Source organism: Calliphora vicina, chromosome 5 (assembly GCF_958450345.1).
Source record: "Calliphora vicina chromosome 5, idCalVici1.1, whole genome shotgun sequence".
Taxonomy (NCBI): domain Eukaryota; kingdom Metazoa; phylum Arthropoda; class Insecta; order Diptera; family Calliphoridae; genus Calliphora; species Calliphora vicina.
Genome location: NC_088784.1, coordinates 16,859,080 through 16,930,889, shown reverse-complemented (window position 1 = coordinate 16,930,889; position 71,810 = coordinate 16,859,080). Strand labels below are relative to the sequence as shown.

The window sequence follows — 71,810 nt, the reverse complement described above, 5'->3', positions numbered from 1 at the left end:
TCTAGTTCTGTTCTAGTTCTGTTCTAGTTCTGTTCTAGTTCTGTTCTAGTTCTGTTCTAGTTCTGTTCTAGTTCTGTTCTAGTTCTGTTCTAGTTCTGTTCTAGTTCTGTTCTAGTTCTGTTCTAGTTCTGTTCTAGTTCTGTTCTAGTTCTGTTCTAGTTCTGTTCTAGTTCTGTTCTAGTTCTGTTCTAGTTCTGTTCTAGTTCTGTTCTAGTTCTGTTCTAGTTCTGTTCTAGTTCTGTTCTAGTTCTGTTCTAGTTCTGTTCTAGTTCTGTTCTAGTTCTGTTCTAGTTCTGTTCTAGTTCTGTTCTAGTTCTGTTCTAGTTCTGTTCTAGTTCTGTTCTAGTTCTGTTCTAGTTCTGTTCTAGTTCTGTTCTAGTTCTGTTCTAGTTCTGTTCTAGTTCTGTTCTAGTTCTGTTCTAGTTCTGTTCTAGTTCTGTTCTAGTTCTGTTCTAGTTCTGTTCTAGTTCTGTTCTAGTTCTGTTCTAGTTCTGTTCTAGTTCTGTTCTAGTTCTGTTCTAGTTCTGTTCTAGTTCTGTTCTAGTTCTGTTCTAGTTCTGTTCTAGTTATGTTCTAGTTCTAGTTCTGTTCTAGTTCTGTTCTAGTTCTGTTCTAGTTCTGTTCTAGTTCTGTTCTAGTTCTGTTCTAGTTCTGTTCTAGTTCTGTTCTAGTTCTGTTCTAGTTCTGTTCTAGTTCTGTTCTAGTTCTGTTCTAGTTCTGTTCTAGTTCTGTTCTAGTTCTGTTCTAGTTCTGTTCTAGTTCTGTTCTAGTTCTGTTCTAGTTCTGTTCTAGTTCTGTTCTAGTTCTGTTCTAGTTCTGTTCTAGTTCTGTTCTAGTTCTGTTCTAGTTCTGTTCTAGTTCTGTTCTAGTTCTGTTCTAGTTCTGTTCTAGTTCTGTTCTAGTTCTGTTCTAGTTCTGTTCTAGTTCTGTTCTAGTTCTGTTCTAGTTCTGTTCTAGTTCTGTTCTAGTTCTGTTCTAGTTCTGTTCTAGTTCTGTTCTAGTTCTGTTCTAGTTCTGTTCTAGTTCTGTTCTAGTTCTGTTCTAGTTCTGTTCTAGTTCTGTTCTAGTTCTGTTCTAGTTCTGTTCTAGTTCTGTTCTAGTTCTGTTCTAGTTCTGTTCTAGTTCTGTTCTAGTTCTGTTCTAGTTCTGTTCTAGTTCTGTTCTAGTTCTGTTCTAGTTCTGTTCTAGTTCTGTTCTAGTTCTGTTCTAGTTCTGTTCTAGTTCTGTTCTAGTTCTGTTCTAGTTCTGTTCTAGTTCTGTTCTAGTTCTGTTCTAGTTCTGTTCTAGTTCTGTTCTAGTTCTGTTCTAGTTCTGTTCTAGTTCTGTTCTAGTTCTGTTCTAGTTCTGTTCTAGTTCTGTTCTAGTTCTGTTCTAGTTCTGTTCTAGTTCTGTTCTAGTTCTGTTCTAGTTCTGTTCTAGTTCTGTTCTAGTTCTGTTCTAGTTCTGTTCTAGTTCTGTTCTTTAATAACAATTTGCACACAAATTTTATTATTTGTATTGATAATTTTATTGGAAGCTAGAATACAGCTTGAGATCTTTTACTTTTTATTAGTAAACAAATTTAAAAACATCAAAGGAATATTCAAAAGTTTTCTTAGATAGCAATATTCAATATTTTTAAGATTATGCTGATGCTCATCACTCCTCTTTTCTTTCCGCTTTTGCCACAACTCATATAGAAATCTCAAAAATGCCAGCAACAAACCGAATATCAAGAAACCCAATACCAATCTCAAATGTATAAAGCCCACTGTCTGAAAATTGGATTTCTTATTGCGATAACGCACCAAGCCAGCACGCACCGCATACTCGAATGATTTCTTTTCATGGTAAAAATACAAACCCGACGAATGAATGCGAAACATTAAATACTCCATATCACGCCAAATGGGAGACTCGGTAATCATGGGAAAAGCCAAATGATAATCACCAAAACATATATCCGAATAGCGAAATAAGGGAGGCCTTAAATGTTGCTGCTGCAGATTCAGGAAGTGCCAGGTGTCGTAGGTGGTAAAGTAGCCATATGAGGTGTTCAAAGTCAGTTGATGTTGATAGAATGTAGAGGAGTTGACGGGCCTTATCAATTGCAGAAATTTTAAAGGTAAATTGAATTGGGCTTCTAGCAAAAATTCCAGCTCATAGTCTATGATCATAATGGGTAATTGGGCGGCCAGCAACTCTGACATAGAATTGATTTGTTTGCGTATAAGGGTGACCGTTAGGAAACTGCCCAGGGTGGAGGTATAAAAGGCACTCAAAAAGAAACTCTGGATAAAGATGAAACCATTTAGTAGCATATCAAACCACAGCTTGGTGGGATTTTGAGTTGGCCGGGGAGGAGCGGTGTTAATGAATTTACAAAAGTTGATTAAAATAAAGTTGGTGTTGTCTATGTGATGCAGTTTTAGAAACTCAAAACTCACGATATTAATGAAACCAAAAGCCATTATAAAAATCAGCCAGACTTTCCAATGAAACGGCATCAGGGGATAGAACATGGTGAATTCCTTATTAAAAATGGGCACCATTATACACCAATTGACCACCAGCAAGGGATAGCTTTTCTGCACTCGGTCATCGTTATGGAACAAGGCATAGGCATGGGCCGCCAGCTCCACCCTTTTCTCACGCACCTCCTGCAAAACATATTTCATGTCCACTATTGAGGAAGAGTTAAGCAGCGATTGGGTTTCTGTTAAGGTGCCATTTAAATAGGCCAACGACATTTTCATAATGTTAAATGTAACACCCTGTACTCGTTTCAAGCCTTCTTTATTCCTATAACGTATAACTTTGGGAGGATCCTGCATTAGGGGTGTTGCAAAACGATAACCTTTCAAATCGGTTTTGTCGATTATCTTGTAATAGAATTTACGCACATCTCCCACCAAATGGGTTTTATTTATGACCTCAAATTGCGGATAAGCATCATAGCTAAACACCTCATTAAAACCATTGGAGGCATTCACATAATACAAATCCGAATTAACAAACTTCTGCTCATACAAATACCTCATCAAGGCAACCACCTGCTGAAAATCCTTAACCGGTTCCAGCATTAAGATAATATTAATGTAAAAATGTCTGCCCGTCACCAGCTGATGGTGGATTTCAAACACAGGATCTTGAAACTGTTTCACCACAACCAATGTCAAAATATTGCGCTTAATGTCACTGTTCTTTAACACCAAACCGATATTGTGGGAAATCACCAGTTAGGGATGCATTGTGGCCGCCTGCAGCCATTTCATTAGCAAATCCAAATTATCATCCCAACAATCTGAACATACACAGTAGAGAGTTTCTTGAGTGCCTCGGGCTATGGGCAATACCAATTGCTGGCCCACATACTCCACATTCCATGCAGAAATACCGTTTATTAGCAATAGCATGTTAATTAACACTAAAACTACTTGCATTTTCAAGTGTTTTGAGAGTTCCTTTTTTTAATTGTTTGATTTTTTTTAAATATTTCCAAACGTTTTTAAAAATTTCTCCGTGGTTTTCTGTTTAAAGCTGCCTTTATACTAAATCAATGACCAAGAGATTCCCTTAACACATGGTCGGACGCTCTTTGCTAATCATTATATCGTGACTTAACCACATATAACAGTAACTATCAAATAATTAAAACCCCTTTAATCAATTTAAATTCACCACACAGACAGGAAAGAATACACACATGGCAGCAAATTAAAGGAGAGTGCAGAAAAATAGCATATCTGGGTTAGAGACTGGAATTGAAGGGAAAATATTCCTCAAAATGTAACGGTTTTGAACTTAAATTCCTATTTTTGCTTTGCCTGGAATATTGCTACTCGTAGTCCTAAAAGGAAAGCTGATTATGGTGGTTAGAAAACCTGAAATTTCCAAATACTCTGAAATGCAAAAACTTTGTCTAACTTTGTGGTCTGTACGGAAGACTTATCAAGTTTAAAATATCCTGGATATTACAGGCAAAAGATTGAGCAAAAGGAATTGTTGAGTTAACTGATCTGTTGTTATTGGAAGTTCTGGGAAAAATACATGTTGAGGGAATATGGAATTCCCTTTTCCAGGCGATCAGAGTTACATTTTGTTTTCCTTCGACTTAACATTTTATTTCCATTACTCCTCTTGGGAGCATATGGCTTCCACAAAGCATCTTCATCTTACACGATTTGTTGCAGTTGTTTTCGCATCTTCCCATGTAAGATTGCGCTGTCCTAGATCTTGGAGTAAAGTTCGTCTCCATGTATTCTTCGACTTAACATATTCTCCACATATGGTGGAAGTGGCCAACCTTTCTCTCTGTGTACCAGTACTCCTAATAAATCACTACGAATAGTTCAGTTCCACATCCCTGAAACAGCCCAGATCGATATACCGATATGTACTTAAGTATCGCTCTGGGTTGAGCTAAACATTCCAAATAATGTATTGTATGCTCGTCACGGTTACAATGGGACCTCTATCTGTTGGAAGACAATGGATAGGGCCTCTAACCGTGTACTCTTTGAAAGGGTATTGAGAAGTATGACAATCCTGATAACAGGGGTATTGTGTACTACCGCGACAAATTCGCTTTTCACACTACTAAACTGATTACCAGTGGCTTAACGCATGGAATTATAGATCCTATGGACACAAAACCTTCCTGATCATATTGATTACTGCACCGCTAGACCCTATTTCCTGAGGAAAAAGGAGGATAGATTGTGTCTACATTCCTGAATTTTGGATAAGACTCCCAAATGGCCAAAAGGCATTGGATAAGGCCTCCGACCGTATACTCTTTGAAAGGGTATCGGGAAGTAATACTGATAACTGGTGCATTGCGTACTACAGCGAAAAATTCGCTTTTCACACTACTAAACTGATTACCAGTGAACACGGCCTTAAGGCTTAACGCATGGAATTATAGATCCTTTGGACGTGCTTGCATAATAGGAAGCAATCAAAATCTTCCTGATCATATTGATTACTGCACCCCTAGAACATTTTTCCTTAGGAACTTCGGTTTCTCACTCCCGTCCAGTATGGAATCAGATGATGGTCCCTCCCTGGGTTTTATTGGGCTATCCATCTATACGGATAAGTCCAAAAAAAGGAGGATAGATTGGGCGGAAGTGTCTACATTCCTGAATTTGGAGTAAGATGGTCTTTTAGACTTCCAAATGGCCAAAAGGCATTGGATAGGGCCTCCGACCATATACTCTTTGAAAGGGTATCGGGAAGTAATCCTGATAACTGGGGCATTGCGTACTACCGCGACAAATTCGCTTTTCCCACTACTAAACTGATTACCAGTGGCCAAGAAACTACCACTGAACACGACCTTAAGGCCTAACACATGGAATTATAGATCCTTTGGACGTGCTTGCATAATAGGAAGCAATCAAAATCTTCCTGATCATATTGATTACTGCACCGCTAGACCCTATTTACTGAGGAACTTTGGTTTCTCAAACCCGTCAAGTATAGAATCTGATGATGGTCCCTATCTGGGTTTGATGGCGGCCCTCCCATCTATACGGATGGGTCCAAAAAGGGGGATAGAGTGGGCGGAGGTGTCTACATTCCTGAATTTGGGATAAGAATATCCTTTAGACTCCCAAATGGCCAAAAGGCATTGGATTTGGCCTCCGACCGTATACTTTTTGAAAGGGTATCGGGAAGTAATCCTGATAACATTGGGCATTGCGTACTACAGCGACAAATTCGCTTTTCACACTACTAAACTGATTACCAGTGGCCAATAAACTTACACTAAACACGGCCTTAAGGCTTAACGCATGGAATTATAGATCCTTTGGACGTGCTTGTATAATAGGAAGTATTCAAAATTTTCCCGATCGTATTGATTACTGCACCCCTAGACCCTATTTCCTGAGGAACTTTGGTTTCTCAAATCCGTCCAGTATGGAATCTGATGTTGGACCCTCCCTGGGTTTGATGGAGTCCCTCCCATCTATACGGATGGGTCCAAAAAGGGGGATAGTGTGGACGGAGGTTGTCTACATACCAGAATTTGGGAAAATAATGTTCTTTAGACTCCCAAATGGCCAAAAGGCATTGGATAGGGCCTCCTTCCTGATCATATTGATTACTGCACCCCTAGGCCCTATTTCCTGGGGAACTTCGGTTTCTCAATCCCGTCCAGTATGGAATCCACTTGGGAGTCTAAAGAACATTCTTATCCCAAATTCTGGAATGTAGACACCTCCGCCCACTCTATCCCCTTTTTGGACCCATCCGTATAGATGGGAGGGACCCCAAAAAGGGGATGGAGTAGGCGGAAGTGTCTACATTCCTGAATTTGGAATAAGATGGTGTTTTAGACTTCCAAATGGATGTTGTATTCTTCAGGCCGAGGTATCGGCCATTATGAGAGCGACGAACTGGCTCAGATTTTACATGATATCTGTTTGGGATATTCGTATTTATACTGACAGTAAAGCTGCAAACTTGTACCATTACCAGGATGATATGGCCTGCGCACAGTGGTATGAGAATAAAAAAAGAGGGAAATAAATCTGTAACTTCTAAACCCTTACGCCGATTTTAATGAAATTTCGCAAAGAGGAAGTGTAGTCGAGTTTAAGTTTTGAATTTGGACCTCATGACCCCACCAGGAGCGGGACCAGGTGTTCCCAAAGTAGGACACCTCGGGTATGTTCAATTTTTAAAATGATCCTTTTTCTTCGTTTGTGTTCCGATTTAAAAAAAATTAATTTAGAAGTTACAGATTTATTTCCCTCTTTTTTTATTCTCATACCACTGTGCGTCGTAATTACTTGGTTTACAACGAATACGATTTTGCAATATGGTGGCGATCATCAGCGGGCATTGAACTTCAGGTACCCATACTGCAAAACTTGGGCTGCCTCACCACGACTTCTTCAGGAGTTGTCAAAATGTGGAGGAGGAAGAGACCATCTTAGACTTCTTTTGCAATTGTTCGGAACTGGGTGTCTGCGTGCCAGGCGATCCTTTAACAATCTCTCCGAATTATCTGGGAAGAAATGAAGGTGCATAGACGCCTTAATTAGGAAAAGCAGAAGGTTAACAAGACCGAGCATGCAAATGTTACATCATAGTGGTCACTCTCTCTTTTACTTCTCTCTCTCTTTCTTTGATCATAGGATCATAGAAGTTTTTTTGTCGTTGTTGTTGTAACAGCCTAAACAATTAAATGGGGGGGTTTTGCATAGAGATCTAGATCAAGGAATTGAGCTACCTCAACTTGATGAGTCCATAAATCCATTTGACTAAGGTTGGCTGGACAGCAAAATATGTCGGAGGTGTTGGGGACGACATGGTCTGTGAGGGATCAGAAGACATTAATCCTGTTACTCAGACATCAGATGGCATCCGCCATTGGCGACCTCTAAGTGTGACATTAATACGGTATTCTGCTACCGCGGAATTGGTGGTGTCTCTATGAATGTCGATCTATGCTGCGATAAAATGGATTCTGCACATACCTCTGCATGCTATCCCTGTATATAAATAGGTCCCTAGAAAAAAATAATTCTCAATCGGATGCAATAAACTTGAATGGAAGGAATCTATTATAGCTATTCCCTGTGAAAGCTTCCAGCACTAAAGTAAGGAAGACTTTTGAGATTTTCATTTTGGAAGCAATAATTATTTTTCTAAGAGGCTCACCTCGAACAAAAATTATGCCTTATAAATGTAAAGCAGTAACGTAACAGTAGGCTTTGCTTCCCAAAACTTTGGTATTGCTTCTGTCGAGCTTCCAAAATGAAAATCACAAAAATCTCCATTACTTTACTACTTCTCTTATACCATTCTGTAAGCTTTTATTGTTAGTAGCTATAATGTAAGCTATAGTATTGCTTCCATAATTTCTATTGCATCCAAGGATGTACAGTTTTTTTACTGGGTCCTGTCTGACAAGCATCTGAGAATCCTCCGATTGTGTTATGCCGAAGCTTTGCTGACTCCACCTAGAAGTAACTGTTGTGACAACAGTTAGTCTCCTTATGATGATGGTGTTCTGATGGTATTTGAAGACAGCCTGTGCCAGTCCTCCACTGATTATCACTCAACAATGGTGACCATTATGGACCGGCATAGTTATCCACTGACCGGCCAATCGGTTTTTAGATAGCTTCCAAGTGCTGTTGTTTGCTACTATCGGAAGTTCTTCCTTGGGGAAAAAAAGAAAAATACCTTTAGTTCTCCTGAAGTCTTTGGGAAAAGGTATTCTGATTATCTGGCCTAAGCAACAAGTGAAATGAGCATAGGAACTAGATTATTCCCCAATAATAAATTCTGTGAATTTATCAATAATTAAATTGGGAAGGCTTGACATAGGTTGTTCTGGAGCTAAGATCCAATTATCATGGAAACATGGAAATTGATCAGTGATTTATCAGAGATCTGCATAAAAGGCATGACTGATTATCGGACTTACAGCCTTACCTAAATAAAAACGTTGAGCGTTGCTTTTTCAGCCGTCCAGTGTTAACTCTAAGGAGCATTGCCACTGCCGTTGACAAAACCACACAACTCTCAGACATCAATGAACTAGATCAACACTATATGCTATTGAAATTCAGGCTGTTGCTATCCAAATGGGAAAAGGGAAAAAAACTCACGAGGATTTTAATAGTTCTTCTTCTCTTGTCCGTCTATTATAAACTTGGGTAATGTCAGATAAACGTCCTAATTTAGACAGCTCTCCAAATATCCAGTATTTAAAAGAATGGAGCCATGTCCAGTATGATGTCATTACTTACTGTGTACGACTCTCGATGCTGGATCTTAGGATCGTCGAGGCAGTTGTATATTGCAGGCATGAGAGGAAGATAAATACAATTTAGCATCATTTCTGTATGATAGATCACTTAGCTCGAAGATTCTTTGAGAGGCGTAGAACTCTGTCGGATATAGGATAATTAATTATGGGCATGGTCATTTTCTTGTACAATTTCTTTCCCCGCTCCTTTTAGTGACTTATAATTTCGGGTATTTATTTACTCCTTTATAGAACTGTCATAAAAATCAAATTAAAATATGTATGTGCTGGCAAACATTTAATAAAACTGACAAACATGTGATGACACCACACACGTAATATTATTTTTATTGACTATTTATGGCAACAACAATAAACTACACATAATATGAGACACACTACAACAGCTTAAATAACTGAAAGAGAGAGGGAGAGATAGAGAGTAGGAAAATAAATAGATTAGTAAAAGAAATATTGGTTGACATATTTCGAATGCAGCATAAGAAGGTGACAGTTAGCAATAAAATCAAAGTTCAATACAAATTTTGAAGGTTTTTTTTAATAATTTATAGAAAGGAGCTAAAAGAAATTTAGCAGCTGTCATGTGGGTCTGGTACTTATTTCAATATAAGGTAAACAATACAATATTGACAGATTTAATTTCATGTCAAATTTAAACTAAATGACAAATTTATATGACTTTTATAGGGATTACTTTAAAATCAAACTAATAATAGAATAATTTATAAAATTACAAATCAATATGTTAAATAATTAAAGGATATATGTATGTAACTGGTAGCCAGGGGAATTCACAAATATTATTTAGTTATGATGTAAATAAACAAAATTAAACTATAAAGGTGGCTATTGTCATATGTATTGAACTGACAAAAATAAATGCATTAAATATTTAGGATTTCTGTTGGTAAAACGAATGAAAATTTATATGAACAATTTTTCTAGGCACAATTTTTCATTCGTTTTATAAAATCTAGCAAAAAATTGTTATTAAAATTCAATTCATTTTATAAGTAGAAAAAACATTTCAATTATTTAAGTAACAATTAGCAGTTAATAAAAAAAACTATTTTTATGAACTATTTGTAAAAGAAAAGCTGCCTTGGGGAATAAACAATGTTATTGTGCAATTAAAACCAAAAAAATATACAAATGTGGTTAAATTTATAAGGCTATAAAATAAACAAGCTTTAATAGATTTATAAAATTCGAATTTTAGTACTTTTTACAAATTCATTAAAAAAAATCTTTTTTAAGTTGAATTGTATGATAAATTCTATTTCAAACAAAATTTTAAAAAATTTAATTTTTGAAAATATTTGAAAATTTTACTACTTTTTTTTTGGAAATTTAATTTAACATACAATTCAACTTAAAAAAGAATTTGTAAAAAGTACTAAATTGGAAAAAAAATTGGTAAAATTCGAAAAAATAAAATTAAAAATTTAGTACTTTTTGAAATTTTTATAAAATAATAGTAAAATTTGAAAAAAAGTAGTATATAAAATAAAAAAAATATCATTTTTGTTAGAAATTTTGTTTTAAATTTATATTTTCTGTGCAAAAAAAATAATTTTGTTGAAAATTTTAAAAAGTAGTAACATTTTGTAAATAGTACTAATTGGGAAAAAAGTACTAAAATTTTCAAAAGTACCGCATTTTTTATGTAAATTTTTCCTTTTATTAAAATTTATTTTTTTAAATTACAATCCCATAAAATTTCAAAAAAGTAGTAATTTCGAAAAAAAAGTAGTAAATTAAAAAATTATATTTTTGGTGTTTTTGTTCAGAAGTACTAAATTTTTAATATTTTTTTTTCGAATTTTACTACTTTTTACAAATTAAATTATTATTACTTGAAAAAAGTAGTAAATTCGAAAAATTAAAATTAAAAATTTAGTACTTTTTGAAATTTTCATACTATTTTTCAATTTAGTACTTTTTAAATTTTTTAAAAAATATATTTTTAACATAGAAAATTCAACATTTAGTCTAAATTCTAAACAAAAACACAAAAAATATTTTTTTTTATATTACTACTTTTTTCGAAATTACTACTTTTTTTTAAATTTTATGGAAATATAATTTTATAAAAATAAATTTTAATAAAAGGAAAAATTTACATAAAAAATGCGGTACTTTTGAAAATTTTAATACTTTTTTCCAATTAGTACTATTTACAAAATGTTACTACTTTTTCAAAATTTCAACAAAATTATTTTTTTTTTGCACAGAAAATATAAATTAAAAACAAAATTACTAACAAAAATGAGATATTTAATATTTTTTTAATTTACTACTTTTTTAAAATTTGACTATTATTTTAGAAATTTTCTAAAAAATTACCTTAAAATCAAACTTTAGTACTTTTTTCAAATTAATAGTTTTTATAAAATTTAACTACATTTTTAAAATTAAAAATTTGCTTTTAATTTTTTTTTTCAATTTATTACTTTTTATAAATTTACTACTTTTTTCAATTTCATTAAAAAAATAATTTTTTATTTTGAATTTTATGGGAATATAATTTTATAAAAATAAATTTTAATAAAAGGAAAAATTTACATAAAAAATCCGGTACTTTTGAAAATTTTAGTACTTTTTTCCAATTAGTACTATTTACAAAATGTTACTACTTTTTCAAATTTTCAACAAAATTATTTTTTTTGCACAGAAAATATAAATTTAATACAAACTTCCTAACAAAAATGAGATATTTTTTTTATTTTAATTTAGTACTTTTTTTTAAATTTTAGTACTTTTTATAAAATTTAACTACATTTTTAAAATTAAAAAAAAAATAATTTTTTATTTAGAAAATTTTAAATTTAATTCTAAACAAATTGAATTTTTTAGTGTTACTACTACTTATTTAAAATTTTACTACTTTTTTAAAATTTTGTGGATAATTAATTTTAAATCAAAATTTTTGGTGAAAAGAACATTTCTTAATTTTTTTTCAATATTGTTACGTTTTAACCTTTTCAAAACTTACGTACGTTTATAAATTCTCAGAAATACAAACACAATTTATAATGTATACGAATTCACTTGAAATTATATTTTTATAAATTTTTTTGATCAGAAAATATTAATTTAAAATTAAACTTTCAATAAAAATATTAAAAATTTTAGTTTTTCATTTTACTATATTTTTCAAATCTACTACTTTTTGAAATTTGAAAGAAATTAATATAAAATTTAAGTAACAGTTTGTTTAATATTAAATTTATCAGAAAGAAAATCGTTAATTAAAGATTTATTACTTTTTTCAATTTAGTTCTTTTTATATAATTTGACTACTTTTTAATGTCTTCGAAAAATTTTTTTTGAACGGAACATATAAATTAAGATCTAAATGCTAAACAAATAGATTGAAAATTTTAGTTTTTAATTTTATTACTTATTTTTCAAATCTACTACTTTTTGTAATTTGAAGGAAATTAAAATAAAATTTAACTAACAGTTTCATTAACTGTTAGTTATTTAAACAAAATAATTACTGAAATTCAAATATTTTAGTACTTTTTCTTAATTTTGCTACTTTTTTAAAATTCATTAAAAAATAAGTTTTTTTAAAATTTAAATTTTAGATCAAACTCTAAATAAAACCAAAAAAAAAATAAATTTTATTTCTACTACTTTTTTATTTTACTTTTTATAAAATTTTACTACTATTTATTTCAAATCTACTTTTTTTAATTTTTATTTTACTTCTTATAAAATTTTACTACTTTTTTCAAATCTACTACATTGTTGAACATTTAGTGGAAAATTAATTTCAAATTAATAATTTATCTAAATCTTTTTTTTTAAATTTAGTACTTTTGAACATTTTAGTACATTTTTCAATTTAGTACTTTTTAAACAAATTTCACTAATTTAAAAAAAAAAATACGTTTTTATTTCGTATGTTGAAAATTTAGGATAAATTTTAATTAAACAAAACTATGAAAATTTAATATTTTTAATTTTAGTACTTTTTGGAAATTTTACTATTTTTTTAAAAAGTTTGTATAAATTCATTTAAAATCAAAATTATTGTGAAGTGTTTCTCCCAAAAATTTTGTATTTTTTTTAATGTGTCAAATTAGGATTTTTGAAATTTAACTACTTATTAAAATTTAAAAAAAAGATGTGTTTCTCCTAAAAATTTAGTACTTTTTTATAATTTATCTATTTAGTACTTTTTTTAAATTTTACTACTTTTTTAAAATGTTTAGGAAATTTAATTAAAATCCAAATTATAGTGAAATTAAGTGTTTCTCCTAAAAATTTAATACTTTTTTTTAATTTACCAATTTAGTACTTTTTAAAATTTTACTACTTTTTAAAAATTTCTTAAAAAATTTATTTTTTTCGTTAGAAAATTTAAATATTAGACTAAAATCTAAATAAAAATATGAAAATTTTTAAAAAATATGAAATTTTTTTTTTTTTAATTTTAGTACTTTTTTTTAAATTTTACTACTTTTTTAAAATGTTTATGAAATTTAATTAAAATCAAAATTATAGTGAAATGAAGTATTTCTCCCAAAAATTTAGTACTTTGTTTTAATTTATCAATTTAGTACTTTTTAAAATTTTACTACTTTTTAAAAATTTCTTAAAAAATATTTTTTTTTTTTAATAAAATTAACAATTGACCCTCTTTTAATTAAATTTTATAAAGCAAAATCTTTTACTTATTAAATCTGAAAAATTTTAATCAGCAAATAGTTTTACTCCAGCCATGAATTTAACTACATTAATCATAGCTATCGTTACTTTGCTTGGTCTACAAAAGCCTTTAACATTGTGCACCAAAGAGGATAGTTTCCTTTACGATTATATAGCTGCATTTCCCTATTTAAGGCTGATGCAAGATGTCGTCTGGTTTATCAGTGAACAATTGGATGGTGAACAAAATGAGCGTTGTAATCAGTTAATCATGAATATAGCCAACTTTACGCAATTAACACAATTTGTTTGGACTCAATTAAGGGATGTGAGAATGATTAAAATTCAGTCGAAAAGGGGTTATATTGGTATAGTGGTGACTACCGGAGCTGAAGATCCCATAATGCTGGTGCATAATCGCCTTTTAATTGGACGTCATTATAGCATAACATTTGTAGTGTATGCGGGAAAAGCTGAGGATTTGACAGCTATACGGGAGCTATGTTATTTATTATATCAAGGCAATTTTGTGAACAGTGTGGTGTATTTTCAAACAGAGCGGGGCCAGTCTATGGTCTACAGCATGGACATGTATCCGGTATTCAAAATAGTTAATAGCACAGATTATAAGCTGGCTTATGAGAAGTTGACACAAAGAATCCACTCGGCTTCACAAGATGTCCAGAGATATAGATTCCATACTCCCATTAAGCAAGATATACCAGGGGTATTTCAGTATAAAAATCGAAAAGGAAAGGCAATGCTACAGGGTTCCACATATTCCATACTAAAGACATTTGTGAGTTCAATAAATGGTGTATTGGTGCCCTATGAGGGGCCTAGTAATAACAGCAATCAGTCGAATATTGTCAATATGAAAGAGGTTTTGGATTTAGTACGTTCTAAACAGATCGAGATATCAGCCCATGCCTATGCTTTATTCCAGCCCGATGATGATTTGGACAAAAGTTATCCCTTGATGGTAGTCAAATGGTGTCTTATGATACCTTTGCGTAATAGTATCTCCACATTTTTCTACACTCTCCAGCCCTTTGAATGGAAGGTATGGTGTTTGATTTTGGGGGCCTTAATGGGCTTGTGTTTTAAGGATTTAATCAATATGTTTTGCAATAGTGAAACGACCGAGCTATGGCCTTTAGTTAACAGATCCTGGCTTAATAATTTGTGTCACATTTTAAATATTTCCCCCTCACGCTCAATTTCAATAAAGAATCCTAAAAGTTTTCTTTATTATTTTACAGTATTTTCCTTTGGTTTCTTTCTGTGTGCCTTTTATACCTCTTATTTGGGTAGTTCCTTGACCGTGTCCCTATTTAGGGCCCAAATTAATACTTTATCCGATTTAATAGCCGCCAATCTAACGGTTCTCATAATTGACTATGAATTGGAATTCCTATTGGGGGAGGGCTATCAACCTTCTCCAGAGTTTTTCGCTCTCTTAAAGCCCGTGGACTCGGCTACATTTTATCAACATCAAATAGCATTAAATTCATCCTATGCCTATTTCATTACCGACGACAGATGGCTTTTTTTACACGAGTCCCAGAAACATTTAAAGCTAAAACGTTTTAAATTCAGTGATATCTGTTTCGGCTCCTATCATTTGGCCTATCCTTTGCAAACGGATTCGCCCATTTGGCGTGATTTGGAATATTTTCTATTTCATTTACATTCATCGGGTTTGTTTTACCAATACGAGCTTAAAGCTTTGCAATATGTTTTTACACCGGGCAATCTAGAACGTTTGCAGGAGTCTGAAACATATACTTCAGCGGGTTTGGAACATTTGTTGGTGGTTTTTTATATGCTGGCTGTAATGTATGCAGTAGCAGTGATAAGTTTGTTAATTGAAATATTGTATTATAATCGTAAGAATATTAAAAGATTTTTAAAAAACTAAAATGTTTTATGCTTTTTTTAACATTAATTATAAAATTTAAATTTTAAAGCAAAAAAAAAATTTTTTTTTGGAAACTTGGAAAAAAGTAGTAGAATTTTTTGAAATAGTAGTAAATTGAAAAATGTATAGAAATTCAAAAAAAACGATTGAATTTATAATTTAAGGTTTTCTTAAACATAAATTCTTAATTTTAAAATTTTTTAAAAAAGTAGTAAAATTTTGAAAAAAGTAGTAAATTAAAAAATGAAAAATTTTGTATATTTTTATTGAGAATTTCGTTTATACGAGTATATGTATATAAATAATTTTGTGAAAATTTTTAAAAAAGTAGTAGCATTTTTTAAAATAGTAGTACATTGAAAAATGTATAGAAATTAAAAAAAAATGATTAAATTTCTAATTTAAGGTTTTCTTATACATAAATTCTTAATTTTAAAATTTTTTAAAAAAGTAGTAAAATTTTAAAAAAAGGACTAAATTAAAAAATGGCAAATTTTGTATATTTTTATTGAGAATTTCTTTTATACCAGTATATAAATAATTTTATGAATATTTTTAAAAAAGTAGCAGAATTTTTTAAAAAAGTAGTTAATTGAAAAATGTATAGAAATTAAAAAAAAATTATTAAATTTCTAATTTAAGATATTCTTATACATAAATTCTTAATTTTAAATAAATAAATAAAAAAAGTAGTAAAATTTTGAAAAAAAGTACTAAATTAAAAAATGGCAAATTTTTTATATTTCTGTTGAGAATTTCGTTTATACGAGTATATAAATAATTTTGTGAAAATTTTTAAAAAAATAGAATTTTTTAAAAAAAGTAGTAAATTCAAAAACGTAAGAAATTAAAAAAAAAATTATTAAATTTTTAATTTAAGGTTTTCTTAAACATAAATTCTTAATTTTATATTAATTTGTAGCAAAATTTAAAAAAAGTAGTAAAATTTTGAAAAAAGTACTAAATTAAAAAAGTCAAATTACACAGTACAACATTTTTCAGTTCATTGCTTTGGGACTCAATTCTGACAATTGCACGTGAAAGTAGACCCTAAAATAAGAACTTCTGCATCATTAGTTTTGTCAAGTTGGCTGCCGTAATAATTTAATGACCATACGAATTTTTATTCCTCAAGGTGGATTTTTATCACTTTTTCTATATTTTAGCACGGTTATATCTCGTATACCGTACGGACTATCTCTTTTGTGGCTGAAGGAAAGTTGTAGATATTGAATAGTAGAAAAAAAGTACGGAACACACCTACCCGAAAAAGATGCATCCAGTGCCTTAAAATCGCAAAAATACCCATTTTTTAAAAAAAAATACCAATTTTTCACCTTTTTTGCTCAATAACCGGATTACAAGTCCAATTATGGACCGATCACCATGAAATTAGGTCGCGTGATTTGTGTCTATATGGAAGTTATTTGTCATGAATTTTGTATGTATACCATCATTTTTAACAGATTTATGCACTTTAAAGTGATTTCCGGAAGCGGGTCTTATATGGAAGCTATGAATAATTATGGACCGATCATAATAAAAATTTTTGACATGAATTTTGTATATACAAAACTTATTTGGAGCGAAATTTGTGTAGATACATATATAAATTAAACATTTATGACCGATAAAGTCCAATTTCGGGAGGACATTTGTATGGAGGCTAGGTGAAATAATGAACCGATTTCAGCCAATTTCAACAGGCTTCTTCTTTGGGCCGAACAAATTATATGTACCATATTTTTTTATGATCGGTCCATAATTAGTCATTGCTCCCATATAAGACACGCTTCCGAAAATCACTTTAAAGTGCATAAATCTGTTAAAAAGTATGGTATACATACAAAATTCATGATAAATAACTTTCATATAGAAACAAATCACACGACCTAATTTCATGGTGATCGGTCCATAATTGGATTTGTAATCCAGTTATTGAGCAAAAAAGGTGAAAAATTGGTAAAAAAAAATTAAAAAATGGGCATTTTTGCGATTTTTAAGGCACTGGATGCACCTTTTTCGGGTAGGTATGTTCCGTACTTTTTTTCTACTATTCAATATCTACAACTTTCCTTCAGCCACAAAAGAGATATTCCGTACGGTATACGAGATATAACCGTGCTAAAATATAGAAAAAGTGATAAAAATCCTCCTTGAGGAAAAAAAATTCGTATGGAAATTACATTTTTACGGCAGCCAACTAGACAAAACTAATGATGCAGAAGTTCTTATTTTTGGGGCTACTTTCACGTGCAATTGTCAGAATTGAGTCCCAAAATCATGTGTTGTACTGTGTTATGAATATTTCTGTTCAGAATTTCGTTTAAACGAGTATATTTACTGCAAATAAATAATTTTGTGAAAATTATTAAAAAAAAGTAGTAGAATTTTTTTAAAAAAATATAAATTTGAAAAATCTAATAAAAATTAAAACAAAATGATTAAATTTCTAATTTAAGGTTTTCTTTATTTTAAATTAATTTGTTACAAAATTTAAAAAAGTAGTAAAATTTTGAAAAAATGTACTAAAATTTAAAAAATGTTTTTAATTTCTAAATTAAGTTTTTCTTTTAGATAAATTCTTGATTTTAAATTTATTTCCTGGACAATTTCTAAAAAAAAGTAGTAAACATTTAAATAAAGTAGTAAAATAAAAACATATTTTTTTTATTATTTTGTTAAGAATTTAGTTTTAATTTTAATATTTTCTAGCCAAAAAATAAATTTGTGGACAATTTAAAAAAGTAGTAAAATTTTATAATAAAGTAAATTTAAAATAAAAAATAAATTTGTGGACAATTTAAAAAAGTACCAAAATTGAAAAAATGTTTTTAATTTCTAAATTAAGTTTTTCTTTTAGATAAATTCCTGATTTTAAATTTATTTCCTGGACAATTTCTAAAAAAAAGTAGTAAAAATTTTAAAATAGTAGTAAAAAAAAACATTTTTTTATTCTTTTGTTAAGAATTAATACGATTTTAATATTTTAATATTTTCTAACCAAAAAAATAATTTTATTGAAAATTTGAAAAAGTAGTAATATTTTATAAAAAAGTAGTAAATTTAAAAAAGTACCAAAATTGAAAAAAGTGGCTAATTTCGAAATAAAGTTTTTCTTTTAGATAAAATCTTGATTTAAAATTTATTTCCTGGAAAGTTTCTAAAAAAAGTAGCAAAATTTTTAAATAGTAAAATAAAAAATATTTTTTTATTATTTTGTTAAGAATTTAGTTTGGACGTTAATATTTTCTAGCGGAAAAAATAATTTTGTTGAAAATTTGAAAAAGTAGTAAAATTTTATAAAAAAGAGTAGTAAATTTAAAAATGTATTTTTTTTTAAGAATTTAGTTTTAATTTTAATATTTTCTGGCCAAAAAATAATTTTGTTGAAAATTTTAAAAAGTAGTAAAATTTTACAAAAAAGTAGTAAAGTTAAAAATGTACTAAAATTGCAATATGTTGTTAACTTCTAAATTAAGGTTTTCTTTTAGATAAATTCTTGATTTTAAATTTATTTCCTGGAAGATTTCTAAAAAAGTAGTTAAAATTTTAAAAAAGTAGTAAAATAAAAACATACTATTTTATTATTTTGTTAAGAATTTAGTTTGGACTTTAATATTTTCTTGCCAAAAAAATAATTTTGTTGAATATTTGAAAAGGTAGTAAAATTTTATAAAAAAGAGTAGCAAATTTAAAAATGTACTAAAATTTTAAAATGTTGCAATTTCTGAATTAAGTTTTTCTTTTAGATAAATTCTTGCTTTAAAATTTATTTCCTGGACAATTTCTAAAAAAAAGTAGTAAAAATGTGAAAAAAGTAGTAAAATAAAAACATACTATTTCATTTTTTTTTTTAAATTTAGTTTTCTTGCCAAAAAAATAATTTTGTTGAAAATTTGAAAAAGTATGTATTCAAATTTTATAAAAAAAGTAGTTAATTTAAAAAAGTACCAAAATTGCAAAAAGTTTCTAATTTCTAAATTAAGTTTTTCTTTTGGATAAATTCTTGCTTTAAAATATATTTCCTTGAAAATTTCTAAAAAAGTAGTAAAAATGTTAAAAAAGTAGTAAAAATGTTAAAAAAGTAGTAAAATAAAAACATACTATTTTATTTTTTTTTACGAATTTAGTTTTGACTTTAATATTTTCTAGCCAAAAAAATAGTTTTGTTGAAAATTTGAAAAAGTAGTTAAATTTTATAAAAAAGTAGTAAATTTTAAAAAGTACTAAAATTGCAAATTGTTTTTAATTTCTAAATTAAGTATTTCTTTTAGATAATTTCTTGATTTTAAATTAAGTTTCTTGAAAGTTTCTAAAAAAAAGTAGCAAAATTTTTAAATAGTAGTAAAATAAAAACATACTATTTTATTATTTTGTTAAAAATAATTTTGTTGAAAATTTGAAAAAGTACTAAAATGTTGCCAATTTCTGAATTAAGTTTTTCTATTAAATAAATAAATTCTTGCTTTAAAATTTATTTCCTGGAAAGTTTCTAAAAAAAAGTAGTAAAAATGTGAAAAAATGTAGTAAAATAAAAACATACTATTTTATTATTTTGTTAAGAATTTAGTTTTAATTTTAATATTTTCTTGCCAAAAAAATAATTTTGTTGAAAATTTGAAAAAGTAGTAAAATTTTACAAAAAAGTAGTAAATTTTAAAAATGTACAAAAATATTAAAATGTTGCCAATTTCTGAATTAAGTTTTTCTTTTAGATAAAATCTTGATTTTAAGTTAATTTCCGGGAAGGTTTCTAAAAAAAAAGTAGTAAAAATTTTAAAAAAGTAGTAAAATAAAAAAAATATTTTCTTGCCAAAAAAATAATTTTGTTGAAAATTTGAAAAAGTAGTAAAATTTTATAAAACAAAGTAGTAATTTTTAAAAATGTACTAAAATTGAAAAAATGTTTTTAATTTCTAAATTAAGTTTTTCTTTTAAATAAATTCTTGCTTTAAAATTTATTTCCTGGAAAGTTTCTAAAAAAAGTTGTAAAAATTTGAAAAAAGTAGTAAAATAAAAACATACTATTTTATTATTTTGTTAAGAATTTATTTCGATTTTAATATTTTCTAACCAAAAAAAATAATTTTGTTGAAAATTTTAAAAAGTAGTAAAATTATATAAAAAAAGAGTAGTAGATTCAAAAATGTACTAAAATTTTAAAATGTTGCCAATTTCTGAATTAAGTTTTTCTTTTAGATAAATTCTGGATTTTAAATTAATTTTCTGGAAAAAATTCAAAAAAAAAAATTTTATAATTTTATTCAGAAGTTAGTTTTAAATAAACATTTACTACAAAAAAAAATAATAATTTTGTTGTATATTTTTGAAAAAGTAGTAAATTTAAAAATAGTAACTAATTTTTAATTTAACTTTTATATTTTCTGGCCAAAAAAATAATTTTGTTGAAAATTTGAAAAAGTATGTATTCAAATTTTATAAAAAAAGTAGTTAATTTAAAAAAGTACCAAAATTGCAAAAAGTTTCTAATTTCTAAATTAAGTTTTTCTTTTGGATAAATTCTTGCTTTAAAATATATTTCCTTGAAAATTTCTAAAAAAGTAGTAAAAATGTTAAAAAAGTAGTAAAATAAAAACATACTATTTTATTTTTTTTTACGAATTTAGTTTTGACTTTAATATTTTCTAGCCAAAAAAATAGTTTTGTTGAAAATTTGAATAAGTAGTTAAATTTTATAAAAAAGTAGTAAATTTTAAAAAGTACTAAAATTGCAAAATGTTTTTAATTTCTAAATTAAGTATTTCTTTTAGATAATTTCTTGATTTTAAATTAATTTTCTTGAAAGTTTCTAAAAAAAAGTAGCAAAATTTTTAAATAGTAGTAAAATAAAAACATACTATTTTATTATTTTGTTAAAAATAATTTTGTTGAAAATTTGAAAAAGTACTAAAATTTTAAAATGTTGCCAATTTCTGAATTAAGTTTTTCTATTAGATAAATAAATTCTTGCTTTAAAATTTATTTCCTGGAAAGTTTCTAAAAAAAAAGTAGTAAAAATGTGAAAAAAAGTAGTAAAATAAAAACATACTATTTTATTATTTTGTTAAGAATTTAGTTTTAATTTTAATATTTTCTTGCCAAAAAAATAATTTTGTTGAAAATTTGAAAAAGTAGTAAAATTTTACAAAAAAGTAGTAAATTTTAAAAATGTACAAAAATATTAAAATGTTGCCAATTTCTGAATTAAGTTTTTCTTTTAGATAAATTCTGGATTTTAAATTAATTTTCTGGACCTTTTCTAAAAAAAAGTAGTCAAAATGTGAAAAAGTAGTAAAATAAAAACGATTCGATTTTAATATTTTCTAACCAAAAAAAATAATTTTGTTGAAAAAAAAAAGTTTTTAATTTCTAAATTAAGTTTTTCTTTTACTTGACTTTAAAATTTTTTCCTGGAAGGTTTCTAAAAAAGTAGTAAAAATTTTAAAAAAGTAGTAAAATAAAAACATACTATTTTATTATTTTGTTAAAAATTTATCGATTTTAATATTTTCTAGCCAAAAAAAATAATTTTATTGAAAATTTGAAAAAGTAGTAAAATTTTATAAAAAAGTAGTAAATTTTAAAAATGTACTAAAATTGCAAAAATTTTCAATTTCTAAATTAAGTTTTTCTTTTAGATAAATTCTGGATTTTAAATTAATTTTCTGGAAAAAATTCAAAAAAAGTAGTAAAAATATGAAAATTTTTTTTTTTTATTTTCTGACCAAAACAAATATTTTGATGAAAATTTTAAAAAGTAGTAAAATTTAAAAAAGTACTAAATTTCAGATTTAAGTTTTTCTTAAACATAAATTCTTGATTTTTAATTAATTTCCTGCAAAATTTCTAAAAAAGTAGTAAAAAATTTTAAAAAGTACTGAATTAAAAATAGTAGTAAATCGTTTTTTATTTGTGAAATTTTGTTGCAACATATTACAAATTCCTTAGCATTTCTTTGCTGACCTTGTTACAGGTCTAGGTTACACAGTTTACTGGCATTTGTTAAAACATAAACAATAACATCAAACCACTTCAACACGCAATTCCTTGAGGGGCCTGTTTACATGATCTGACTAAACATGTTTAAACATGAGTTTAAAAATAACATTATTTTCTTGGAACATGGAAAACAAAATTAACTGTTTCTTGAAGGAAAAACTTAGTTAAAACGTGTCAGTTCTCTATTAACTTTATTGAAATGAACATCTTAAAAGTATTTCTCTGGCTGTTGCTAATAGTGGCCTTCTGGCGTACGGCCTTAATGTGGGATATGAAATTTCTACTACGCAATATATTGCCTCTAAGCCGCCTCATGCAAACCCAAGAGGTCAATTGGTTTATATCGGAACAATTGGACAGTGAGAGTAGTGAAAATGTTCAGGAATTCTTTACAACCATACATCGCAATGCTTTGATAACTCAAATGGTTTTTACCCACAACAGTGACATAAGAATTGTGAAAACTGCCAGCAAACGAAATTATATGGGTCTTGTACTGACCACCGGACCCAGTGATCCTGTAATGAAGCTGCATGATAGGGTTTTGCTGGGCCGTCATTACTATATGAATTTTGTGATTCTAGTGCAGCCTCTAGAAGATTTTGCTGTGGCCGAGACTATATTGCTTCAATTGCATAGAAATAATTTTCAAAATACTTTTCTTTATGTGAGCTACATGAATGGCTCCTCGGATTTGCTGGGCATAAATGCCTATCCTGAGTTTCATATAGTGCTGCGTACAAACTTCCTCAGGAATTTAGGAGAAATGTTTGGCAAAGTTACTGCTGGAGGCATGGATTGCCAGGGCTTTAAGTTTTACACTCCTTTGCGTTTGGATTTGCCGGGAGTTTTTCGCTATTTCAACCAGCGTGGCTTAATGGAAAAACAAGGAATTTCTTATAGGATTTTGAATTTATTCGCTGGCTACATAAATGCCTCTTTGGTTCCCTATCAAATGGCGCCGGATAACTTGGGCGGCATTGTGGTGAATATGAAAGATACTCTGGACTTGATACGTTCTAAGGAAATCCTAATAACAGCTCATGCCTATGCTTTGTTTAATCCAGATGATAATATAGACAAAAGTTATCCCATAACGGTAGTTAGATGGTGTTTAATGGTGCCCATTAGGAATATTGTTTCCTCATTTTATTATCCCATTAAACCATTTGAGCAATCGGTTTGGTTTGTACTCATGTTTACCTTCTTCGCCTTGGCCTGTACCGATATCTTATGGATTATATGGCAGAGCCGCAAGCAGCCTAATCGAAATCACAATTTAATGTGGCAATTGCGTGCTAGTGTCTTGGATAATTTGTGTTACATGCTGAATATAGCCGCCTCCAAAAACATAAAACATCCCTCTGTCATCAGGTTTTTCTTATATAGCACCGTGTTTTTCCAGGCCTTCTTTTTATCGGCCAACTATACCTCTTTGCTGGGCAGTATTTTAACCGTTACCCTATTCAGAGAAGACATCAATACTTTGCAGGATCTTATAAAAGCCAACATCTCCACCTTAATTATAGATTATGAATATGATTTTCTGCTTACGGGTAACTTGGATTTACCTTATGATTTCCTTAAACTAATAATACCCGTAGATGCGGCCACCTTTTATCATCATCAGTCCAGCTTAAATCAAACCTATGCCTACTTTGTCACCGACGAGAAATGGCATTTTCTGCAGCTGCAACAAAGAAGCCTTAAGCAGGGTCTCTTCAAACTAACGGACATTTGTTTTGGCTCCTTCCATTTGGCCTTTCCCATGGAAACGGATTCACCGTTGTGGCGTAATTTGGAGTATTTTATATATCGTGTGCATTCATCCGGCATGTTGCACTACTATGAGAGCATTTCGTTTGAGCATGCTGTCTATGCTGGCTATGTGCAACGCTTTACGGCCGGCAATGAATACCAGGCGGCTGGCTTAAGTCATGTATCCATGGTCTTTCTAATGCTGCTGATTGTGAGTGGTGTGTGCTTCTTAATATTTTTGGGTGAATGTTTGCATTTTCGATTGGGGCAGGGAGGTAATTTAAGATTTAAGAGATTTTTTGTCAAATAAAAAGCAACAAATTAAAGATAATCCATAGTTTTGTTATTTGGGAAATTACAGTTTATATTATGGATATTTATTCCTTCTTCAATTGAAGGTTTTTATACAGTACAATTACAGTTTCAATCGAGGTTCTTTATACAGTCCTATTCCAGTTCAATCGTGTTTCTTTATGTAGTTGAATTCCAGCTTCAATTATGGATATTTATACAGTTCAAATCCTTGTTCAATTGATGTTCTTTATACAGTACAATTACAGTTTCAATTGTGGTTCATTATACAGTCCAATTCCAGTTTAAATGTAGTTCTCTATGCAGTTGAATTCCAGCTTCAATCGTGGTTCTTTATGTAGTTGAATTCCAGCTTCAATTAGGGTTCTTTATACAGTTCAATTCCTTCTTTAATTATGGATCTTTATAAAGTTCAATTCTAGCTTCAATTGAAGTTCTTTATACAGTACAATTTCAGTTTTAATCGTGGTTCTTTATACAGTCCTATTCCAGTTCAAACGTAGTTCTTTATGTAGTTGAATTCCAGACTAAATTATGGATCTTTATACAGTACAATTACAGTTTTAATTGTGGTTTTTTATACAGTACAATTCCAGTTCATGGTTCTTTATGTAGTTGAATTCCAGCTTCAATCGTGGTTATTTATGCAGTTGAATTCTACCTTCAATTGAAGTTCTTTATAAAGTACAATTTCAGTTTCAATCGTGGTTCTTTATACAGTCCAATTCCACTTCAATCGTGGTTCTTTATGCAGTCGAATTCCAGCTTCAATTATGGATATTTATACAGTTCAATTCCTTCTTTAATTGAAGTTTTTTTATACAGTACAATTACAGTTTCAATTGTGGTTATTTATACAGTCCAATTTTAGTTCCATCGCGATTTCTTATGTGGTTGAATTCCAGCTTCAATCGTGGTTCTTTATTCAGTTGAATTCTAGCTTCAATTGAAGTTCTTTATACAGTACAATTTCAGTTTCACTAGTGGTTCTTTATACAGTAAAATTCCAGCTTCAATCGTGGTTCTTTATGTAGTTGAATTCCAGCTTCAATTGTGGATCTTTATACAGCTCAATTCCTTCTTCTATTAAAGTTCTTTATACAGTACAATTACAGTTTCAATTGTGGTTCATTATACAGTTTCAATTGTGGTTCTTTATCCAGTTCAAATGTAGTTCTCTATGCAGTTGAATTCCAGCTTTAATCATGGTTCTTTATACAGTTCAATTCCTTCTTTAATTATGTATCTTTATACAGTACAATTCTAGTTTCAATTAAAGTTCTTTATACAGTACAATTTCAGTTTCAATCGTGGTTCTTTATACAGTCCTATTCCAGTTCAAACGTAGTTCTTTATATAGTTGAATTCCAGATTCAATTATGGATCTTTATACAGTACAATTACAGTTTTAATTGTGGTTCTTTATACAGTACAATTCCAGTTCAATCGCGGTTTCTTATGTACTTGAATTCCAGCTCAATCGTGGTTCTTTATGCAGTTGAATTCTAGCTTCAGTTGAAATTCTTTATACAGTACAATTTCAGTTTCAATAGTGGTTTTTTATACAGTAAAATTTCAATAGTGGTTCCAGCTTTAATCGTGGTTCTTTATGTAGTTCAATTCCAGCTTCAATTATGGAAATTTATACAGTACATTTACAGTTTAAATTGTGGTTCTTTATACAGTCCAATTACAGCTTCATCCGTGGTTCTTTATGTAGTTGAATTCCAGCTTCAATTATGGATCTTTTTACAGCTCAATTTCTTCTTCAATTGATGTTCTTTATACAGTACAATTTAAGTTTCAATCGTGGTTCTTTATGTAGTTGAATTCCAGCTTCAATTATATATATTTATACAGTAGAAATTCAGTTTCAATCATGGTAGTTTATACAGTCCTATTCCAGTTCAATCATGGTTATTTATGCAGTTGAATTCCAGCTTCAATTATGGATATTTATACAGTTAAATTCCTTCTTTAATTATGGATCTTTATACAGCTCAATTCCTTCTTCTATTAAAGTTCTTTATACAGTACAATTACAGTCCTATTCGAGTTCAATCGTAGTTCTTTATGCAGTCGAATTTCAGCTTCAATTATGGATATTTATACAGTTCAATTCCTTCTTTAATTGATGTTTTTTATACAGTACAATTACAGTTTCAATTGTGGTTATTTATACAGTACAATTTTAGTTCAGTCGCGGTTTCTTATGTGGTTGAATTCCAGCTTCAATAGTGGTTCTTTATGCAGTTGAATTCCAGCTTCAATTATGGATCATTATACAGTTCAATTCCTTCTTCTATTAAAGTTCTTTATACAGTACAATTATAGTTTCAATTGTGGTCCTATTCCAGTTTACTCGTGGTTCTTTATGTAGTTGAATTCCAGCTTCAATTATGGATCTTTATACAGCTCAATTCCTTCTTCAATTAAAGTTCTTTATACAGTACAATTACAGTTTCAATTGTGGTACTTTATTCAGTCAAATTCTACTTCAATCGTGGTTCTGTATGCAGTTTAATTCCAGCTTCAATTATGAATCTTTATACAGTTCAAGTCCTTGTTAAATTGAAGTTCTTTATAAAGTACAATTTCAGTATGAATCGTGTTTTTTTATGCAGTAAAATTCCAGCTTCAATCGTGGTTCTTTGTATGGTTGAATTCCATCTTCAATTGATCTTCTTTATACAGTACAATTTAAGTCCTATTCCATTTCAATCGTGGTTCTTTATGTAGTTGAAAACCTCTCAATTCCTTCTTCAATTCATGTTGTTTATACAGTCCAATTCCAGTTTTAATCATGGTTCTTTATATAATCATATTTCTACTTCAATCTTGGTTCTTTTTATAGTCCAATCCCAGCTTAAATCTTGATTATTTATGCAGCTGAATTCCAGATTCCAGGTTAAATTTTGGATCTATATACAGTCCATTTAAAGTTCTTTATACCGAACAATTACAGTTTCATTCATAGTGCTTTATTTTATTATTTTTTTTTCCATTACTCCTCTTGGAAGCCATATGCTTTCCACAAAGCATCTCCATCTTACATAATTTGTTGCAGTTGTTTTCGCATCTTCCCATGTAAGATTGCACTGTCCTAGATCTTTGGAGTATAGTGCGTCTCCATTTATTCTTTGGACGACCACGGCTTCTTGAACCTTGAGGGTTCCACTCTAGCGCCATCCTTGTTATTACTGTCAGGATTCTTTCTGATAGTATGGCCGATCCACCTCCATTTCCTACGTTTTATTTGTGTTAGTATGGGTTGCTCGTTGGTGAGGTGCCAGAGCTCCGTATTGCTGATGTTGTTTGGCCAGAATATTCTGCATATGATTCTGAGGCACTTGTTAATGAATACCTATAGTTTTTGCATGATGGTGTTCGATACTAACCAAGTTTCACTTCCGTACAGCAGAGTAGACTTTACACATGCGTTGAATATTCTATGCTTGGTACGTCTGGATATCTGTGAGTTTCTCCATACTGGTTGTAGTCTTCCTAATGCAGCTCTCGCTTTATTGAGACTGTTATTTACATCTGTTTCAGCGCCGCCATTTGTTGATACTGTATTGCCTAGATAGCAGAAGCTTTCTACGTATTCAACTGGTTGGCCTTGTAGCATGATGTTATCGGTGCTAACGTTGTTGATTCTCATAGCTTTAGTTTTCTTGATATTTATCTCAAGTCCAACAGTACGTGCTAATCTTTCCAAATCATCTATCTTTACTTGCATGTTGGAGATCTTATGCGAGAGTAGACAAATATCATCCACATAGTCCAAATCTTCGAGTTGGCGTGAGAGGCTCCATGTTATTCCTCTTCTCTCTGAACAAACTTCGCTCATGATGTCATCCAGCACTATAGTGAATAGCAGAGGTGATAGGGGGCATCATTGTTTTACTCCAGCGTTTGTGTGAAATGGTTGACTTATATTTCCGTTGTGAAGAACTGATAGTTCTGCATCCTCGTACATTGTTCTAATGATTCGAGTTATTTTCTGGGATACTCCTTTTCTTCTCAATGCTTTCCATATGCTTTATACGGTTCAATTCAAGCTTCAATCGTGAATTTTTTATTTAATCGAATTCTAGCCTAAACCTCTGCTTTATAAAGTTAAATTCTTGTTTCAATTATATTTCGTTTTTTATTCAAATTCTAGCCTTAAGAGCTGTTTTATTCTCCTATTCCTGGATCTAGAGCAGAGCTACGCAAAATAGGGTCAGTCTAAAGTGATTTTCATAATAGCTAGCTACTTCCTTCTCAAAGGAAGTTTATTCTAAAGCATGAAACATCGAATCATCCTTGAGAGTAGAAGGAAAGCCGTTGGTAAACTCTTGACCCAGGTCAAATTTCAAGGAGAGGAATATGATAAGACATGTGAGCAATTTCAGAGTCCCGTTTGTAAATGGGATGTTTCATACTAATCTTCATAAATGCCATTGTCAAGGGTACCGGTTTCAAATCAATGACTATCATATGAACATAGCCCATAAAAGGGCGTCCAATTGCCAAAAAGATGTGAAGTCGTATTGTGAGGCAGCCAAAATTAAATCCTGCAAAGGTTTGGCCAAATGAGAGTCTCGCTGTAGGGCAAACACATGATAGTAGGGACCAATACATATGGATGAAAGCCGGAACAAAGGTTTCTTCAAGTAAATATAAGCAATTTCAGTGTCCTGTTTGTAAAAGAGAAGTTTCATACCACTCTTCCTGGATCTAGAGTTGAGCTACGCAAAATAGGTTCAGTCTAAAGTGATCTTCACAGTAGCTAGCTAGCCTCTGTTTCAAATATTACAGTGCACTCTAAAGCATGAAACATCCAAACATCCTTGAGAGTTGAACTTGAGATAAAGCTGTCGGTAAACTCTTTATCCAGGTCAAACTTCAAGGAGAGGAATATGATAAGACATGTGAGCAATTTCAAAGTCCTGTTTAAAAAATGGATATTTTCTGGATGTAGTGTAGCGCTACGGAAAAGAGGATCAGTCTAAACTGATTTTCATGATTGCTTTCTTACAGTATTTCAGCTATTTCCGTTCATTCTGAAACCCTTGATCCGGGTCAAACTTTGACATAAGGGACCTGCTAAAACTTCTAAACTATTTTTGTGCCTCTTTGGAAAAAAGAAGACAACTGTTCCTGGTACTAAAGGACAGCTTCGCAAAATAAGGTTATTCTAAATGTTAGAACTTGGAATTTAAGCTGTCGGTGAACTCTTGATCCAGAACAAACATTAAGAAGATGAATGTGATATGTCTTATTTGACGTGTCTACAAAATGGAAGGAGTTTCAATTTCTCCTTCCTGAATCTAGTGCTGAGCCACGCAGAATAGGGCAAATTTAAAGTGATCTTCGCGATTGCTATCATCCAGGATTTCTGATATTTCATTTCACATATCCAATCATTCTTGGAATAAAAACTGCCGGTAAACTCTTAATCCAGGTCAAAGATTATGACGTGAATTGTCATAATACCTCGGATCAATTTCTGTGTCTTATTGGTGAAAGGAAGTATCTACCAGATATGTTTCCTTCTCCTCTTCCTGGATCTGGAGCACAGCTATGCGAAAGTGGTTAGTTTTGTAGTGATTTTCTTCCAGCATTTCCGATTCTTCATTTCAGTTCTCTCTAAAGAATGAAACATCGATTTATCCTTGAGGATAGAACTTGAAAGCAAATTGGTTGAAAATTCTTGGTCCTGGTCAAACATTAAGGAGAGGAGTGTGGTAATATTTGTGACCTGTTGGAAAAAAGAAGCATCGCATCTCTTTCATTCTCCTATTCCTGGATCTAAAGCACAGCTACTCATTAAACCAATATGAAGTGATATTCACGACTGATATCTTCCAGTATTTTTTATATTCACTACTGCTATCTTCCAGTATTTTTTATATTTCAGTTCACTCTAAAGCATGACACATCAAATCATCCTTAGAACTTGGAATAAAAGCTGTCGCTAAATGTTAAAAAAGGTTCTTTGACCTGTCTATAAATAGCAAGGAGATGTTTCAATCATCCCTTCCTGGATCTAGAGAAGAGCTAAGTACACAGGGATACTGTGAAACATCGAAACATCTTCGAGAGTAGAACTTGAAATAAATGCTATCCTTAGATTAAGCACTAAGGAGGTTAGATTAGGTTCCATGGGTAGACACTCTTCAAGCAGCTCACTTGGGTCCATTAAAAAAAAACCGATCCTTAGATCAAGCACTAAGGAGGTTAGGTTAGGTTCCATGGGTAGCCACTCTTCAAGCAGCTCACTTGGGTCCATTAAAAAAAAACCTGATCCCATTGTGATACCCAAGGGTTAAACGTCTGGGTATTAATTATACGGCCATCGTTTCCAGGCTAAACCAACCAGATTCTCTGATGAAAGAGTAGATTCGTCTAAGACTCAATCTTGATAGCTCATCTAAGCATGATAGGAATGGTAATCCGAGGATGCGTTCCCTCAGGTTTATCAGAGACGGGCATTGGCAGAATAGGTGGGACACCGTCTCCTCCTCTTCTTCCGTAGGCCCAATCTCCTAGCATGTGTCCCAATTATACAGTGTCCTGTAATGAATGAAACAATTAGCCTTATTTGCTCACGACGAAATTCTATAAGTAGATTCGTCCTGTTGGCATCATATACGGGCCAAGTAGATCTCGTTATAACACAGGAAGACTCATTGGTCCACCTGCTTTGTGCAGATTCATATAGTATCCGCTGAACAGCCATCTTGCAATTAACAAGGGAAATACCAGAAAAGGGATCGAACTCTTCATCATCCATTATCGCCCCCCTTTTGGCCAGTTCGTCTGCTATACAATAACCCTGATTTCCATCGTGACCATTATCCTAGAATGTCTCGCTATCTCATTAAGGGATACATGGCATTCCTCGGTTAACCTATATGTCGTGAAGATATCCGCTATTCCGTTAACGGCAGCCTTGCTGTCAGTAAATATGCATATATCACCAGATATTCGATAAAACCTCAGCCAGTTGGATGCACGTTTAATGGCCGCAACTTCCGCTTGAAGAGCCGTACAGAAGTTAGGTTAAGCACTAAGGAGAGAAGATTGGAAAAGGAAAGGAGCAACGAAGATGTTTCATTCTCCTCATCCTAGATTTAGAATATCAAGATTCTATCAGATGAGTTAAAACAGCTGTTTATAGTCATTCTTAATCAAAAATTCGTCTATCGAGATAAGGAGAGATTGAAAATATTTCAAGACAAGTTTGATGATGATATGGATTTTAGTTAACTTTTAATTCAATATTCTATTAGCTTCCTGAACTTCCATTCACTTGAAATAATAAACACTTTTCCATTTCTTGTTTGTATAATATTCAATAACTTTATTAATACCATCAATATAATTTATCTATTTTAACTTTAAGCCACTGAACTCCTTTCTTTACACTATCCTTAATAACACTTAACTTCAATTCCAAAATAAACGAGCAGCCGGCCAAACCCAAACCCAACCACCATATAAGCCAAATCCAACGATAAAATGCCATTGTCAAGGGTACCGGTTTCAAATCAATCACTATCATATGAACATAGCCCATAAATAAGGCATCTAAAAAGGCGTCCGATTGCCAAAAAGATGTAAAGCCGTATTGTGAGGCAGCCAATATGAAATCCTGCAAAGGTTTGGCCAAATGAGAGTCTCGCTGCAGGGGAAACACATGATAGTAGGGACCAATACAGATGGATGAGAGCCGGAATAAAGGTTTCTTCAAGTAACGCTGCTGTTTGTTGAGGAAAAGCCAACGATCCGATTGTATACTATAGCCATATGAGCTATTAAAACGATCACGATGTTTATCCAATTCGCCTTTGGTGCTAGCAATAATTAAATCCAAAAACTTTTGTGAAAAGTTCATTTCTTTCAGTTTCTCATACTCATAATCCATCATCATTATTTGCAAATTGGCAGTTATAACATCCTCCACCGTATGGATTTGTGGCTGGGCAGTGGGCATGGTTAAGTTACTGGTCATCTTGGAATTGTACATGTTGGTGAGAAAGAAGCCCATTATGAATAGCATAATAAATAAGAAGCGCAAACGTATGTAGGGCAATGACAATAGCTTTATAGGAGCTATGAGTACAATCGAGCAGATAGCCTGAAGAAATGATAGGCTTAGATCTCGTTCCCAGGAGGGAGTACACAACCATATGCCCACTGTTATGTAGAATACACTAAATAATAAGAGATACCAGGAATAGGATTGAAATGTACTCTGCAAATACACTCGGTCGGGCGAACGATTCTGATAGGGCACCATGATACACCAGTCATTTATGCCCATCGGATAGCTGGCACCCACCAGGCTGGCTATCATGGCAGTATAGGAATTGACACCAATCTCCAAATCTTTTTCCTCTACCATATGAATAATGGACCTTATATCCAATGCCTCCAGGTCCGGCTCCTGCTTAACAGTGTCATTGAAGGTGGCATTGATGGTTTTCACAAAGGCAATAAACAATTTACCCGAGACTCCACTAATTTCATTTCCATTCTGATCACCAGGTGTTTTGGACATGCGAAATACTCTGGGCAAATCATGACGCACCATGGTCTGCACTTCATAGCCTTTAAAATTGAGCGAATAGTCTACAAAGAAATCTGTGGCCGTCCAGTTATCAGTCTTATTCACAATATTCTGTATGGGATAAGGATCAAGTGTATAGATGTTATTGCTGATGGTGATGAGCACGGTATTAAGAAATTGCTTCTTCCACACCCAAGCGTACAACAAACGTATGCCATCATAAATTATGGTATATTGCTCAAATGAATTTGAAAACTCATCCGTTTTCTTTATGGGAAACAATATGAATAATGTTTTTAAAAAACGGACACTCTTCAAACTAAAGGCCGCCAACTCCATTATGGGATCATCCCTCTCCGTGGTCAGTATCAAACACAATGAAGATGTACTTAAAAATCCGGCCATTTGACTGGGATTATTGATGATTAATATCATGGGAGCGGTGGGAAAAGCATCCCAAAAATCCTGGAAGAATATGGTTGCTGTATCCGTGTCTCTGGCCAAACGTTCCGATATAAAGAATACGAAATTTTTAAATCCATACAGCTCTTGTATACTCATCACCAATTCTATGACCAGCGAATTATTAACCATCTGCGGATATGGTAGTGTTTCGTTGTTAAACAAACTGGCTGAAGAGCTGAGCATTAGTAGAGCCATAGTTGTGTTCAAAATCATGTTGCAGCTATTCTGGAGTACGTTAAACGACTAATGATAGCTGGAGTTGTTCTTATTTAAATGTAAACATGTCCAGTTATTTGTGTTTCATATAAAATTTTAAATTGTAAATAATACATACAATAGTGTCATGATATATTTGTGGAATTTTTAATTAACGTGATAGTAACGGATGGTGGTGGCAGAAGGCCTTTTGCCTAGTTAAAACTCATTCTCTGCCCAATGGACTAGATGATAGTGTCCAGTACACATAAATTTGAGGCTTCTGGGTTCAATTCCCGCCAAAATACCCCCACAGCCCAATAGGTTAGATGATAGTGCGCTGGAATGTCAATCTCTGAGTATTGCGGGTTTAATTTTCACTAAAGATAAGTGATGGATTTTGAGAATGAGGAACTGGAAGAAGAACGATTTGAATAATCGCAAGCATTAGCATATGCTTTGATAAAATTGACCAGCAATTCATTATTGAAAACTTTTTAAGCCAACCTCGTTTAGCCTGGTAAAAAAATATAACTGCTAATAATTCATTTTATATAAATGATATGTTTTATTTTATGATAGTTTTTTTGTTTAATAGTAGGCGTAGAAGTGCATAAGATTTAGTTTAGATATAACAATTAGTTAGACATACTCGACATTCATTTAGCACAACTTAATAAATAAAGGGTGTTTAGGTAAATAAGTGAAATAAAAGGAAGAAAGGCTTTTTTTTCAACTTTCAAACTTTTCCTTGTAATAGAACCGGAAACCCTCAACAATCCTGGATGTACTGGAAAATATATAGCAAAGTGAGTCGTTGTACTTTTTTTCAGTTCGAATATAGTTCTGTTCTAGTTCTGTTCTGTTCTAGTTCTGTTCTGTTCTAGTTCTGTTCTAGTTCTGTTCTAGTTCTGTTCTAGTTCTGTTCTAGTTCTGTTCTAGTTCTGTTCTAGTTCTGTTCTAGTTCTGTTCTAGTTCTGTTCTAGTTCTGTTCTAGTTCTGTTCTAGTTCTGTTCTAGTTCTGTTCTAGTTCTGTTCTAGTTCTGTTCTAGTTCTGTTCTAGTTCTGTTCTAGTTCTGTTCTAGTTCTGTTCTAGTTCTGTTCTAGTTCTGTTCTAGTTCTGTTCTAGTTCTGTTCTAGTTCTGTTCTAGTTCTGTTCTAGTTCTGTTCTAGTTCTGTTCTAGTTCTGTTCTAGTTCTGTTCTAGTTCTGTTCTAGTTCTGTTCTAGTTCTGTTCTAGTTCTGTTCTAGTTCTGTTCTAGTTCTGTTCTAGTTCTGTTCTAGTTCTGTTCTAGTTCTGTTCTAGTTCTGTTCTAGTTCTGTTCTAGTTCTGTTCTAGTTCTGTTCTAGTTCTGTTCTAGTTCTGTTCTAGTTCTGTTCTAGTTCTGTTCTAGTTCTGTTCTAGTTCTGTTCTAGTTCTGTTCTAGTTCTGTTCTAGTTCTGTTCTAGTTCTGTTCTAGTTCTGTTCTGTTCTAGTTCTAGTTCTGTTCTAGTTCTGTTCTAGTTCTGTTCTAGTTCTGTTCTAGTTCTGTTCTAGTTCTAGTTCTGTTCTGTTCTGTTCTAGTTCTGTTCTAGTTCTGTTCTAGTTCTGTTCTAGTTCTGTTCTAGTTCTGTTCTAGTTCTGTTCTAGTTCTGTTCTAGTTCTGTTCTAGTTCTGTTCTAGTTCTGTTCTAGTTCTGTTCTGTTCTAGTTCTGTTCTAGTTCTGTTCTAGTTCTGTTCTAGTTCTGTTCTAGTTCTGTTCTAGTTCTGTTCTAGTTCTGTTCTAGTTCTGTTCTAGTTCTGTTCTAGTTCTGTTCTAGTTCTGTTCTAGTTCTGTTCTAGTTCTGTTCTAGTTCTGTTCTAGTTCTGTTCTAGTTCTGTTCTAGTTCTGTTCTAGTTCTGTTCTAGTTCTGTTCTAGTTCTGTTCTAGTTCTGTTCTAGTTCTGTTCTAGTTCTGTTCTAGTTCTGTTCTAGTTCTGTTCTAGTTCTGTTCTAGTTCTGTTCTAGTTCTGTTCTAGTTCTGTTCTAGTTCTGTTCTTGTTCTGTTCTAGTTCTGTTCTAGTTCTGTTCTAGTTCTGTTCTAGTTCTGTTCTAGTTCTGTTCTAGTTCTGTTCTAGTTCTGTTCTAGTTCTGTTCTAGTTCTGTTCTAGTTCTGTTCTAGTTCTGTTCTAGTTCTGTTCTAGTTCTGTTCTAGTTCTGTTCTAGTTCTGTTCTAGTTCTGTTCTAGTTCTGTTCTAGTTCTGTTCTAGTTCTGTTCTAGTTCTGTTCTAGTTCTGTTCTAGTTCTGTTCTAGTTCTGTTCTGTTCTGTTCTAGTTCTGTTCTAGTTCTGTTCTAGTTCTGTTCGATTAATCCTTTATTAATGATGGAAACATTTGATTTTCCTTATATTAGTAATTAAGGTTTGTTCTATCTTCCTTTTAAAAGACACTTGTATTTGCATCACCATGTTTGTGTACTAAACTAGGAAATAAACGGCAATTAAAATTGTAAAAAACTATTATTAACAGGCTGTTTGTTTACATTTTATGTAGCCAGTTTAAACTTTAGCTAATTCACCCTGTTAAAAACTAACTGTCAATCAATTACAGTGTTGCCTGAAGGCATAAAGAAAAAGATGGGAAAAAATACGTTTCAAAAACTTCATTTGGTATAGAAATTTTAACAAAGTCTAGCATTTAGCTGAAAAGTAGTGGACTTCTACAAATTTAAAAGCCCAAATGTCAACACCAAATCGTTCAGTCATGTCCCAACATTTCAGTTGACGTGAGCCAATATAGCTTTCGGTTTTAGGAAGTGAAAATACCAAATTGAGCACCAAAAACTGTTGCTTATTTTGAACTACAGCCATGCTGTATGGCATCCTACTCTAACATTCCAGGAATTAGTTAACTTTTAAGACAATTTTCTACAAGCTTCCTGAACATTCACTCATTTGAAATAATAAACACTTTTTGTTTTTATTGTATAATAATCAATATCTTTAATAATACCTTCAATCCAACACAAAATTTATAATTTGTCTCTTTTAACTTTAAACCATTGAACTCCTTTCTTTACACTATCCTTAATAACACTTAACTTCATTTCCAAAATAAACGAGAAGCCGGCCAAAACCAAACCCAACCACCACATAATCCAAATCAAACGATAAAATGCCATTGTCAAGGGAACCGGATTCAAATCAATCATTATCATATGAACATAGCCCATAAACAGGGCATCGGCAAAAGCGTCCGATTGCCAAAAGAATGTCAAGCCGAATTGTGAGGCAGCCATAATGAAACCCTGCAAAGGACTGGCCAAATGAGAGTCTCGCTGTATGGGAAACACATGATAGTAGGGACCAATACAGATGGATGAGAGCCGGAATAAAGGTTTCTTCAAGTACCGCTGCTGTTTGTTGAGGAAAAGCCAACGATCCGATTGTATACTATAGCCATATGAGCTATTAAAACGATCACGATGTTTATCCAAATCGCCTTTGTTGCTAACAATAATTAAATCCAGAAACTTTTGCGAACAGTTCATTTCTTTCATTTTCTCGTACTCATAGTCCATCATCATTATTTGCAGATTGGCATTTATAACATCCTCCACAGTATCGATTTGTTGCTGGGCGGTGGGTGTGGTTAAATAACTGGTCAGCTTGGAATTGTACATGTTGGTGACAAAGAAGCCCATTATGAACAGCATTATAAATAAGAAGCGCAAACGTATGTAGGGTAATGACAATAGCTTTAAAGGAACTATGAGTACAATAGAGCAGATAGCCTGAAGAAATGATAGGCTTAGATCCCGTTCCCAGGAGGGAGTACACAACCATATGCCCACTCCTAGGTACAACACACTAAAGAATACAAGGTACCAGGAATTGGCATGAAATGCTCTTTGCAAATACAAGTGTTCGGGCGAACGATTCTGATAGGGCACCATAATACACCAGTCATTAATGCCAATCGGATAGCTGGCACCCACCAGGCTGGCTATCATGGCAGTATAGGAATTGACACCAATCTCCAAATCTTTTTCCTCCACCATATGGATAATGGCATTTATATCCACCGCCTCCAGGTCCTGCTCATGCTTAACAGTGTCATTGAAGGTGGCATTGATGGCTTCCACAAAGGCAATAAACAATTTACCCGAGACACCACTAATTTCATCTCCATTACGATCTCCAGGCTTATTTGACATGCGAAATACTCTGGGCAAATCATGACGTATCATGGTCTGCAATTCATAGCCTTCAAAGTCTGCCGAATAGTCAATAAAAAAATCGCTGGCCTCCCAGTTATCAGTCTTATTCACAATATTCTGTGTGGGATAAGGATCAAGTGTATAAATGTTGTTCCTGATGGTGATGAGCACGGTATTAAGAAATTGCTTCTTCCACACCCAATCGTACAGCAAACGTATGCCGTCATAAAATATGGTATATTGCTCAAATGAATTAAAAAACTCATCTGTTTCCACTATGGGAAACAATATGAATATTGTTTTGAAAAAACGCACACCCTTCAAACTCAAGGCCGCCAACTCCATTATGGGATCATCTCCCTCCGTGGTCAGTATCAAACATAACGTGGGTGTACTTAAAAAACCGGCCATTTGACTGGGATTATTGATGATTAATATCATGGGAGCGGTGGGAAAAGCATCCCAAAAATCCTGGAAGAATATTGTTGCTGTATCCGTGTCTCTGGCCAAACGTTCCGATATAAAGAATACGAAATTTTTAAATCCATACAGCTCATGTATACTACCCACCAATTCTATGACCAGCGAATTATTAACCATCTGCGGATATGGTAATGTTTCGTTGTTAAGCAAACTGGCTGGTGAGCTGAGCATTAGAAGGGCCATTGTTGCGTTCAAAATCATGTTGCAGCTGATGTGGAGTACGCTAAACGACTAATGATTGTTGGCGTTGTGTTATTTAAATGGTAACATGTTCAGTTATTTGTATTTCATTTAAAATTCAAGTGGAATATTTAAACTATTAAAGTTTTGATTGTAAATAATACAATGATGTCGTGATATATTTGTGGAATTTTTAATTAACTACATGTGAGAGTAAAGGAGAGGGTGGTGGGAGAAGGTCTTTTGCATTTTTTTGCTAAGATTTTTGAAACACTTTCTCAGTGTAATACTAGATGATAGCGTTGTGGACTAGCAGCCTGAGGGTTGAGGGTTCATTTCCCACCAAAGACCCTGAGTGCTTCTGCAGAGCTGCCAAAAGGCTTCGAAGTTTGAATATGTTTAACAAATTATGTTTATGATGATGTCTACGAGTATAGGAAACTGAAAGAAATTAACAATTCCCAAAAGTTTGGGCACTTAATTGTTTATAAGAACAAGTTTGTTTTGGATAAAAATCACGAACAGGTCCTTTGGCTGCTGCATTCAATTGGATCTCTGGGTTTTCCTGAACCTGAACAACAGAGCTATTTAAAAAAGGTTTTTAATTCGGATCTCAACCATTTGTATTGAGCCCTACATTTAGCCAAAACTTTGGAGAATTTCTTTAAGGCTGCCTCACAATTCGGTTAACAACACTTTGGAAATCTAGAGCGCTTGAAAATGTTTTATTTATTGGATTGGAAATTCCAGAGTTTCCTGAACCAACAAATATTTGTAGTGGACCCTATTAGCATGTTTTTCCAATACAACGAGACTCTCATTTGACCAAATATTTGCAGAATTTCATGCGGGCTGCCATTGGAAATCTGAAACCTAAAGATGATTGAATTGAATCCTTTGCCCATGACAATGGAATTCTATCGTTTAATTTTGGGTTAGTGGGTGTAAGTATTGGTTTAAGCTGGCTTTTCGTTAAGAAATGTTGCCTACAAGGCTCTCTAAAGTTGCGATATGCTGCAGAAAATCTTGTGTTTAGAAAACAGGGCAGAATAGTTAAGGCTGAACCTTCTTAAAGACAAAAAAGTCTAACAAAAATAGGAGCTCAGCTCTACGTTAAAATGACTGGAAAGTAATTTCTTAATATTTTTATAAAATTTTTCTGGCTTTGAAGTTGAAAGATTTTATATTACAGATTTCGAATAACTTAAATTTCCAAATGCTTTATCCACAATTAATTTATAGTTCGAACAAAGAAAATCCTCTACAAATCCTCTGCTACAAATCTCTTTATAACATGTTCCTCGATCTATAATGATCCAGACATTATTTTCCATTGACTTCTTAAAGCATACTGAATTTATAGTCCAAAGGAGGACTATTCACAAATATATTCCTGTCCCAATAAGGCAGCTGAAGAGAGACTACAAGTCGTCTGCTTTGCTTCTTCCTAAACGAGGAACTCTGATCCTTTGGAAACTACAAATCTTCTTCTGTTGCTCCTCACTGAACGAAGAACCTAAGAACCTAAGAAGATTTCACAAGATATTTTGTTGCTGGAAAGTTTATTCATATTTTCCTGAATAAAGAGTTGGTGGGTAATCCTCTGCTGTCGCACCTTCCTAATGGAGGAATTGAAGGTTTCAGATGATTTGATGATGCAGCTAACAAGTAAATCTCTTTACAACATGTTCCTGGATCTATAGTGATCCAGACATTATTTTCCATTGACTTCTTAAAGCATACTGAATTTATAGTCCAAAAGAGGACTATTCACAAATCTATTCCTGTCCCAATAAGGCAGATGAAGAGAGACTACAAGTCGTCTGCCTTTGCTTCTTCCTAAACAGGAACTCTGATCCTTTGAAAACTACAAATCTTCTTCTATTGCTCCTCATTGAACGAAGAACCTAAAAAGATTTCAGATGATCCTTTGTTGCTGGAAAGTTAATTCATATTTTCCTGAATAAAGAGTTGGTGGGTAATCTTCTGCTGTCGCACCTTCCTAATGGAGGAATTGAATGTTTCAGATGATTTGATGATGCAGCTAAAAAGTAAATATGAAGATAAGAGAGACTACAAGTCTTCTGCCTTTGCTTTTTCCTAAATAAGGAATGGATCATTTGAAAACTAAAAATCTTCTTCTGTTGCTTCGTACTGAACAAAGAACCTAAGAAGATTTCAGATGATCCTTTGTTGCTAGAAAGTTTATTCATATTTTCCTGAATAAAGAGTTGGTGGGTAATTTTAACAAGATCTCTGACTCCTGTTATGAATATCGTTTCTAATTGTTTAATTGACTACAGATTTGCTCCGGCTCCTTTAAAAAGAAAGGAATATAATTCATGTTTCCGGGATCTAGAGTCGAGAGATCCCTTCCGAGATCCCCGAAACCTAGTCTGTTTGAAATTTACAAACACTAAATGCAGATCTACTTCTGCTACACTTTCCTGCAAAAAGAAAGGAATATAATTCATTTTTCCAGGATCTTGAATTGAGAGATCCCTTCGGAAATCCTTGAAACCTAGTCGGTTTAAAATTTCCAAACACTAAATGCCTTTTGAATATATAATCCGAACAAGAAAGATGAGGAAACTACAAATCTTCTACTGTTGCACCTTTCTGCAAGAGAAAGCGAAAGAGGTTTCAGATCATAATGAGACAGATCTCCTTCTGCTACACTTTCCTGCAAAAAAAAGGAATATAATTCATTTTTCCAGGTTCTACAATTGAGAGATCCCTTCGGAAATCCTTGAAACCTAGTCGGTTTAAAATATCCAAACACTAAATGCATAATCAATTTATTGTCCGAACAAGGAAGATGGAGGAAACTGGAAATCTTCAACTGTTGCACCTTTCTGCAAGAGAAAGCGAAAGAGGTTTCAAATCATAATGAGACAGATCTGCTCATGTTTCCAGGATCTAGAATTGAGAAATCCCTTCGGAGATCCTTGAAATTCCCAAACACTAAATGCATAATCAATTTATAGTGCGAACAGGAATGTTGAGGAAACTGAAAATCTTGTACTGCTGCACCTTTCTGCACGAGGAAGCGAAATATATTTCAGATCATAATGAGACAGATCTGCTCCTGCTACACTTTCCTACAAAAAGAAAGGAATATAATTAATTTTTCCAGGATCTAGAGTTGAGAGATCCCTTCGGAGATCCTTGAAATTCCCAAACACTAAATGCATAATCAATTTATAGTCCGAACAGGGAAGATGGAGGAAACTGAAAATCTTCTACTGTTGCACCTTTTTGCACGAGAAAGCGAAAGAGGTTTCAGATCATCTAGTGTTGAGAGATCCCTTCGGAGATCCCACCTATTCTGTTTGAAATTTCCAAACACTAAATGCCTTTTGAATTTATAGTCCGAACAGGGAAAATGGAGAAATCTGTAAATCTTCCACTGTTGCATTTTTCAACAGGAGGAAGCGAAAAAGATTTCAGATCATCGTGAGACTGGTCTGCTCCTGCTACACTTTCCTGCAAAAAGAAATAAATCGAATTCATGTTTCCAGGATCTAGAGCTGAGAGATCCCTTCGGAGATCCTTGAAACCTATTCTATTTGAAATTTCCAAACACTAAATGCATAATCAATTTATAGACCGAACAGGGAAGATGAAGGAAACTGCAAATATTCTACTTTTGCACCTTTCTGCACGAGGAAGTGAAAAAGATTTCAGATCATAATGAGACAGATCTCCTTCTGCTACACTTTCCTTCAAAAAGAAAGGAATCTAATTCATGTTTCCGGGATCTAAAGTTGAGAGATCCCTTCGGAGATCCTTGAAATTCAAAAACACCAAATGCATAATCAATTTATAGTCCGAACAGGGAAGATGGAGGAAACTGCAAATCTTCTACTGTTGCACCTTTTTGCACGAGAAAGCGAAAGAGGTTTCAGATCATAATGAGACTTCAGGAATATAATTCATTTTTCCAGGATCTAGTGTTGAGAGATCCATTCGGAGATCCCACCTATTCTGTTTGAAATTTCCAAACACTAAATTCATTATGAATTAATAGTGCAAACAGGAATGTTGAGGAAAGTGGAAATCTTCTACTATTGCACCTTTCAGCATGAGGAAGCGAAAAAGATTTCAGATCATTATAAGACTGATCTGCTCCTGCTACACTTTCCTGCAAAAAGAAAGGAATCTTATTCATTTTTCCAGGATCTAGAGTTTAAAGATTCCATCTGAGAACCCTCTTATTCTGTTTGAAATTTCCAAACACTAAATACCTTTTGAATTTATAGTCCGAACAGGGAAGATGAAGGAAACTGCAAATCTTCTACTGTTGCACCTTTTTGCACGAGGAGGCGAAAGATATTTCAGATCATAATGAGACAGATCTGTTCCTGCTGCACTTTACAGCAAAAAAAAAAGGATTATAATTCATTTTTCCGGGATCTAGAGTTGAGAGATCCATTCGGAGATCCCTCTGATTCTGTTTGAAATTTCCAAACACTAAATGCCTTTTGAATTTATAGTCCGAACAGGGAAGATGGAGAAAACTGCAAATTTTCTACTGTTGAATTTTTCAACAGGAGGAAGCGAAAAAGATTTCAGATCATTATGAGACTGGTCTGCTCCTGCTACACTTTCCTGCAAAAATAAATAAATCTAATTCATGTTTCCAGGATCTAGAGTTGAGAGATCCCTTCTGAGATCCCATTTATTCCGTTTAAAATTTCCAAACACTTAATGCTTAATGAATTAATAGTCCTAAATGGGAAGATGGAAGAAACTGCAAATCTTCTACTGTTGCACCATTCTGGAAGCGAAAAAGATTTTAAATGATCTTCTGTAGTTGGTAATTTAATTCAAATGCTTGTCTTTATATCTTTTCCTGGATCTGGAGTTGAAGGGTCATATTTAACAGATCCCTAACACCAGCTGAATTTTAAAGGGAATTTTGAATAATAAATGAATAGAAGAAGATATTTTGAAGAAATTCATCAGCAATTCAGTATTAAAAACTTTTTAAACCAACCACGTTTGGCTGGTTAATGTAATGTTGTCTGCTAAATAATATAACTGCTAACAATTCATTTCATGTAAATGATTTGTTTTATTTTATGATAGTTTTTTTTTGTTTAATAGTAGGCGTAGAACTGCATAAGATTTAGTTTAGATATAACAATTCGACATTCATTTAGCTCAACTTAGTAAATAAAGGGTGTGTCCATAAACAAGTGGAATAAAAGGAAGAAAACTCTAGCTATGAACCAGCTTAGGTGGCATTTTGGTGACTACCTAAGTTGGCTTCTCAATAGCTTATACAGCCAATGCAGGATTACTGACTGTTACTGACTGTATCACACGAAAGGGTTGGATAATATTCGTTTTAAGGTTGTAAATAGTTCCTTTATTATGCGCATATCATCGAAATTTAAAGGAAAATCCAAACTTTTCCTTGTGATATAACCAGAAACCCTCAGCAATCCAAAATGGACTGGAAACCACCATATCGTGTGATTGAACCAGAAACCCTCAACAATCCAGGATGGACTGGAAACCTAAAAATATCGATGATAAGGCGAATATTACACGACCATTTTGTGTGATACAGTCCGAAACTATCAATAATCGTGGACTGATAGTATAAGTTATTGAGTAGCCAGCTTAAAATTGATCTATAAAGTCGGCAATACGGCAGACAACCCAAATATTAAACTTCGTTTTTGAAAGGAAAACTCCTTTATGAATAATGGATATTGCTGGTCCACGCACGTCAAGTTGTACATAAGAAAGGATAGGAGATTGAAAAGATTTTCCTCTCTCTTCTATAAACTTAACTCTAGCTCAAGTAAACTTGAACAAACATTTGCTTTTTCTGATATTAAGTTTTGTTTTATTTCCTTTTTAAAAGTCACTTGTATTTGAAACACCCTGTTTGTTTACAACCCTACAACTAGTTTAAGGAAAACAATATTTAAAAACAATAAAATAAAGGTTCCAATTTCCAACTAACTGCATAATGTATACAACATTTAATAACAATACTTTATGTATCAAGAGAAATTACAATAAACAATAATTAAAGTTGTAAAAAGAACGTTATTGACAGGCTGTTTGTTTACATTTTATGTAGCCAGTTAAAACTTTAGCTAAATCACCCTGTTAAAAACTAAAGGTCAATCAAAGACAGTGTTGCCTGAAGGTCTAAAGAAAAAAGATGGGAAAGAAATTCGTTTGAAAAACTTAATTTTGTATAGAAATGTTAACAAAGGAAGGTAGTGGACTTCTGTAATTTTAAAAATCCCAAAGTCAACACTAAATTGTTCAGACATGCCTCAACATTTCAGTTCACATAGAGAGTCTCGACTAGATAGTGTCCATTTTAGGAATTTATAAACCCGGGAAGTAAAAATACCCAGTTATTGAGTATTCATTTATAGTCCGAACGAGATATAGAGAAAAATCTACTCCTGTCGCAATAAGGAAGACTACAAGTCGTCTCCTTTTTCTCCTTCCTGAACGAGGAAAATAAACTGAAAAGTATTTTGCTTGTCTGCAGATACATCAAGAGTCTCTGGCTGGAATCGAACCCACAACGTTCAAAATAGTCCTCGCACTGTCATCTAGTCTATTGTGGCACACTGATTCTTTGAACACTGCAAATCTTCTTCAGTTGCTCCATCCTGAATGAGGAACTTAAGAAAATTTCAGACGATTCTCTGTTGCTGGAAAGTTTATTCATATTTCTCTTTATAAAATGTTCCTGAATAAAGAGTTGATGTGTAATTTAAAAGAGAACTCTGAATTTAGAAGAGGAAGATAATGGGACCCAGAGTCTCTGGCAGGAATCGAACCCGCAACATTCAGAATAGTCCTCGTTATTCCACGGTTGTGCCACGATAGACTACACTGATTCTTTGAACACTGCAAATCTTCTTCTGTTGCTCCATCCTGAATGAGGAACCTAAGAAAATTTCAGACAATTCTCTGTTGCTGGAAGGTTAGGTTATAAAGGCAGCTCACTTGGGTCCATTAAAGTGGTCCCTTTGTGTTACCCTAATGATCATGCTCAGGGCCTCAAGAGGTCCTTCACATGTCAGAACTGGGTTCAATGCTAAACCAACCTGACGCACGAATGAACGAATCCATCCTCCTGACATCCAGAGTAGATAGATCCGCTAGGCCGTGCAAAAATGGACTACCTATTGTCGCAGTCCGCACCCCTGCTAGGGCAGGGCAAAGACAGAGGAGATGTTCAATCGTCTCATCCTCGTCTTCATCATGGCAACTCCTACAGAAGTCATTGTATGGAGTATTCAGTCTCCTAGCATGTGCACCTATCAACCAATGCCCCGTGAGCACTGATATCAGAGCTCGTAGCCTAGCCCGAGGTAGCCCCGTGAGGGACATTGACCTATGATGGTCAAAAACGGGCCAAGTGAGTCTCGATATCGAGCAATTTGTCAAACTAGACCATCAGAGCTGAGCAGACTCAAATAATTTACGCTGTATGGTTGACTTACAGCAAGATAGCGGTAAACCGACCAAGTGATCGATCTCGTCAATTTGTAGACGTGAGCCTCTTTCGGCCAGTTCATCCGCAATAGCATTGCCAGGTACACCAGAGTGACCATGGAACCCAAAATAACTCCAGGTTAGAATGTCTAGCCATCTCATTAAGAGGTACCCGGCATTCATGTACCAATCTGGATGTCGAGTAGACGCCAGATAGGGATTTGATAGCAAGCTTACTGTCGGTACAGATTCGGATATTCACACCAAATAGCCTATAGTACTTCATCCAGTGTACCGCCCTTTTGATCGCTGAAATCTCAGCTTGAATTACACTACATTGGTCATGTAGCCTGAAACACGCCCTCTTCTGAAGATTGCGAATATAAAAGCCTCCACCCACCCCATCCGCAGACTTGGAGCCATCTGTGTATATGACAAGCGTGTCCATAGAGGAAAGAGACTCGCCCGCCAATGACACAGAGAAGCGAGTGCAGTAGTCAATATTAACAGGGAGATAAGATATACTACCCAAAATAGACGCATGGCCAGTACATCTGGACCTCCATGCTTCTACAGTACTTAACCTAACCGCCGAATTTATGGCCATTAGATCAGCCGGTAGCCAGTGCATCATTACAAACAGAGCACGAGACGGAGTAATGCGCAGCGCACCCGTAATCATTAGTGCAGATATTCACAGTATTCTCTCAATTATCCCACAGTAGGTGGATTTACTTAGAGCCTCCCACTAAACTAGTGCTCCATACATTAGTATGGGCTTAACCACCATATCGAAAAGCCATTTCGCCTTCCTAGGGCTTATTCCCCAGGTACTCCCAATGGCCCTTCTGCAGGCATAGATAGCGATAGCCGCCTTGGACGCTCTCGCATGAATATTCTGGCTCCAGGATAGCTTAGAGTCTAGAATAATTCCCAGATACTTAGCACTATCCGAGAGCTTAAGTTCCACTCCGTTAAGGCGCGGTAGTGAGAACGAGGGGATTTTGTACCTTCTGGAGAAAAGCACAAGCTCCGTTTTCCCATCATCAGCATATACAACAGTTTTGCACTTCATGGAATCTAATTTCATGAATAATGTATTAATGGCAAGACTCCACAAGAGTGGAGATAAAACCCTTCCCTGTGGAATGCCTCGGTTCGGTAATCTAAAATTAGTAGCAGTTCCCATAGAAGAGATAATGACTCTATTGGTCAGAAGTCTACCTTTGAAGCAGATAATAGATTGATCTATATCCAGACCGCCTAGAGCCGAAAGGATCATCTCTGGCGTCACATTGTTAAAGGCCCCCTCAATATCCAAGAAGGCCACCAATGCATATTCTTTGTGCTCGAGTGATTTCTCTACGAATCCCACAAGCGAATGTAAAGCAGTCTCAACATATCTACCCTTCATGTAGGCATGTTGAGACAAGGATAGTCGGTTCGGGTTAATCGATGAATGGAGATGCAGATCAATCAACCTTTCCATGGTTTTCAAGAGGAAGGACGATAGACTAATAGGCCTAAAGTCCTTTGGTCTAGTATGAGATGCCTTTCCGCCCTTGGGAATGAAGACTACAGTACATCTGGTCCACGACTCCGGAATATATGACCAAGTTAAGCAGGCCGAATATATACGAGTTAACCAGGGACTGTTGCTGGAAAGTTTATTCATATTTCTCTCTATAAAATGTTCCTGCATAAAGAGTTGATGTGTAATTTAAAAGAGAACTCTGAATTTAGAGGTGGAAGATAATGAGACCCAGAGTCTCTGGCAGGAATCGAACCCGCAACGTTCAGAATAGTCCTCGTTATTCCACTGTTATCTAGTCTATTGTGGCACACTGATTCTTTGAACACTGCAAATCTTCTTCTGTTACTCCATCCTGAATGAGGAACCTAAGAAAATTTCAGACGATTCTCTGTTGCTGGAAAGTTTATTCATATTTCTCTCTATAAAATGTTCCTGAGTTGATGTGTAATTTAAAAGAGAACTCTGAATTTAGAGGAGGAAGATAATGAGACTACAGATGTGCTCCTGTTACACTTTACTGATACACCCAGAGTCTCTGGCAGGAATCTAACCCGCAACATTCAGAATAGTCCTCGCACTGTCATCTAGTCGATCATGGCACTGATTCTTTGAACACTTTGAACACAAATCTTCTTCTGTTGCTCCATCCGAATGAGGAACCTAAGAAAATTCTCTGTTTCTGGAAAATTTATTCATATTTCTCTCTACAAAATGTTCCTGAATAAAGAGTGGATGTGTAATTTAAAAGAGAACTCTGAATTTAGAGAAGGAAGATAATGAGACTACAGATGTGCTGCTGTTACACTTTCCTGCTAAATGAAAGGAAGCGAGGTTGAGAGATCCCCTCGGGGAAAATAAAATTCGTGTGATCAGTTGCTGAGAAAAGTGGGTGCGACCAAAGTGGGCTGATTTATTACAGGGAATAAGATCTTTAAATGGAAGTAGTAATTAAATTGAAATGTGGCTTGAGCTTTTCTAAAACGCAATATAAATGAATAAATAGTAAATCTATTGTCCAAAATATAAAGCAAATAGACACAAAATGCTCTTAAACTTGGCTATTTAGGCAGCTAGTGCAGTGGTCGGCACTCATAGCTGGCAGGGGCCGAACGAATGTTAATGAAATTCATAAAAATTAACAAAAAATACAATTTAATATCAATAAATTAGCAGTTCAGATTAAAACAGATAAAGTTTTAACATTTCTCTTTATGCCGATCACTAGTCTAGGCTAGTTGTTATTGCAACAGTTCCTTTGTTGTCGAAAGTTCTTTCTTGGGGAGACCAAACTTTTGGTTGATACAGCTGTTGCACGATTGACAATATTTGACCGAGTGAGTCATGTGTTCGTTCTGAAGCCTAGATTCAATTGTCGTGGGAATGATCTAGAGCAGTGGTCGGCACTCATAGCTGGCAGGGACCGAACGAATGTCAATGAAATTCATAAAAATTAACAAAAAAGACAATTTAATATCAATAAATTACAACAGATACAGATTGTACATCAACATATTATAATTAATTTTCCATACTTTCTTTATGCCGACCACTAGTCTAGGCTAGTTGATGTTGTTGTTGCAACAGTTTCTTTGTTGTCGAAAGTTCTTTCTTGGGGAAACAAAACTTTAGGTTGATACAGTTGTCGTAGTTTTCCCAATGTTTGACCTAGGGAGACTGGTGGTCGTTCCGAAGCGTGGATTCAATTGTCAGGGGTTGACATTCATAGCCACCAGGGGATCTTCTAAATCTCTAAACTTCAAGAATATCAATGAAGTTGATAAAAATGATCAAATACAAGTCTAAAACAATAACTGGTCAGATTACAACAGAGAAAGAAAGTGCATTTCATGTTATTATAATAAATATTCCTTGATCTCTCTATGGCGACCACTGAAGTAGATTGATATTCGGATATTTAGAGGGTTAAAATTTATGAAAAACTAGCTGACCCGGTGCGCTTCGCCACCACAAATTGAAGAAAGAAATAGTACTATTAAGTCTCACTTTGTGAATCTAATTGTAAATGTCTAATTTCATATTTCTGGGTCCATTATTATAGAAAATGCAAAATTTGTTCCTAATTTAAAATGTTTAGGTTTATTATTATAAAATATTCAAAAAGTACCATTGCAATAAGGAAATAGTACCATTGATTATCACTTTTAAATTCGCATTCACTAAACCATAACCCGTCAAGTTTGAATTTTAGATTTGTATAACATTTCCTATATTATCAACTAATTTTGTTTCTATAATACTTAATATTTAATAAATTATCACAAAACCGAATCCGATCGGTTTTTAATTTTTGAAATAAAGAAAAAGTACCACGAAGTATGCCCTTGAATTTTCACTCACTTGGGACCATATACGCCTAATTTCATATTTCTATGTCCATTATTACAAAAAATTAAAAAAGTACCATTCGAATAAAGAAAAAGTACCAAAAATCCCCCAACTGTGGTTTCCCACTCACTCGGTCCATATAAGCTTAATTTCATGGCTTTAGGTTCATTGGTAAAGAAATTACAAAAAGTACCATTCGAATAAAGAAAAAGTACCAAAAAGTCTCCCCCTAGAATTCTCACTCACTTAGGACCATCTATGCTTAATTTCATGTTTCTAAAGGTACGGTCACACACAGCTAATATTTGACGTTTATCGTCAAATATTTCATTGCCTGAATCTGACCACAAATAAAATTTAGATCAAACAACAAAACAGATGATTTTAGTCAAACAAAATTATTTGTCGGCAAACAAAATATTTTCTTAATGTGAACAAAGTGTGACCACTAGCTACATAAATACCTAAAAAATATATAATTTGATCTTGCAAATATTTTTAAGGTTAAAGCACTTATTTCGAATTGTAAAGTAATCATTTTATTAGAGATTTATTGAATTTTGTTATCATATATTGAATTTAATTTTTCACTTTTTGTTTGACCAAACTGCTGCGAAAAAGAATCAGTAAATATATTTGCCGTGTGGTCACACTATATCAAACACTTTCATAAAATAATTGTTTGATCAAATAGAAAAAAACAGAAAATTATTTGCTCAGCATGGCGGAAAAATAAGAGGAGATTATTTAAATATTTTTCGTACTAAATTAAAGACACAAATTCACTATTTTTTTTTTAAACATAAATACATATTCAATATTTCTTGAATATTTGTTATTTAAATTATTTTCACTAAATAATTGCATCAATAAATGAAGTCTTCTTCTTCACATAAAAGTCATTCAGCCTAGGATGACATACTGGGAGAAAAACTAATTGAAGACATGAAGTCTATGTTGCGATTTTTGCAATTTTATGCGATTTATATTTTTATACGTTTAACATAGTCTGATGTTTGATTATTTTTTATTTATACATGGAGATTGTCTATTTTCAAAATTTAAAATTGCTCATATGTACATATGGAATATTAACTGAAATTTTATACAGATTGAATTTAAAATCAAAGAAAATTTTACATAAATAGTATGAATTGATTGTAATTAAAAAATAATTCTTAAACAGTATGATCTGTTTAATTTTTTTTTTTACTGCAGAAGAAGAATATGTCTAATAGCATTTTTCAATTTTCTGATTTTAGTATCATACAAAAATTTTTATTATAAATTTTTAGATAATGCGATTGAATTGGAATTAATTAAAAATTTATGTAAAAAAGGTAAACATTTCCATAAAATTTAACAATATTTGTGAACATGTTCTTATTCTGAATGAAAAAAGTTTGGAAAAAGTCGTGTTCGATTAATAATATGTATTAAAAAACCAATAAGCATTTTTACTGGAATTCAAGTTGATAGCAAGTGTAATTCAAGCCTTGAGTTATAGTCAAGCAATTGAATTACAGTTGTATTACACTTTATTTCAATAGCATTCTCCAGTAAAAAGGAAACATAAATTCAAGCCATATGTTTTTTGTTTGAAAAATATTTAATATTTCAAATATTTTTCAAGTATAAAACATGATTACATTTCCATTCAATTTCAATTATGAATTGTGATAGTAATATAATTTAATAAATAAACATTTAATAATTATATTATTAAATTGTTCAAGCTTGTGTTCTTTTCGCGATTTGTTTTCATTATTTAGCGATTTTTAATTTAAGATATAGCAACACTACTTTTGCGATAACACATGATGCAACAGCTGTTATTTGACACTGTTTGATCTTGCAAATGAATTGCAAGATCAAATAAAAAAATACCCAAAATGCAGGAAAATATTTGCTGTTTAGTGGTCACACATTGGTCACATTACAAGAATGTTTTCATATTGGCAAATAAATTTGTTTGACCAAATTCAGCTGTTTTCTTGTTTGCAGTGCAAAAATATATTGTGTTCAAACTAGAAACATAAAATATTTGACGCTTAAATAAAAGTACTGAAATTTCATAATTCTTTCAAATGTAAAGCAAAATCTGGTAATATTTTACTTTCTAGAAATGTCTTTTTTATTGATGAAAGAAATTAAAGTTGTTTTGCAGCTTTATTTGATAATTATTTAGAACAAATATTACCATAAATGTGACCACAAGTCAAATATATTTTCCGCTTTGTGTGTTTGATAGTATTTCGGTGTAGTTTGATTAAACAAATATGGCAAATAAATGTGTACAGTGTGAACACAAAATCAACCCATGAATTATTTGATGTAGTTTTGATCAAACACATGAAACATCTTGTGTCAAATAATTTGCGTAGTCTGACCCTACCTTAAGTTCATTGTTATAGAAAATTCAAAAAAGTACCATTAGAAATAAAAAAATTACCAAAAAGTCTCACCCTATAATTCTCCCTCATTTATTACAGAAAATTCAAAAAGTACCATTAGAATATAGAAAAAGTACCACAAAAACAGCCACTTGTGGATTCCCACTCATTGCATGTTTCTAGGTTCATTGGTGCAGAAATTACAAAAAGTACCATTCGAATAAAGAAAAAGTACCAAAAAGTCTCCCCTTAGAATTCTCACTCACTTAGGACCATATATGCTTAATTTCATGTTTCTAAGTCCATTGTCATATAAAATTGAAAAAGTACCATTAGATGAATAAAAAAGTACCTATAGTTCAGTTCTCACATTTTGGTACTTAAATATTATACCCTATTCCTAACACTAACTTGACTCAGATACATATCAGCTAACTTTAATGACGATAAGTGAAATAATTTAAAATGTTAAAAAAGTACCATTAGGAGAAAAGTACCAATTTCCCTTTTCTTCCTTGAACATCCCTCAAATTTGAAATTTAAATATATTCCATTTTGCCAAAATTGTTTATGCTACAGGCATGTGCCAAAATATTAAAATCTGTGTTAATGTGCCCAAGAATAAATATGTTTTAAAAAAAGTACCAAACTGTTTACCCGGATTTGGCCCTCGAGTTCCAAATAACAACCTGTTAGTTAATTTTTGTATGAATCCAGGAACCAATGTTACAAAAATTATCAAAATCGGCTTAATAATTTGCAATAAAATGTATTTTCCCGATTTTATTCCCTTTTTGGTACCTTTTTTATCCACATTGAGGTGGTAAAATTTTATTCAAATAAATTTCTGTATCGTGGTGGGAGCTCATAATAAAATATTCTTATGTCTATGTCAAATTATAGAAAAACATATTTTATGAAAAAGTACCAAAAATAAACACAATTTTTATCCCTTAACGGTCCGAATTTCCAAAAAGTACCAAACTTATATTTTTTATTTTTTGTTAAGTAAAGAATACGATTTAAAATTTGTTTCTATGTTTATTGGTTTAAAAGATACATAGGGTGCCAAAAAAAGTACCAAAATACAGTTTTTATCCGTTTTCTCCCCTAAAAGTTTCGAATTTCGAAAAAGTACGAAACACCTGTCAGCTTATTTTTTAAATGGAGTAACATGCAATTTTAAGTTTTTTTGTATCTTTATTAGTTTTGAAGATATAAGGTTAACGGATTTACCCTTTTTTACTCCCTAAACGTTCGAATTTCCAAAAATCCCTTCTTAGTGGATCGTTTGGGGGAGGGAGGAGCCCACAGTTAAAATTGATTCTAGCTTCAGTCGTTTGGGCTGTGGGATGATGAATCAGTCAGTCAGTCAGTCAGTAACGTTACTCTTATATATATATAGATATTCCTTGATCTCTCTATGGCGACCACTGAACTAGACTGATATTCGGATATTTAGAGGGTTAAAATTTATGAAAAATACACAAAAAATTATTATTTATCCTAAACGATACTTACTAGTGTAACTTCAAATCGATATATCTCGATTAGATTTTTGACAACTGAGTTAGGTCTATGACAGTAGTGATTAGCTAGTCTATGATTAGCTAGCGTTCCAATAAAACAATGTATTTTGTATTTTGTGATTAAAACCAGATACTTTATTTCCCTTTCAAACAATTATTACAATTCATACATTTCTTCGCTTAAATCTTAAGCTTAACTTAGCCAAATTCACTCTCCTAATTTCCATTACAAACATAACTAAAGCCAATAGCAAACCCGAAAACCAGATAATAATAATCGCACTAAAGAATTCTAACGATAAGGCTTTAAATTCCTGATCAATCTTAAACATTCGAACATAACCCATAAATAAAGCATCATAGAAAGCCTCATTCTCCCAAAAGTATATAAAACCCGTTTGTCGAACATCCCCTATAAAATCATTTAAGGGCTTTAGCAAATACGAGTCCGTTTGCAAAGGAAACACATGATAAAACGGACCCATACATACCGAAGAGAGACGAAATAAAGGCTGCTTCAGATACTGCTGTTGTCTGTTTAGAAAATTCCAGATATCCGAGGGAACACTGTAGCCAAAGCTGGTATTGAAAACTTGACGATGCCTGTCCATTTTAGCTGGAGAAACGGGCAGGATTAAATCCAAAAAACGGGAAGTATAATTCATGCGCATTATCAGCTGGTATTCAAAATCCAACATCATTATGGATAAATTTGCTGATATAATATCCTGTAGGGTGTTGATTTGTTGCTGAGGCCGGTTGGCGGTCAAATAGCTGGCCATTTTGGACAGATACATATTGGTAAGGCAAAAGCCCACCACAAATAATACAATAAATAAATACTTTAAACGCTTTAAAGGCAAAGTCATTAATTTCAAAGGCGGCAACTGCATTAAGCAGCATATGGATTGTAAAAATGCCAGACTTAAGTCCCGATTTTGTTTAGGGCAACACAGCCATATGCCCAGCATGATATATACAGCAGCAAATGCCAGCAGCAACCAAGTGCTTAGCTGCAAAGTATCCAGCAAAATCGTATGCTGGGCAGAACTATTACGAAAGGGCACCATTAAACACCAATCATTAATACCCACCGGATAACTGGTGCTCACCTCATCTGTTTGCATGGAGGTATATGAATGTACACTTATCTCCAGCTGCTGCGACTCCACCATTACTATAAATGTAGTCATATTGAAGAACTCAAATTCATGTTCATGTATTAGCTGGTCATTGAAAGTGCCATTGATATGCTCTATAAAGGCTCCAAATAGTTTACCCGAGGAACCACTTAATTTACTGATTCTACCCTTATTGGGAAAACGTCTCAAGCTAAATACCCGAGGCAGATCAAAGCGTAGGGGCGTAATAATTTCAAAGCCTTTCAGATCAAGCTTCTGATCTCTAAAGAAATCCTCTAATGACCAATCCAAGGTCACATTCATCACATTTCCTTGGGGAAAAGGCTCATACAAATAGATATTATTGTTAATGGTTATTAGCAAGGTGTTCAGGAACTGCTGCTGCCACGCCCATTCATACAACAAACGTATATTTTCATTAAGTGAATTAAACTCTGCCAATTGGAATTTATCATCCTCATCTTGATTATATTCCTCCACCGGAAATAACACAAACATGGTCCGAAAATAACGTATACTTTTCAAACTCAAGGCTGCCAACTCCATAATAGGATCCTGCCATTCGGTGGTCATTATAAAACACAAGCAGGGCGTACTCAGCAAACCCTTTAACGAACTGTTATTATCTCCAATAATAGTTACCGGTACAAAGGGCAGAGTCTGCCAAAAGCCATGAAAGAAATCCAATTCTCCAAACAAATGTTTAGAGATAAAAAACACAAAATTCTGAAACTCTAAACGTTGATGTAATCCTTGCACTATGTCAATGATTAAGGAACTATTCACCAATTGTGGTATTTGTTGTAATTTATTAATGTTCTGGCCAGCTGAAGAAGCTGTTGAGGCCAATAGTAAGTTTATAATTGTGCTGTTTAAGGCCATGTTGTTGTGACTGGTTAAAAGTGTGTTGGAAAACTGAATCAAAAACTAAACTAACTATGGTCATGTGCCGCTAAAATCCTGGTCAAGTGTCTAAAATTATTCATTTACTTATCGGAATTTTAATTATATGGCGGCAGATAAGTTTCGTGATTTATTAGTGCAGTATATTTTGCAAAAACTTACAACAACAAAAAAAGTAATTCTGCACTGTGGCCTGAGATGGCACAGAAATTTATTTTATTTTTTTAATTGCGTTTACATTTGAACGATTTTAAGGTAAATATATAAAATTTGGCTAATATTTGGGAATTTCGAAAAATTCGAAATTAAATTCGAATTTTCGAACATTGCTAAATATGCACAAAATTTATATTACATAATAACTTGAGCAATTTTAAAGTAAAAATGTGGAATTTTGCTAATATTTGGGAATTTCGAAAAATTCGAAATTAAGTTCGAATTTTCGAACATTGCTAAATATGACCAAAATTTATATTAAATAATAACTTGAGCAATTTTAAAGTAAAAATAAGGAATTTTGCTGCTATTTTGGAATTTCGAAAAATTCGAAATTAAGTTCGAATTTTCGAACATTGCTAAAAATGTGCAGAATTAATATTACTCATGAATCTGAGTGATTTTAAGGTAACAATTAAGGATTTTGCTAACATTTGGGAATTTCGCCGAATTCGAAATTAAGTTCGAATTTTCGAACATTGCTAAATATGCACAAAATTTATATTAAATATTAATTTGAGCAATTTGAAAGTAAAAATGTGGAATTTTGCTTATATTTGGGAATTTCGAAAAATTCGAAATTAAGTTCGAATTTTCGAACATTGCTAAAATTGTGCAGAATTAATATTACGCATGAATCTGAGTGATTTCAAGGTAACAATTAAAGATTTTTCTAATATTTGGGAATTTCGAAAAATTCGAAATTGAGTTCGAATTTTCGAACATTGCTAAAAATGTGCAGAATTAATATTACACATGAATTTAAAAAATTTTAAGGTAAAAATGTGGGATTTGGCTAATATTTGGGAATTTCGAAAAATTTGAAATTAAGTTCGAATTTTCGAACATTGCTTAAAATGTGCAGAATTAATATTACGCATGAATCTAAGTGATTTTAAGGTAACAATTAAGGATTTTGCTAACATTTGGGAATTTCGCCGAATTCGAAATTAAGTTCGAATTTTCGAACATTGCTAAATATGACCAAAATTTATATTACATAATAACTTGAGCAATTGTAGGTAAAAATGTGGAATTTTGCTAATATTTGGGAATTTCGAAAAATTCGAAATTAAGTTCGAATTTTCGAACATTGCTAAAAATGTGCAGAATTAATATTACGCATGAATCTAAGTGATTTTAAGGTAACAATTAAGGATTTTGCTAACATTTGGGAATTTCGCCGAATTCGAAATTAAGTTCGAATTTTCGAACATTGCTAAATGTGGAATTTTGCTTATATTTGGGAATTTCGAAAAATTCGAAATTATGTTCGAATTTTCGAACATTGCTAAATATGACCAAAATTTATATTACATAATAACTTGAGCAATAGTAAAGTAAAAATGTGGAATTTTGCTTATATTTAAGAATTTCGAAAAATTCGAAATTAAGTTCGAATTTTCGAACATTGCTACATATGCCCAAAATTTATATTGCATATTAACTTGACTAATTTTAAAGTATAAATGTGGAATTTTGCTTATATTTGGGAATTTCGAAAAATTCGAAATTAAGTTCGAATTTTCGAACATTGCTAAAAATGTGCAGAATTAATATTACTCATGAATCTGAGTGATTTTAAGATAACAATTAAGGAATTTGCTAACATTTCGGAATTTCGAAAAATTCGAAATTAAGTTCGAATTTTCGAACATTACTAAATATGCCCAAAATTTATATTACATATTAACTTGAGCAATTTTAAAGTAAAAATGTGGAATTTTGCTTATATTTGGTAATTTCGAAAAATTCGAAATTAAGTTCGAAATTTCGAACATTGTTATATATGCACAAAATTTATGTTAAATATTAACTTGAGCAATTTTAAGGCAGAAATTTTGGAATTTTGCTAATATTTGACAATTTCGAAAAATTCGAAATTAATTTAGAATTTTCGAACATTGCTAAAAATGGCAAATTACGCATGAATTTAATAAATTTTAAGGTAAAAATGTGGGATTTGGCTAATATTTGGGAATTTCGAAAAATTCGAAATTAAGTTCGAATTTTCGAACATTGCTAAATTGCACAAAATTTATATAACACATGAATTTAATGAATCTTAAGGTAAAAATTTAGAATTTTGCCAATATTTGGGAATTTTGAAATTAATTTCCGAATTTTGCTAAAAATGTTAAAAAGCTAAAATTTTGGAATTTTGCTAACATTTGAGAATTTTGAAAAATTCGAAATTAAGTTCGAATTTTCGAACATTGTTAATATTACACATGAATTTAATAAATTTTAAGGCAAAAATATGGGATTTTGCTAATATTTGGGAATTTCGAAAAATTCGAAATTAAGTTCGAATTTTCGAACATTGCTAAATATGCACAGAATTTATATTTCATATTAATTTCAGCAATTTAAGGCAAAAATTTTGAAATTTTGCTAAGATTAGGGAATTTCGAAAAATTCGAAATTAAGTTCGAATTTTCGAACATTGCTAAAAATGTGGAGAATTAATTTTACTCTTGAATTTATTAAATTTAAATGTAAAAATGTTGAATTTTGCTAATATTTGGGAATTTCGAAAAATTCGAAATTAAGTTCGAATTTTCGAACATTGCTAAATATGCACAAAATTTATATTACATATTAATTTGAGCAATTTTAAGGCAAAAATTTTGACATTTTTTGCTAAAATTGGGGAATTTCGAAAAATTCGAAATTAAGTTCGAATTTTCGAACATTGTTAAAAATGTGCAGAATTAATATTACACATGAATTTAATAAATTTTAAGGTAAAAATATGTGATTTGGCTAATATTTAAGAATTTCGAACATTCGAAATTAATTTCGAATTTCCGAATTTTACTAAAAATGTGCAGAATTAATATTACTCATGAATTTATCATATTTTAAGGTAAGAATGTGGGATTTGGCTAATATTTGGCAATTTCGAAAAATTCGAAATTAATTTCGAATTTTCGAAAAAGTCTAAAAATGTACAAACTTTAAAAATTCACCCAAAAAACATCCAGTTCGAAGTTTAGCGCTTAATTTCAATTGTTTTATTTATAAATTTCGAACACAATTTTAATTTTCGAACAACACCAATTTTATTTTGTTATTTTAAAGATATTATTAGATTACATACATAATTACATTCCATTAAACTTTCGCTTTAAGCATCTTACCCCTTTGGCCATTGATTCATGGATCTTCCATATAGTCACTCTTTTAACTTCCAATAAAAAAATTACTGCAGCCAGCAGCAAACCGAAAAACCACACCACATAAATCGAAAGAAAAAAATTTATGGACAAGGCTGTAAATCCATGATCGTTCTTAAACATTTGAACATAACCCAAAAATAAGGCATCATCGAAGGCCTCTTCGTCCCAAAAGAATATATAACCGGATTGAGAGACAGCCAATATAAAATCCTTTAAGGGTTGCAGCAGATGCGAATCCTTTTGCAAGGGAAACACATGATAAAACGGACCACTACATATGGTGGTTAGGCGAAATCGAGGCTTCTTTAGGAAATCCTGTTGTTTATTGATAAATCTCCAACGATCGGTGGACACACTATAGCCATATGTGGTATTCAGGCAATCACGATGTTTGTCCATAACTGGCTTAGAGACAGACATAACGAATTTCAGAAACTCGGGGCTATTGTTCATGCGGAGCAATGCATTGTATTCCAAACCCAGCACCATGATATTTAACTTGGCATCTATGATATCCTGTATGCTATCAATTTGTCGGGGTTCGCTGGAGGCGGTCAATTTACTGGCCATTTTCGTTAAATAAATATTGCTAAGGCAAAAGCCCACCACAAATAACAGCACAAATAGAAAACGCAAACGCTTGAAAGGCAAAGTTATAAGTTTCAAAGGCGCCAACTGCATTATGGAGCTGATGGATTCCAAAAATGATAGACTTAAGTCTCTTTCCTGGGGGGGAGCACACAACCAAATGCCCAGCATGATATAGAGCACAGCAAAACATAGCAAAAGCCAACTGCTTAGGTGAAAGGTCTTTTGCAGAAACATATACTCGGGCGAGCTATTACGATAAGGCACCATGAGACACCAGTCATTAATGCCAATCGGATAACTGGTGCCAACCGAGGCATTTATCATGGAGGTATAAGAATGAACACTAATCTCCACCTGCTTGGTCTCCACCATTTTTATGAAGGCTATTAAATCAAAAGGCTCAAATTCATGTTCATGTATTAGCTTGTCATCGAACGAGCCATTAATAGACATTATAAAGGCTCCAAATAGTTTGCCTGAGGTGCCAGTTAATTTGCTAACTCGTCCTTTATTCGGATAACGTCTCAAGCTAAATACTCGGGGTAAATCATAGCGTATGGGTGTTTTAATTGCAAAGCCTTTTAAGTTAAGCTTTTCCATCCTAAATATATCCTCTAATGACCAATTACTGGTTTTATTCACCACAATTCCAGTGGGATAGGGATCGTACAGAAGGATATTATTGTTGATGGTTATTAGCATAGTGTTCAGGAACTGTTTCTTCCATACCCAGTCATACAATAAACGTATATTTTCTTCCAAACTTAAGCTGAATTCATCATAATCATCATCCTCATATTCTTGTTGGGGAAATAACAGAAACATTGTCCGATAGTAGCGTATACTTTTCAAGCTCAAGGCTGCCAACTCCATAATAGGATCCTGCCATTCGGTGGTCATTATGAAACACAAGCAGGGTGTACTCAGCATACCCACCATGCTCCGGGGATTATCTATGATAATTGTGACCGGTATAAAGGGCAATGTCTGCCAAAAGTCTTGAAAGAAATTCGAAAACGTTTCCGTATCTCTTAACAAACGTTGCGAGATATAAAACACAAAATTGTGAAACTCCAAACGTTGATGTAATCCCGTCACTATGTCCAACACCAAAGAACTATTGACCATTTGTGGTAATGGCTGTGTTGTTGAGCTGTTCAGCGAGGCTGCAACTGTGGAGGCCAGCAGCAAGTGTAGTATTATGCAGCTTAAGGACATGTTGTTGCTTAAAAGTATTTTAGAAAACTGAAACTAAAAGTATATTTTGCTGAAATCCTATATTGTCAAGTGTTTGTGCGAAAATTTTTAATTTGCTTATAATAATTTTAATTATATGGCTGTAGATACAATTATTTATGGTGGGAGACAGATAGCAAGCTAAATTTCCAAACAAAAATGATAATTGAGCACTGTGGCCTGAAATAGGACAAAAATAAAGGAAGCTAATACGGAAAGGAAATACTAGTCATAAAAGAAAAAAGCGATGGTGTGGAAATTATAGAAAAGGACCTAGATTATAGAAGCGCCTAGCAAATATGTATCGTTCTAGGAAGAACAGAGAAGGAGACATATTTGGTCATAAGCCTTAACCTCAGCTGAAAGGAAGAAGAGACAATTACAAAAGGAAAGCCGGGATCTCCGATAGCAACTGGAACCTGATTCCTTAAAGACACCATCTCAAACATTAGCTTCTAAAGGACGAAGAGGACGCAAAAGGTCAATATAATAATAGTAAATTGTTAGCAGTTTTCTTCTTAATTTGACCCATAGTGTCATATCAGTTTCATGATTTAAACAAAGTATCACTTGAACCATTTAAGTTCACGGTCATTATTGATGGCGTAGGTTTCAAATCTAAAGCACATGTGGTTACAGTACATGACCAGTCATTAGAAACTAGCCATTTCTTATTTGTTTTTCTTGTTTTATTAAGGTAGGAAATTGGAAAATGTTTGAGATCCTTTTAAAAAGACTCAAAATTCCCACACACTATCTATAGATAGGAAAGGATAGGATACGATAAGATATGAATGATAGGAAGGATAGAAAGGATAGGAAGGATAGGAAGGATAGGAAGGATAGGAAGGATAGGAAGGATAGGAAGGATAGGAAGGATAGAAGGATATGAAGGATATGAAGGATATGAAGGATATGAAGGATAGGAAGGATAGGAAGGATAGGAAGGATAGGAAGGATAGGAAGGATAGGAAGGATAGGAAGGATAGGAAGGATAGGAAGGATAGGAAGGATAGGAAGGATAGGAAGGATAGGAAGGATAGGAAGGATAGGAAGGATAGGAAGGATAGGAAGGATAGGAAGGATAGGAAGGATAGGAAGGATAGGAAGGATAGGAAGGATAGGAAGGATAGGAAGGATAGGAAGGATAGGAAGGATAGGAAGGATAGGAAGGATAGGAAGGATAGGAAGGATAGGAAGGATAGGAAGGATATGAAGGATATGAAGGATATGAAGGATATGAAGGATAGGAAGGATAGGACGGATAGAACGGATAGGACGGATAGGACGGATAGGAAGGATAGGAAGGATAGGAAGGATAGGAAGGATAGGAAGGATAGGAAGGATAGGAAGGATAGGAAGGATAGGAAGGATAGGAAGGATAGGAAGGATAGGAAGGATAGGAAGGATAGGAAGGATAGGAAGGATAGGAAGGATAGGAAGGATAGGAAGGATAGGAAGGATAGGAAGGATAGGAAGGATAGGAAGGATAGGAAGGATATGAAGGATATGAAGGATAGGAAGGATAGGAAGGATAGGAAGGATAGGAAGGATAGGAAGGATAGGAAGGATAGGAACGATAGGAACGATAGGAACGATAGGAAGGATAGGACGGATAGGAAGGATAGGAAGGATAGGAAGGATAGGAAGGATAGGAAGAATAGGAAGAATAGGAAGGATAGGAAATGCTTAATCCCTGTGTGATTTGAGTGGTTTTGACATAAATGCTGTGATGGCAATAAGAATAGGAAGAATAGGAAAAATAGGAAGAATAGGAAGGATAGGAACGGATAAGAAAGGCTTAATCCCTGTGTGATTTGAGTGGTTTTTACAGAAATGCTGTGATGGCACTTTGAATTTTGCGGAAACTATGCTGGCTTCCCCGATGGGTTAATAGGAAGCCAGCATAGATTCTGTAAAACTCACGACAAGACATTCGGAGACTGGAAACTGCCCTCTAAAATGGCATCTGTAGAAGTTGGAATGACAAGGACGAAGAGGAGACCACTGAACATCTTCTCATAATCTTCAACCATTTAAAAAGACTCAAAATTCCCACTCACGATCATGCTGGAAAGGGAAAGGAAAAGGAAAAGGAATAGGGAAAGGAAAATTTAAAGGAAAAAGGCCTAAGTCCTGTGAGATATGAGTGGTTGCACATAAAAATAAAGGAAAGAAAAGGCTTAAGCCCTATGAGATTTGAGTGGTTTTGACATAAATGCTGTGAATTTTACGGAATCTATGCTGGCTCCCCCGATGGGTTAATAGGAAGTCACAACGAGACATTCAGAGACTGAAAACTGCCCTCTACAAGGACTTCTGTAGAAGTTGGAATGACAAGAAAGAAGAATAGACCACTGAACATCTTCTCATAATCTTCGACCACGATCTATGGAATGGGAAAGGGAAAGGGAGGGGAAAGGGAAAGAGAAAGAGAAAGAGAAAGGGAAAGCGAAAGAAAGGAAATGGAAAGGAACATTTTAAGGAAAATGTAAAGGTAAAAGGCTTAAGTCCTCTGAGATATGAGCGGTTTTCACATAAAAATAAAGGAAAGGAAAGAAAAGGCTTAAGCCCTATGTGATATGAGTGGTTTTCACATAAACGCTGTGATGAAACTATGAATATTACGAAATATGCTTGGCCCCCGATGGGTTACCTGGAAAATGAGAAGAGATTCCATAGATCTTTGCGACAGATAACAAAAGCGATATCGTCATATAGATATTAGTGGTTTTCCTCAAAGACAGGTCATAAATCGGATACTAAACACAAGCTGTTTTAAATACCAAGCGAGACATTCAGAGACTGGAATCTGCCCTCTACAATTACTAGTGTAGAATATGCAATGACAAGGCAGAAGATGATCTGGGATGTTCTGGCAGCGTTGATGGTCCGATGGCCTTCGATTTGCCTTCGATTCGCCTTAACTCTAACAGGGTGCTAAATGAAAAGCCAGCAAAAAGAAAACAAGCACAAGCGACGCTGGCATTCTTTGTCGATAAGGAGAATAATATCACCTGTTCTTCAAGTGATATATTCCAATTCATCTTCCAACTTCAACTGTCATGTAAATTGTATTCGAGTGTGGACGATTGTTTGGTTAGAATGGTGTTTGCAAACTTAATCCTTAATCTTGAGGCTGGAGTGCGATACTAAAGCGAGCTTAACATGCTGTTCTTTAAATGATCTATCCACATCTTCTGCTTGTCCTATGTAACCAACCTGCTGGTTTTAAGATTCGGATGGACGATACTGGACTCTTTTGCCTGACCCGCAGTTAAAGCTGGAATATGCTGAAGTAGATAATTGACTCTCTATGATATAAACAGTGGTCGCAGCGATGACTGTTTCGTGGAATTTCATCGTGGCTTCTTGACCTTGTAGGAAGATGGAAAATAATCCAAAACTGTGCCAACTTACCTTCTATTGTTATTGATGTAAGTTTGGTATTCAGAAGCGATGAAATTTTTAAGTCAATAAACAATGGTCTTAACGAAACTATACCTCGGAAGGTTGAGGAGTTAATCAGACCAAGAGTCGCTATGTCGCAGTTACCTATAACCAGCGAGAGCACATCGTTATTCGGGTTACAGAAGATGGATTCGACATTTGTTTTTCCATCTCACACATCTCTGGTCTTTCCAGATCTCGGAAGCGCACCGTCGAATAAGGTCCTGATGACAGGATGGCGGTATAATGGACTGAGCTTTGTTTCTTCCTATCTGACTCAATATCCTCGACCACAAGGTTTTGGTCTCTAGTGTATAGAGCGAAAAAATATACTGCAGGGTGTCGTACGTTTTGGACACATCGTTATTCGGGTTGCAGAAGATGAATTCTATATTTGTTCTTCCATCTCACACATCTCTGGTCTTTGCAGGTCTCGGAAGCACACCGTCGAATAAGTTCCTAATGTCAGGATGGCTGTCTAATTAACTGAACTCGTTTCTTCATATCTGACCACAATATCCTCCACCTCAAGGTTTTGGTCTCTAGAGTATAGATCGAAAAAAAAATACTGCACGGTGTCGTATGTCTGGTTTGTCCAAATTTTTTTTAAACAGGCTAGTAACGATCCCCGTGTAATGAGAAGAAGCAAACTAGTTCTTGGAAATCCAGCCTAGGAAGCCACATAAGGGGCCTCCCATCTGGCTCAAAGTTGACCTTATCCAAATTTTAATGAAATAAAACACAAATTTCCTTAATTTTAACAACTTAATTTTATTTGAATACAACATTATATCTCACAAATTTTCCGCTTAAGCCAACCCGCCCACTTACATATTCCTTTGCACAACTTACCCATAGACACACGCTTAACTTCCAACATAAATGTTACTGTAGCCAGCAGCAAACCAAACAACCAGACATAACAAATCGAACGGAAAAAATTAATGGACAAGGCAGAAAATCCTTGATCATTCTTAAACATTTGAACATAACCCAAAAACAAGGCATCATCGAAGGCCTCATCCTCCCAAAAGAATATGTAACCGGTTTGGGAGACAGCCAATATGAAATCCTTTAATGGCTGCATTAGATATGAATCCTTTTTTAAAGGAAACACATGATAAAAAGGACCCAGACACATGGAGGTCAGATGAAATAAAGGCTTCTTTAGAAAGCGCTGTTGCTTGTTAAGGAAATCCCAGGTATCCGAGGCAACACTATAGCCATAGCTGGTGTTTAAGCAATCACGATGTTTGTCCATAACAGATTTAGAAACAGGCATGAGTAACTCCATAAATCCAGGAGTAAAGTTCAGTTTCATTTCCACTATGTAATTGTACTCATAGTCCAATATCATTATATTCAATTTTGCAGCTATGAGATCTCGCATATTGTTAATTTGATCCTGGCTGCTGGAGGCTGTCAAATAACTGGCCATTTTGGTTAAATACATATTGCTAATGCAAAAGCCCACCACAAACAATAGAACAAATAAGAAACGTAAACGAAGAAAGGGCAGCGTTATAAATTTCACCGGCGTTAACAGCAACAAAGAGCATATGGACTGCAAAAATGCTAAACTGACATCTCTTTCTCGTCTGGGAGTACACAGCCACAGGCCCAACGTTATATAGATAGCCGAAAAACAAAGCAAAAACCAGCTAGTTTGCTGAAAACTCATTTGTAGAAACATATACTCGGGCGAACTGTTACGAAAAGGCACCATCAAACACCAATCATTAATGCCTACAGGATAACTGGTGCCCACGCCATCACTTTTCATGGAGGTATATGAATGTACACTTATCTCCAGCTGCTCCGACTCCACCATTTTTATAAACGAAGTCATATTGAAAGGCTCAAATTCATGTTCGTATAATAGCTGGTCATTGAAGGTGCCATTTATATCATTGACAAAGGCTCCAAACAATTTACCCGCCGAACCAGTTAATTTGCTAACCCTACCCTTGTTGGGATAACGTCTCAGCACAAATACTCCTGGCAAATCAAAGCGCACGGGTGTCTTAATTTCATAACCCTTTAAATTTAACTTATCGTTTCTAAAGAAGTCATCCAAACTCCAATTGCCGGTTTTATTCACCAAACTTCCGGAGGGAAATGGATCATACAAATAAATATTATTGTTGATGGTTATTAACACAGTGTTCAGGAACTGTTTCTGCCACACCCATTCATACAGCAAACGTAGGTTTTCATAAAACTCTATAGAATCTACAAAACTCAGGTTGTATTCATCATCTTTAGCAGCTTCCTTTAAGGGATACAATAGAAACATGGTTTTAAAATAACGTATACTTGTCAAACTGCTAGCCGCCAGCTCCATAATGGGATCCTGCCATTCACTAGTCATAACAAAACACAAACAGGGTGTACTTAGCAGACCCACCATCAAATCGGGATTATCCATTATAATGGTTAGCGGCAGCAAAGGAAATGCTTGTCAAAAGTCTCTTAAGAACAGAGAAGCCGTTTCCGTATTTCTATACAAACGTTCGGAGATATAAAACACAATATTCTTAAACTCTAAGCTTTGATGAAAACCTGCCACAATCTCAATGATCAAAGAACTATTGATCATTTGTGGTATTGCAAGAGATTCATTGCTACTCAGTGCAGTTGAAGCCAAGAGTAAATTTAAAATTGTGCCGTTAAATGACATCTTAACTGAGCTGCCAGCAGAGTATAGCTGTGTTTGCCTAAAAGTATGTTAAAGAACTGAAACTAAAAGAGTTGCATTGTTGCATTTGCACTGCAATCATTTTGTCAAGTGTTTATGCGAAAATTTATAATTTGCTTATAATAATTTTAATTATATGACCATGAATACATTGTTTGCTAGGGAGAGAAAATTTTGCAAACAAATTAAATAGTTGAACACTGTGGGTAGAACGTTATTGGAAATTGAAAACTTTGTTTTGTAAAGGATAGATTTGACTCAAATATAAATTGAGAAAGTGAATAAAGTCAAAACTCTGTTTATTTGTAACATACATATGTATCTAAATCCTTGGTCGACATAAAGAGAACATGGATCATATCGAGCCCTTAGCGCTAAATTATCGTAAGCGACATTTTCAAAATTTTTTTTTTATTGCTAAATTTTAAATTTTTGTGGACCGACTGATGTTTTAGTGTTCGCAGAATATCAAAATTGTTAGTAACTTCAAAAATATAAGAGGTAAGATTTTATCGTAAGTCAGTGTTTACATTTTACAGTAAACGAATTTTATTGTAAGCGACACACAGTGGTATAGAAAACAAGTAAGAGAGCTATTTTCGGCTGTTCACCAAATTATACTTTAAAATAATTTTTTTTAGCTAAGCAAAATTTAATTTTTTTTTAAATGTATTTCAAAATTGTTTTTTATTTTTTTTAAAAATTTTTTAAAATTTTTTTTTTTTAGTTTTGAAAATTTTTTTTTTAGGTAAACAAAATTTATTTTTTTTTTAAATGTTTTTCGAAATTATTTTTTAATTTTTTAAAAAAATTTTTTTTTCCGAATTTTGTAAAACAAAATTTTTTTTTTAGTTTTAAATTATTTTTTTTAAAAAAAAAATTTGTGACAAAAAAAATTTTTTGATGAAAAAAAAATTCGGGTTAAAAAATATTTTTCCCGATTTTGACCCATTGTAGGTCCAACTTACTATAGCCTTATCTACATTGTTGCAATGGACTTTGAAATATCTATCATTAGATATCCATATTATCTATATTAATGACTTAGTAATCCAGATATAGATCAAAAATAGGTTAAAAATCGAGGTTGTCCCGGTTTTTTGCTCATATCTCCGTTATTTATGGACCGATTTTGCTGATTTTAAATAGCAGACTTCTCGAAAGCATGTCTGACAGAATTATTGAAGATTTGGATGACGTAGATGTCTGGGGTCTTCGGAAAATTGATTTCAACAGACAGATAGACGGACAGACGGACATGGCTTAATCGACTCCGCTATCTATAAGGATCCAGAATATATATATTTATATATTCTTTGTTTATTTTTTTTTCCAAAGTTGCTTTTTTCATTTTTTGGAAAAAAAAAATTTTTCGAATTGTTATTTTAAATTTTTTTATAAAATTTTTTTGGAAAAAATTTTTTTCGAATTGTTATTTTAAATTTTTTTTTTTTAAAAAATTTTTAAATTCTGAATTTTTTTTTAAATTTAAAATTTTTTTTTTTTATTTATAAAATTTTTTGTTTAAATATTTTTTCCGATTTTGATCCATTGTAGGTCCAACTTACTATGGTCTTATATACGTCGTTGCAAAGGTCTTTGAAATATCTACCATTATATATCCATATTGTCTATATTAATGATTTAGTAATCCAGATATAGGTCAAAAATCGAGGTTGTTTTGGTTTTTTCCTCATATCTCCGCTATTTGTTGACCGATTTTGCTGATTTTAAATACTAAACTTCTCGAAAGCATGTCTGACAGAATTATTGAAGATTTGGATATCGTAGATATCTGGGGTCTTCAGAAAATTGATTTCAACAGACAGGCGGACATGGCTTAATCGACTCCGCTATCTATAATGATCCAGAATATTTATACTTTATAGGATCGGAAAATTATATTGTGGAAATTACAAACGGAATGACACACTTACATATATACCCTTCTCACGAAGGTGAAGGATATAAAAACGAGTATTTTTGACTTTGACTATCTCTGAATTAAGAAACATTCGGAGATAGTCAAAGTTGATATTTTAGTTGGAGTTCCATGTTGTTTTTCCCAAAAACTCCGGTATTTATATTTTTTTAAATTTTATTCACCGTGTCCCATAGTGTTCCATATCAGTGTTTGTCATGTCCTCAACAAAGGTTCACTTGAACCGTTTCAGTTCATGGCCATTTAATGTTGGCGCACGTTTCAAATCATAAGAGCATACGGTTACAGTAGATGAACAGGCAATAGAAACTTGTTTTGAAGGAAATACTAAAAAAGTCACGACTATTATACTAAAAGATAATCGATTTGTCTACTAAAAGATCCATTCACTAATTAAATTACACGATTGTTTTATTAAAAGATCCTTGATTATTTTATGATTATTCAACACGATTGTTTTTCTAAAAAGATTTTAAAATATCCACGATTACTCCACTAAAGGATCCATGATTGTTTTGTGATTATTCTATTAAAGGTTCACGATTGCTTTGCAAAAATAGCCACGATTACTTCAATAAAAGATCCACGATTGTTTTGTGATTATTCTACTAAAAGATCCGCGATTGTTTTGTGATTATTCTACTAAAAGATCCACGATTGTTTTGTGATTATTTTACTTAAAGATCCACGATTGTTTTGTGATTATTCTACTAAAAGATCCACGATTGTTTTTTGATTATTCTACTAAAAGATCCACGATTGTTTTGCAAAAATATCCACGATTACTCCACTAAAAGATCCACGATTGTTTTGTGATTATTCTACTAAAAGATCCACGATTGTTTTGTGATTATTCTATTTAAAGATCCACGATTGTTTTGTGATTATTCTGCTTAAAGATCCACTATTGTTTTGTGATTATTCTACTTAAAGAAGATCCTCGATTGTTTTGTGGTTATTCTATTTAAAGATCCACGATTGTTTTGTGATTATACTAGTTAAAGATCCACGATTATTTTTTAAAATATCGTTTTACTTAAAGATCCACGATTGTTTGGTGATTATTCTACTAAAAGATCCACGATTATTTTGTGATTATTCTACTTAAAGATCCACGATTGTGTTGTGATTATTCTACTAAAAGATCTACGATTATTTTGTGATTATTCTACTTAAAGATCCACGATTGTTTTGTGATTATTCTACTTAAAAGATCCACGATTGTTTTGTGATTATTCTACTAAAAGATCCACGATTATTCTACTGAAAGTTCCACGATTGTTTTACTAAAAGATCCACGATTGTTTTATGATTATTCCTGAGTAAGTAGATGAGTAAGTAGATGTGAGACCTGAGTAAGTAGATGTGAGATTAAACAACTGCCTCCGTCTTATTAAATGTTCGAAGTTCTTCACCATATTGTTTGTCGGATTTTTACGAGACTGCATAAGGAATTAAAGCAATAATGAAAGAGTTACAAATGAATGGAAAAGCAACAAAGATCAAGAAGCGAAGACAGCAATATAGAAGCAACTCAAAAGAAAGGTTAAGTGTCGCAAAGAGAAATATCCGAAGAATACCTTAAGTTTGATCAAGGTGAGAAGCACTGACGATTAAATCAAACTCGGACGACACATATGACGATGTCATTAAGAAAAATATCGATTCCGAGAGAGAAATGCAGAAAAAATATGGCGATCTCAAGCCATCAATAAGTCCCATCTCATTATCCTCATATCAAGAAATATCCAAGGGTAGAATGTACCGTCATCTCAGTCAAAGATGCCCGACATTTTATTATCAGATTGAAGTATTGTCTTGAAAGACTTTTGGGTGACCAGTCTATTATTGTAAATCCGAATATGCACCCCGTATACTTGGTAAAACCTTAGCTAGCTCGCCTACCTTATCCACGATTGAGACTTCTGCCTGAAGAATACTACACTGGTTCGGTAGTCCAACACTCGCTCCAGTCTGTGTAATATAACAGCCTCCGCCCGCATCCACATTCGATTTTGAGCCATCAGTGAAGATCTCAAATGGATGATCCTCAGAAGAGAGATTGTATCCCAATGATCCAAAATTCCATCCGTGATCAAGGTATTAAAGGTACTACGAAGAAGGATCGGCGAGTTCAGTAGTAAATATTTTCCCGGAATTCATCTAAACAACCCAAACCAGTAGAGTCAAATCTTATGGCAGCATTGAGAGCAACGCTGGCCACAAAGTCAACATAAAGTCAATTTAACATGGCAAATATATTTTCAAAGTCCGGCCTTAGACACTCTGGCATGAGTGTCTGTATAGAAGATATTTTTAAATCCAGAATAAATTTCAAGTACTTTGCGGTAACCGATAAAGTTAGTTCCACATTATTAAGACTAGGTTGTGGAAGTAAGGGGATCTTGGTATCATTGAGAAGAGTATGGTATGGGGATCTTGTTATCATTGAGAAAAGTACAGGATCAAGATTCAAGGGATCCGACGTTTCTTCCGGTTTTATGCGTCAGCAATAGTTTCAAGTCTAATGACAGCATTGAGAGCAACAGGAATCCAATTCAGCATCACAAAGATGACTTTAGTTTATCAGTGCCGAGTAAGTAAGATAATTTTAAATAGCGTAGCGGCCTTGTAATCAGAGCCGATGTAAATATCTCAGCGGCCTAATACACTCTCGCCGGAGT

The 71,810-nt window shown here is 33.0% G+C and overlaps 8 protein-coding genes across 8 annotated transcripts; 2 read left to right on the top strand and 6 right to left on the bottom strand.

Annotated features, from left to right (window-relative positions):
• Nucleotides 1-1,538: 1,538 nt before the first annotated feature.
• Nucleotides 1,539-3,062, bottom strand: LOC135960008 (uncharacterized). The gene has a single exon (XM_065511181.1). The coding sequence runs from the start codon at nt 3,060-3,062 to the stop codon at nt 1,539-1,541; it is 1,524 nt and encodes a 507-aa protein (XP_065367253.1).
• A 10,440-nt stretch (nt 3,063-13,502) lies between these two features.
• Nucleotides 13,503-15,350, top strand: LOC135960007 (uncharacterized). Its single transcript, XM_065511180.1, has one exon. It carries the CDS (start codon nt 13,503-13,505, stop codon nt 15,348-15,350), a length of 1,848 nt encoding a protein of 615 aa, XP_065367252.1.
• A 7,201-nt stretch (nt 15,351-22,551) lies between these two features.
• Nucleotides 22,552-27,315, top strand: Ir56c (Ionotropic receptor 56c). The gene is made up of 2 exons (XM_065511176.1): nt 22,552-24,321; nt 27,277-27,315. The coding sequence occupies exons 1-2, from the start codon at nt 22,552-22,554 to the stop codon at nt 27,313-27,315; spliced, it is 1,809 nt and encodes a 602-aa protein (XP_065367248.1).
• Nucleotides 27,316-28,900: 1,585 nt separating this feature from the next.
• Nucleotides 28,901-33,660, bottom strand: LOC135960000 (uncharacterized). Its single transcript, XM_065511170.1, has 3 exons — nt 31,837-33,660; nt 29,224-29,310; nt 28,901-29,104 (listed from the first exon to the last, which is right to left on the bottom strand). The coding sequence occupies exons 1-3, from the start codon at nt 33,658-33,660 to the stop codon at nt 28,901-28,903; spliced, it is 2,115 nt and encodes a 704-aa protein (XP_065367242.1).
• Nucleotides 33,661-36,631: 2,971 nt separating this feature from the next.
• LOC135959998 (uncharacterized) lies at nt 36,632-38,503 on the bottom strand. The gene has a single exon (XM_065511167.1). The coding sequence runs from the start codon at nt 38,501-38,503 to the stop codon at nt 36,632-36,634; it is 1,872 nt and encodes a 623-aa protein (XP_065367239.1).
• Nucleotides 38,504-53,930: 15,427 nt separating this feature from the next.
• Nucleotides 53,931-55,790, bottom strand: LOC135959992 (uncharacterized). The gene has a single exon (XM_065511162.1). The coding sequence runs from the start codon at nt 55,788-55,790 to the stop codon at nt 53,931-53,933; it is 1,860 nt and encodes a 619-aa protein (XP_065367234.1).
• A 3,344-nt stretch (nt 55,791-59,134) lies between these two features.
• On the bottom strand, nt 59,135-61,018 carry LOC135959990 (uncharacterized). The gene has a single exon (XM_065511160.1). It carries the CDS (start codon nt 61,016-61,018, stop codon nt 59,135-59,137), a length of 1,884 nt encoding a protein of 627 aa, XP_065367232.1.
• A 2,846-nt stretch (nt 61,019-63,864) lies between these two features.
• LOC135959989 (uncharacterized) lies at nt 63,865-66,914 on the bottom strand. Its single transcript, XM_065511158.1, has 2 exons — nt 65,339-66,914; nt 63,865-63,965 (listed from the first exon to the last, which is right to left on the bottom strand). Exons 1-2 carry the CDS (start codon nt 66,912-66,914, stop codon nt 63,865-63,867), a joined length of 1,677 nt encoding a protein of 558 aa, XP_065367230.1.
• Nucleotides 66,915-71,810: the final 4,896 nt, after the last annotated feature.

Bases quoted from the DNA above. Each gene is read 5' to 3' on its own strand.
- LOC135960008 (XM_065511181.1), bottom strand. From the start codon at position 3,062: ATGCTGGAACCGGTTAAGGATTTTCAGCAGGTGGTTGCCTTGATGAGG.
- LOC135960007 (XM_065511180.1), top strand. From the start codon at position 13,503: ATGAATTTAACTACATTAATCATAGCTATCGTTACTTTGCTTGGTCTA.
- Ir56c (XM_065511176.1), top strand. From the start codon at position 22,552: ATGAACATCTTAAAAGTATTTCTCTGGCTGTTGCTAATAGTGGCCTTC. The intron at 24,322-27,276 runs GTGAGTGGTGTG...TTCTTTTTATAG, and splicing joins TCTTTCTAATGCTGCTGATT to TCCAATCCCAGCTTAAATCT.
- LOC135960000 (XM_065511170.1), bottom strand. From the start codon at position 33,660: ATGATTTTGAACACAACTATGGCTCTACTAATGCTCAGCTCTTCAGCC. The intron at 29,311-31,836 runs GTAAAGAAAGGA...CTCTCCTTGAAG, and splicing joins TAAGTGTTATTAAGGATAGT to TTTGACCTGGATAAAGAGTT. The intron at 29,105-29,223 runs GTAATATTTGAA...TTTTACAAACAG, and splicing joins TTCATGCTTTAGAGTGCACT to GACACTGAAATTGCTTATAT.
- LOC135959998 (XM_065511167.1), bottom strand. From the start codon at position 38,503: ATGATTTTGAACGCAACAATGGCCCTTCTAATGCTCAGCTCACCAGCC.
- LOC135959992 (XM_065511162.1), bottom strand. From the start codon at position 55,790: ATGGCCTTAAACAGCACAATTATAAACTTACTATTGGCCTCAACAGCT.
- LOC135959990 (XM_065511160.1), bottom strand. From the start codon at position 61,018: ATGTCCTTAAGCTGCATAATACTACACTTGCTGCTGGCCTCCACAGTT.
- LOC135959989 (XM_065511158.1), bottom strand. From the start codon at position 66,914: ATGGATAATCCCGATTTGATGGTGGGTCTGCTAAGTACACCCTGTTTG. The intron at 63,966-65,338 runs GTAAGTTGTGCA...GCACCCTGTTAG, and splicing joins AGTTAAGCGTGTGTCTATGG to AGTTAAGGCGAATCGAAGGC.